Consider the following 72089-nt stretch of genomic DNA (forward strand, 5'->3'; position numbering starts at 1 on the left):
GACCTAGGCAGTTAAGACATCTTCGTTTTAGTATTTTTTATTAATTTGGAAAATGTTGTATAATTTTCTTTTAATTTGAACATTTGGAGTAGGTTGTGTAGATATGTAGGAAAAAAATTGAATGTGGAGACTGTGCCTGGAGGGTGTGTAGACTTTCACCAGGTACTGTACATGTGTGTGTTGCATGCATTTGTATGGGATCAGTGTGTGTGTATCCCTGTGTCTGTTGTATGCCTGTGTGTTCTGTCTTTGTATATATTACTGTATTAACTATCTCACAACACGGCACCACACAGTATCATTTAATTTATTAATCCATCAGAGTGTAACTGGGAATAGATCAACACAACCATGTTTAAAGCCCGGCGCTGCATTGCAGTCCTGAGGATTATAAATGAGAGAGGGCTTAACATTGATCCCTTGGTGACCTCCTATTAAATGCTCATCATTTTATAATATCCTGTTAATGAGAACAATGGTCTCCCGTGGATAGCGCTACAGACAGAGCGTGACAGTAGCAACAAAAACCCACCATGACCGTGCACTTACTGTAATATCCACAGAACATTTTTAGGGTAGCTAATTTCTCAATAGGAATCAATAAAATGCAATATGAGGATGCCCGTCATGCCGCTTTGGATATTTAGGCTTGATAGATTCTTTCAGATGTCCGGGGTAAGAGGTTATCGATTTGTGGCGCTTTTGTTTTGGCTTTGTTTTCATGGTTGGAACTGTAATGGATGACAGAAGAATGGTTGTTTTAGACATTCAACATTGCTGAGCAGTGGGAGGGTTGAGGTGCTGCATCCAAGATTAGCTGCATGGCTTTTGGAATGAGGCGCTAAAAAAGGTAATTAAAAAAAAAAAATAGTTTTCCCCTATATCACATATACCTAGGGCCAGGAGATGTTCCTGAAAATAACATTCAATCTCTGTGTTTCATCTCAAAGAGCGACACATGACACAGATGTTCAATTCAATCCAATTCTCAATAGGTAGACCTACTAATTGGCTGACTAAAGAGCCTGGATAGATGTCAATTGGCAATATACTACAAGTGGCAGTATCAATGAACCTTGCCTCCAACCCAACACAGAGGCTATTCAGATATGAGTGCATGGGGTGGAGAGCCGACCCGGGGACTGGGTGGAGGCCATTGATTCAATATATCTGAGGTTGTTCCGCTGAATATAGATTCACACACACACACACACACACACACACACACACACACACACACACACACACACACACACACACACACACACACACACACACACCTGATAGAAGCCGCGGCTACGGCTAATGAATCCAGCAGCGGGGCTCGCTAGTCGCTAAATATCTGTGGCCGACATCTAAACCCCTGTTCACTGACGTCACAGAGAATAAATCCAATCTTTTGGCTTTCCCGCCTGCTCTCTTCTCTGTATTTGGTGTTAAATTCATTTGGCTGACACATTTAAAACTCAAGTGGCTTGTGAGGTAGGGCAAATATTAACGTGGTTTGTATTCGTTGATAGTAGGCCATGAACCGTTGCCTCTCTCTTCCTCTCTTACAATATTTTCACATGGGCTTTTCACATTGTAATAGAACTAACTGTAGCTTATACTGTCTGGCCTATAGACAAGAGGATGTCCATACAGATGTATTCAGTCAGCTGTGCCCTTTGTTGCACTAAATATGCACTGAGTGGACAAAACATTAAGAAAAAAAAACATTTCCATGACATAGACTGACCAGGTGAATCCAGCTGAAAGCTACTGTATGAAATTCTTATTGAGGCAATTGAGAAGTGTGTATGTTTGCAATTCAGAGGGTGAATGGGCAAGACAAAAGGTTTAAGTGTCCTTGAACGAGGTATGGTAGTAGGTGCCAGGCGCACCGGTTTCAGTGTGTCAAGAACTTCAACGCTGATGGGTTTTCCCCGCGAGTATCAACAATGGTCCAGCACCCAAAGAGCATCCAGCCAACTTGACACCACTGTGGGAAGCATTGGAGTCAACATGGACCAGCATCCCTGTGGAACACTTTCAACACCTTGTAGAGTCCATGCCCCGAGAAATTGAGGCTTTTCTGAGGGCAAAAGGGGGGGTGCAACTCAATATTAGGAAGGTGTTCCTAATATTTTGTACACTGAATGGCTAGGCTCCTGTATATAAAACAAGACATATAGACATCAAGGAATAGAGTAAACATCCAGACATTTCAAAGATGTTAAATGGATCATCCTGGCTGATCAATGGTCTCCCAGCGCAACCAGCCACATAATCTCTCCCACAGACCCAACAGTTGATACAGTTACAATATGGAGGCTGTCTGACCAGATCCTTCTAAGATCCTTCTAAGCTATAGTGATATTCAACCTGTACCTCCAACCTAGGGATGCACAGGATGTGCAGGGTTTCGTTCCAGCCCTACTGCTGACTGACTGACACATCCGACAACTAATCAAGGGCTCGATGATTAGTTGATTCGATGTATTGAGAGGGTTCGTGCTGGTCAAGAACAAAAGTCTGCAAATCATGTAAAAATCAGGACCAAGGTTGAAAACAACTTATAGGCCAACAACTGCCCAGCATTTCCTGGACCAACAGCGACTGTATATGACTGCTAGTACTGATATCTATTTCAATGCATTTAATAAAACAAACCGAACCCAACAAAATGCTATTAATTCATGACAATGTATTCTTAAATATATATGTACATGAATGAAGTACTTGCCAGGAAGCAAGTGCAGTTAATGAGTTTAATGACGAAGAACAATGTCGATCCAAAACAAGAAACGCATCTAAACATGGAACCATAAACAATATTGCCTGGTGTGTGATAACAACAGAGTGTTATATAAAGGGGAAGTAATCAGGGAAGTGATGAGGTCCAGGTGTGCATAATGAGGAGCAGGTGTTTGTAATGAAGGTTGCCAAGTGTGCGCCAGGATGGGTTGCCAGTACCAGTGGTTAATAGACCGGCGACGTCGAACGCCGGAGAGGGGGAGCGGGGGTGGACGTGACAATATCCAAGACTAAAATTAGTTATGAAATGAGAAAATATCCCTGGTCTGTTTTGGTCTCTTTCATATTTCTCTTCTGACTCGCTCATCAATCATCCACGGCCCATTAACAATCATCTTCCAAGACAAATAATACAATCAGGGAAGGGTCCTGTAGTCTACCAGTCTATTTTTTCAGAAAGATAATTGTAATATATCGGCTGCCGTCAAATGATAGGCTATACTGTTATTCTCCTGCCGTCAAATGATAGGCTATGCTCTTATTCTCCTGCCTTCAAATGATGCGCTGTTATTCTTGCAGCTCACTTACCTTTATCTTTGTCAAGTTGCCGAAAAGTTAATTTACCTCAGAGCAGATTCGTTACAGGAAGAATATTCCTGACATGCTCGGTCTAGACACTCCAACATGACAAGACTCTAAATCAGTGCTTAGAGATTGGGAAAACACTTTGTATTTGAGTAGTATTCCTTAATTACTATAGGGAATAAATTGTGTAATTACAGTGAACTAGGCAGTAGGCTACATTTACATTTTGGTAAATTAGCAGACACGCAAATCTAATTTTATTTGTCACATGCGCCGAATACAACAGGTGTAGTAGACTTTACCGTGAAATGCTTACTTACTAGCCCTGATTGAGCCCTATACGGAATAACTTACAATCAGTTAATTCAACTAAGGTAGGCAAAACAACCACATATCACGATCATTACTAAAATGGCAAGTACTTCATACATGTACTTACTCCGTTGTTAAACAGTAGTTACATGGTACACTCTTAGCAAAAAGGGTACTTAGGCTGTTCCCATAGGAGAACCCTTTTTGGTTCCAGGTGGAACCCTCTGGAAAGAGTTTTACATGGAACCCAAAAGGGTTCTACCTGGAACAAAAAAAGGTTCTTCAAAGGGTTATCCTATTGGGATATCACAAGAACCCTTTTAGGTTCTAGATAACACCTTGTTTTCTAAGAGTGTAGTTACTAAGTCTACTTTATTTACTTTGATATTAGAGTATGTCTATGCCGTGAAACCTGCATGACTGCAATATACTCAGCGATTATGTCATACTGTCCTAACTAGCCTTCTCTTTGTCTAGTGTCTAGAACAGGGGTGTCAAACATACGGCCCAGGGACCGGATCCGGCCCGCGGGTTGTTTGAGTAAAAAATATATACAAATATATATATACTTTTAAATGACTTAAACCAAACCGAAACTGTGTAGAAATGATAATGGGCTTATATTTACACAGTTTATTCACTGTCCAACGCGTTAATAATCACTAGACAATCAGGGAGCATCGGAAATTCCCAAAACGATGGATAGAGGACTTTTTTTGCAAATTTTGATGCTCAGCAAAAAAAGAAACGTCCCTTTTTCAGGACCCTGTCTTTCAAAGAAAATGTGTACAAATCCAAATAACTTCACAGATCCTCATTGTAAAGGGTTTAAACACTGTCTCCCATGCTTGTCCAATGAACCATAAACAATTAATGAACATCCACCTGTGGAACGGTCGTTAAGACACTAACAGCTTACAGACAGTAGGAAATTAAGGTCACAGTTATGAAAACTTAGGACACTAAAGAGGTCTTTCTACTGACTCTGAAAAACACCAAAAGAAAGATGCCCGGGGGCCCTGCTCATCTGTGTGAACATGCCTTAGGCATGCTGCAAGGAGGCATGAGGACTGCAGATGTGGCCAGGGCAATAAATTGCAATGTCCGTACTGTGAGACGCCTAAGAAAGCTCCCTGTAGCTCTGTGCTGAGACTGTCCGCAATAGGCTGAGAGAGGCTGGACTGAGAGCTTGTAGGCCTGTTGTAAGGCAGGTCCTCACCAGACATCACCGGCAACAATGTCGCCTATGGGCACAAACCCACCGTCGCTGGACCAGACAGGACTGGCAAAAAGTGCTCTTCACTGACGAGTCACGCTTTTGTCTCACCGGTTGTGATGGTCAGATTCGCGTTTATTGTCGAAGGAATGAGCGTTACACCGAGGCCTGTACTCTGGAGCGGGATTGATTTGGAGGCGGAGGGTCCATCATGGTCTGGGGCAGTGTGTCACAGCATCATCGGACTGAGCTTGTTGTCATTGCAGGCAAACTCAACACTGTGCGTTTGAGGGAAGACATCCTCCTCCCTCATGTGGTACCCTTCCCTCAGGCTCATCCTGACCTGACCCTCCAGCATGACAATGCCAGCAGCCATACTGCTTGTTCTGTGCGTGATTTCCTGCAAGACAGGAATGTCAGTGTTCTGCCATGGTCAGCGAAGAGCCCGGATCTCAATCCCATTGAGCACATCTGGGACCTGTTGGATCGGAGGGTGAGGCCTAGGGTCATTCCCCCCAGAAATGTCCTGGAACTTGCAGGTGCCTTGGTGGAAGAGTGGGGTAACATCTGACAGCAAGAACTGGCAAATCTGGTGCAGTCCATGAGGAGGAGATGCACTGCAGTACTTAATGCAGCTGGTGGCCACACCAGATACTGACTGTTACTTTTGATTTTGACACCCCCCCTCCCTCAGGGACACATTATTCAATTTCTGCTAGTTACATGTCTGTGGAACTTGTTAAGTTTATGTCTCAGTTGTTGAATCTTGTTATGTTCATAAAAATATTTACACATGTTAAGTTTGCTAAATATAAACGCAGTTGACAGTGAGAGGACGTCTAACTTTTTGCTGAGTTTATAATCAAAACGAGTTGGACACCCCTGGTCTAGAAGATTCACCTCAGCATATAGATGCTTCATCTGCTGTAAAACAAATAACTTTCAGTCTGAGCCTCTAATGGCTGTTACATGTAGGCCCTTTAATATTTCATGACCCACCTAACTTTCCATCGAAGTGTATGTAAGATACATGGACATGGACTTTCCCATTTTTGTCATTGAGATTAGTCGTAACTTATTGACAGTTATAGAGTCTAGTTGGAAACAACCTGAACATGATTTCATAAATCTGATGACAGGATTATAGCCTACAACCTGTCTGTATGAAGCAGATTTAGCTACGGATCCTTAACGCTCCAAGCATTTCGCTTCTCTGCAGAGCACACAGTGCCCCCTAGTGGTGTATTTTGGACAGTCGAGGATTAAAAGGGCTAAAAAGCAGTGGTGGGAAAAGTACCCAATTGTCATACTTGAGAAAAAGTAAAGATATATTAATAGAAAATGACTTAATTAAGTAAAAGTGAAAGTCACCCAGAAAAATACTACTTGAGTAAAAGTCTAAAAGTACTTGGTTTTAAATATACTTAAGTATCAAAAGTAAATCTAATTGCATAAATATACTTAAGTATCAAAAGTAACAGTAAAAGTATAAATAATTTCTAATTGCTTATAATAAGAAAATCAGATGGCACAATAGTCTTTTTTAGCCAGGGGCACACTGCAACACACAGACATAATTTACAGATAGCCAGGGGCACACTGCAACACACAGACATAATTTACAGATAGCCAGGGGCACACTGCAACACACAGACATAATTTACAGATAGCCAGGGGCACACTGCAACACACAGACATAATTTACAGATAGCCAGGGGCACACTGCAACACACAGACATAATTTACAGATAGCCAGGGGCACACTGCAACACACAGACATAATTTACAGATAGCCAGGGGCACACTGCAACACACAGACATAATTTACAGATAGCCAGGGGCACACTGCAACACACAGACATAATTTACAGATAGCCAGGGGCACACTGCAACACACAGACATAATTTACAGATAGCCAGGGGCACACTGCAACACAGACATAATTTACAGATAGCCAGGGGCACACTGCAACACAGACATAATTTACAGATAGCCAGGGGCACACTGCAACACACAGACATAATTTACAGATAGCCAGGGGCACACTGCAACACACAGACATAATTTACAGATAGCCAGGGGCACACTGAAACACACAGACATAATTTACAGATAGCCAGGGGCACACTGCAACACAGACATAATTTACAGATAGCCAGGGGCACACTGCAACACACAGACATAATTTACAAACTAAGCATTTGTGTTTAGTGAGTCCTCCAGATCAGAGGCAGTAGGGATGACCAAGGATCTCTTGATAAGTGAGTGAATTGGACCACTTTCCTGTCCTGCAATGCATTGAAAACGTATTTTTGGGTGTCAGGGGAAAATGTACGGAGTAAAAAGTACATTCTTTTCTTTAGGAAAGTAGTGAAGTAAAAGTAAAAGTAGTCAAAAATATAAATAGTAAAGTAAAGTACAGATACCTAAAAAAAAAACTACTTTAATAGTACTTGAAAGTATTTTTTACTGAAGTACTTTACACCAACGCTAAAAAGAATGTCATTGCAATCGCTACACTAATTGATGATGCTTGTTGTCTTGTTTTGATTACTAAACGTTATGGAGTAAATCTCACAGTATATGTGAAACTATTGTCCATTGGAAATGTTTTCAAATATTCAAGTTCAAATATCCAAAATAAAGATAGAAATATGCACTTCCTCTCTACATAGGCAACACAAATGAGTTTTTTCTGTTACTTAGTTTGGGAAACGCTGGCCTTGGCTTGTTGAAAATCTAGCGCTGATCTGAGAAGGAGGTGAAAGTTAGTTCCTCCAGGCACAACACTATCTATTCTTGGAAAGGAAAGAAATACAAATGTTCTGCATTAACATGTGCACTATAAATAACGGTTTGAAAACATGATTTATTTAACATCAATTACTGTACTCTGAATTTTCACACAGAGCGCGACGGCGCCTCCTTGTGTACAGCCATAATACACTGTTATATATTTATGTTTACATCCTTTGGGAAATATAGAAAGACTCTACACTACAGAAACACAAATAGCAACTATATATCAAACAGGTTCGCTAAAATGTGCAAAGTTGAATGTTGGTATAGTAAAATGGACTCCAAAGTGTGTTAAAGTGGGTTGGATACATATAGGTAACATACATACAGTTTAGACACACACCACCTTCATTGTGATGGGCATTCATTGACCTTCTCATAGAAGATGGGAGATATTTGTGTCATACCATCTCACCTTTGACCTTTTTTAGGGCTTCAGCTGTCGTTCAGGTTGACAGCAGGGTAGAGTTCAGCAGTGCACTCTGTAGCAAAACATGTTGCATCAGAAACTCAAAATCTGTGTTCCTATTGGACAAGGTCAGGTAGTAAATCCCTGCTTCAAAACATTTTCTCCCTCCTGAACAGGACCCTGGTCTACTCTCCGTTGTCTGAGTTTTGGGCGTGCTGCACTACCTTGTGTTAAACAAGGCGGCCATGGGATAGTATTATAATCACCTGGAAATAACTAGCCAATGTTAGATTTTAAAAGGGAAACAAAAATCAGTTTATTACAATCGTCATCAAATGTTACTAACACACCACTTGATTGATCAAATAGTGAGGTGTTGAATTGTTATGTATGAAATGTATATATTGATATATCACAGCATCTTTAAATGTGACATGGGTATTTGAATAGACACGTGTGCGTACACACACGCACACGCACACACACATGCACACACACGCACACTGACTACTCACTGTGAATGTATAAGGAGAAGAGCCAGCATCATTCCAAGTATCAGATATGTTACCAGTCAGCCCTCCTGCCCAGAGAGGCCCCGGGATAGTCGCCAGCCCCCCAACAGATCCCCTCACGTCTTGACTGAACCTTAGACACTACCAGGAACACACACACGTACATATACACGCACGCACGCACGCACACACGCACACACACACACACACACACACACACACACACACACACACACACACACACACACACACACACACACACACACACACACACACACACACACACACACACACACACACACACATGCACAATCCCATTCATTGTAGTGATTAATGACCTCTATTTCCTGTAAAACAAATGACCATTTAGTGATTTGAGAGCATCGTGGCCTCCTCTAGTTAATGATCATTCCCCTAATCAATCTCAGCATTGCCATGAGTCAGAGCCTCATTGCCTCATTGCCTAAGGGGGTTAGTCAAATGGCCTGATTCCCTGAGATTGACTAAGCCTTCACACAAGTGCATTGTTGGCACCTTTGCAGAAGGTTAAAGGCCCAGTGGAGTCGAAAACGTGATTTTATAGATATATTTCCACACTATGAGGTTGGAATAATACTGTGAAGATGTGAAAATTATGATAATGCCCTTTTAGTGTAAGAGCTATTTGAAAGACCACCTGAAATTTCAGTCTGTTTTGATGGGATGGAATTTTAGCCATCCTGGTGACATCACCAGGTGGTAAATGAGTTAATATACCAATAAGAAAGCGAATTCCAAACCTCTCTGCTAATAACAGCTAGTTTTTAGTTTTCCCCTCCCCCCTCAGACCTTTACCAGGAAGTCCTAGCAAAATTATTGTTTGAGAAATAGTTTTTTGCTAAGACGTTATTTTTGTTTATTTTTGACCATTTTAATTGAAAACAATCACAGAAAAAAAAACTGAAACACCTGTATTGGACCTTTAATAAAACACAAACAAAGCTAAAACATTTCATTAGTTAATTTTTTATAAATCTTTAATATCAATCTTTGTATTCCTTCAAGGAAATAACAGGTCTAAACTTAACCATAAATCAGGATTTTATCCAGCTCAAGGATCCAATACATGCAATGATCACATCTGCTTATGTAACAGGAGTGATACGGAGTCAAACTGCCATGTCATGAGTCAAACGGTGACCATGTAAGTCAGACTCCCACCTTGTGTTTTCTCTGCTGTGACTTTAGAGTCTCGACCGTGGGGATGGAATGACATGCCATACACAGTGGGTGGTGGTGGTACAGGCTCTCTCAGCCACTCGCTCTGAGGTGGAATTTCCCCTAGGTACAGATCTTCCCCTCCCCCAACCCTAACATTAACCATTAGTGGGGCAGAGTCGAGGGGTAACTTCACCCTACTCTCACCCACTCACCCTGGGGGCTGGCCAGGAAGATTCAGGTTGCGCTGCAGACTGCCAGCACCATGCGATCCTCCACCTGGCAGCTGAACCAACGCACCAAGAAGAAGCCCAGGATCACCTCCACGCCACACAGGCTGTACATCAGGCTGTTGGCCAGCTCGCTGAAGTTCTGGGTCAGTCACCATGGTCTAGAGAGGGAGGGGAAGACAGGGAAATTACGTCACCATTTATTTACTTCTTGGGCTGCGTTTGTAAATTCACTGTGGAGTGTCAGAGTGCACTCTGGGCCGTTCATAAATTCAGAGTGTTGTCAGACTGTCTGTTAGTAAATCGTAAATTCAGAGCGGAGGAGTTGGGTTGATCCGAGCGTTCTGACCTAAGTCAAGTACCCAAGCTAACTGGCTAACGTTGGCTAGCTTGCAAGCTACTTTAAGGCACAAATGAAAGAATACCTCACTCTGACCATTATAGCAGAGCTGGTTATACATGTTTCATGTTGTTTAAGGGGTTAATGACTGTAACTGTGTTACAGGCAATAATTTGATTACGCTTTTTGGCTGATGTTTACTGGAGTATCAATCAATCAATCAATCAATCAAATGTATTTATAAAGCCCTTTTTACATCAGCCGATGTCACAAAGTGCTGTACAGAAACCCAGCCTAAAACTCCAAACAGCAAGCAATGCAGATGTAGGAGCACGGTGGCTAGGAAAAACTCCCTAGAAAGGCCAGAACCTAGGAAGAAACCTAGAGAGGAACCAGGCTCTGAGGGGTAGCCAGTTCTCTTCTGGCTGTGCCGGGTGGAGATTATAACAGAACATGGCCAAGATGTTCAAACGTTCATAGATGACCAGCAGGGTTAGATAATAATAATCACAGTGGTTGTAGAGGGTGCAACAGGTCAGCACCTCATGAGTAAATGTCAGTTGGCTTTTCATAGCCGATCATTCAGAGTTAGACAGCAAGTGTGGTAGAGAGTCCAAAACAGCAGGTCTAGGACAAGGTAGCACGTCCAGTGAACAAGTCAGGGTTCCATTGCTGCAGGCAGAACAGTTGAAACTGGAGCAACAGCATGACCAGGTGGACTGGGGACAGCAAGGAGTCATCAGGCCAGGTAGTTCTGAGGCATGGTCCTAGGGCTCAGGTCCTCCGAGAGAAAGAGAGAAAGAGAGACAGAAGGAGAAAGAGAAAGAGAAAAAGAGAGAGAGCGAGAAAGAGAGAATTAGAGGGAGCATACTTAAATTAATACAGGACACCGGATAAGACAGGAGAAATACTCCAGATATAACAGACTGACCCTAGCCCCCTAACGCATAAACTATTGCAGCATAAATACTGGAGGCTGAGAAAGGAGGGGTCGGGAGACACTGTGGCCCTGTCTGACGATACCCCCGGACAGGGCCAAACAGGCAGGATATAACCCCACCCACTTTGCCAAAACACATCCCCCGATACCACTAGAGGGATATCTTCAACCACCAACCTACTTCCCTGAGACAAGGCCAAGTACAGCCAACGAAGATCTCCAGAGTGAATTGAGCTAGCCAGAGTGAATTTACAAATGCACCCTTGATGGGAAAGGGCTCCCAGCACCCACTCTATGACCAAGCTGCAAAGTCAAAATTGTATAAATGTCTTATGATAGTAAAAAAACGATGTAGTCCTTGCTTAGGCTGATTTTGTGAGAGGTACAGTTTTGCAGCTGCTCTCACCTCCAGCGCTGTCTGGTTGAAGAGTGTGAACTCAACAGAGAGAATGAGGAATAACACACACACACACACACACACACACACACACACACACACACACACACACACACACACACACACACACACACACACACACACACACACAGCCACACACACACACACACACAACCACATACACTCTCACACACACATACAAGCTGGCACATAACAGATACTTGAGACAGAATCGATACAGGAGACACCTAACATGCACTAATAGACAGTGACATCTCTTCCTACTCAACAGACAAGATGGTGAGAAACGAACAGCACACCTTCTTGGAAAGGTCTCGATGTGGTCGTCCCAGATCGCCCCGTACGTCTCTAGGGTCTTCAGACCCTACCAACAGCTCCTCCTCTTCCTCCTTGATCTCTCCCACAGCCATACGTTCCTCCCCGGAGCTGACAGGTGGTATGTCCCAGTACAGGGCCAGCACCACAAACAGGAGTAGGATCCACATCAGACACATGAAGGTCTGGAGGAGGGGGAGGAGAGGAAGAGGGCAGGGAGGGGTGCTGAGATGGTTGAGTAAAACATTTCAGCATTTTAATTTGTGAGGGTGTTAAGGGTGCAGTGTTTTACAAATGTTTCCAAATGTTTTCAAGTGTTACATTGGTTTTATAAAGTATGTATACATGAGTTATGAATTAGTATGCATATGCAAGTTTAATAACATCATATACTGCAGGCTAGTGTTAATTTAATGTACCCACTAACTCTGAACAGGAGATTGAAAATACATGCATAAGAACGGATGTTTGCTGTGTGGGCTAGTATTCATGAAGCATAGAGCTGTAGTGGGTAAACCTTGGAGGATGGATTATCTAGGTGGTGGTGATGATGGTGGTGATGGTGATGGTGTTAGTGGTGATGATGGTGCTGATGGTGACGTTGGTGATGGTGTTGATGGTGACATTGGTGATGGTGTTGATGATGGGGGTGATGGTGTTGATGATGGTGGTGATGGTGTTGATGATGGTGGTGATGGTGACGTTGGTGATGATGGTGGTGATGGTGTTGATGATGGTGGTGATGATGGTGACGTTGGTGATGGTGTTGATGATGGGGTGATGATAGTGATGGTGTTAGTGGTGATGATTGTGATGGTGGTGATGGGGATGGTGATGATGGTGGTGATGGTGATGGTGTTAGTGGTGTTAGTAGTGATGGTGATGATGGAGGTGATGATGGTGATGTTGGTGATGGTGTTGATGATGGTGTTGATGATGGTGGTGATGGTGATGGTGGTGATGGTGTTGGTGATGGATGTGATTATGGTGGTGGTGATGTTGGTGATGGTGATGATGATGGTGGTGGTGATGGTGTTAGTGGTGTTAGTGGTGATGGTGGTGATGATGGTGATGGTGGCGATGGTGATGGTGGTGATGGTGGCGATGGTGATGATGGTGATGATGGTGGTGATGGTATGGCGGTGATGATGGTGGTGATGGTGATGGTGATGGAGGTGATGATGGTGGTGATGGTGGTGGTGATGATGGTGATGGTGGTGTTGATGGTGATGGTGGTGATAGTGTTGGTGATGGTGGTGATGATGGTGGTGATGGTGATAGTGGTGATGGTAGTGATGGAGGTGATGATGGTGACGTTGGTGATGGTGTTGATGATGGTGTTGATGATGGTGGTGGTGGTGGTGATGTTGCGGTGATGGTGTTGGTGATGGAGGTGATTATGGTGCTGGTGATGGTGGTGATGGTGATGATGATGGTGGTGATGGTGGTGGTGGTGGTGTTAGTGGTGTTAGTGGTGATGGTGGTGATGGTGGAGATGATGATGATGGTGGTGGTGATGGTGGCGATGGTGATGATGGTGATGTTATAGAGGTGATGATGGTAGTGGTGATGGTGATGATGGTGGTGATGGTGGTGATGGTGATGATGGTTATGATGATGGTGGTGGTGATGGTGATGGCGGTGATGATGGTGGTGATGGTGATGGTGATGGAGGTGATGATGGTGGTGATGGTGGTTGTGATGATGGTCATGGTGGTGTTGATGGTGATGGTGGTGATAGTATTGGTGATGGTGGTGATGATGGTGGTGGTGGTGATGGTGGTGATGGTAGTGATGGAGGTGGTGGTGGTGATGGTGATGGCGGTGATGATGGTGGTGATGGTGATGGTGATGGAGGTGATGATGGTGGTGATGGTGGTGGTGATGATGGTCATGGTGGTGATAGTATTGGTGATGGTGGTGATGATGGTGGTGGTGGTGGTGGTGGTGATGGTGGTGATGGTAGTGATGGAGGTGATGATGGTGATGGTGCTGATGGTGACGTTGGTGATGGTGTTGATGATAGTGTTGATGATGGTGGTGATGGTGGTGATGATGCGGTGATGGTGTTGGTGATGGAGGTGATTATGGTGGTGGTGATGGTGGTGATGATGGTGGTGATGGTGTTAGTGGTTTAAGTGGTGATGGTGGTGATGGTGATGATGGTGATGGTGGGCTGATGGTGGCGATGGTGATGGTGGTGATGGTGGCGATGGTGATGATGGTGATGGTTATGGAGGTGATGATGGTAGTGGTGATGGTGATGATGGTGTTGATGGTGGTGATGGTGGTGATGGTGATGATGGTGATGGTGGTGGTGATGGTGGCGATGGTGATGGTGGCGATGGTGATGATGGTGATGGTTATGGAGGTGATGATGGTAGTGGTGATGGTGATGATGGTGGTGATGATGGTGTTGATGGTGATGGTGATGGCGGCGATGATGGTGGTGATGGTGATGGAGGTGATGATGGTGGTGATGGTGGTGGTGATGATGGTGGTGTTGATGGTGATGGTGGTGATAGTGTTGGTGATGGTGGTAGTGATGGTGGTGGTGGTGATGGTGATGGTGGTGATGGTAGTGATGATGATGGTGGTGATGGTGATGGCAGTGATGATGATGGTGATGGTGATGATGGTGATGGTGGTTATAGTGTTGGTGATGGTGTTGATGATGGTGGTGTTGATGGTGATGATAATGTTGGTGATGGTGTTGGTGATGGTGGTGATGGTGGTGATGGTGATGATAATGTTGGTGATGGTGTTGATGATGGTGGTGATGGTGGTGATGGTGGTGATGATGGTGGTGGTGGTGGTGATGTGGTAATGTTGATGGTGGTGATAGTGGTGATGGTGATGGTGATGGTAAACGCTGCAAACAGAGACGATACCGAGGTTGTGTTCATTAGGCATCAAAAGGAAGAAAACAGACTTAATAAGAGCAGATTAGCGTTTTTCGTCATGAATATTGTTCTGGAGGCATAACCACAAATTTATTTTAAAACTAAGCCTAACCTTAACCCTAACCTTAATGCCTAACCCTAACCTTAACCTTAACCCTAACCTTAACCACACAGCTAACTGTAATGCCTAAGCCTAACCTTAACCCTAACCTTAAACCTAACCTTAACCACACTGCTAACTGTAATGCCTATGCCTAACTTTAAACCTAACCTTAAACACACTGCTAACTTTTATGCCTAACCTTACCCTTAACCCTAACCTTAACCACACAGCTAACTGTAATGCCTAAGCCTAACCTTAACCCTAACCTTAACCCTAACCTTAACCACACAGCTAACTGTAATGCCTAAGCCTAACCTTAACCTTAAACCTAACCTTAACCACACAGCTAACTGTAATGCCTAACCCTAACCCTAACCCTAACCACACAGCTAACTGTAATGCCTAAGCCTAACCTTAAATTAAGAACAAAAAGCAATATGAAAAATATTGATTAGTTAATACAGCCAGTTTTTACTTTGCAGCTGGCCCACCTAGCGGAAATTTCTCAGTTCGACCTCAATGACAAGAGTCATCCCAATAAACATCAACCTGCTTAAAATCAGGGAGGCAGTACCTAAACTCAAAGGTCCAATGCAGCTGTTTTATCTCAATATCAAATCATTTCTGGGTAACAATTAAGCACCTTACTGTGATTATTTTCAATCAAAATGGTCAAAAATAAACAAAAATAGCTTCTTAGAAAAGAGCAATTCCTCAAGCAAGAATTTCGCGAGGACTTGTGAGGAAGCCAAAGATGGAGGAGCCTGCTCCTGCACCAGTACCTGTGGCATCAGCACATAGGTTAAATAGGTCTAGATTGTGTGACCGAATCATTGACTATAAAAATAACAGGGCCACGCCATCCATCTCTCTTTCTATCAAGCTCTCTCTCGCTCTCTCTCTCTCTCTCTCTCTCTCACACACACACACACACACACACACACACACACACACACACACACACACACACACACACACACACACACACACACACACACACACACACACAATTGTAAATGATTTCCTTACCGTTCAAATGACTCTGTATAGGCCTACAGTGCAGCAACAGAAAAACCACTAACACTCCAGAATTTGTATTTGTCTCACCTGCTACAAGTAGACTGGACAACAGTAGCCATTTTGAGTATCCCATAAAATACAGGTTACCTAAGGGAGAAAATATGTCATTTCACCATTAGTTGTATCATCTGACGCTGGCACTAAGCACTCTTTGAAATGGTCTTAGGAATGAATTGCCTACTGCTGTTGTCATGAGTGCAAAGGGGTGCACTGTCACATGGACTTTATCACTACTGCTGTTGTCATGAGTGCAAAGGGGTGCACTGTCACATGGACTTTATCACTACTGCTGTTGGAGGTTTGGTTGATTTATTCATAAAACACCACAAAATCTTAATCTGGTAACAAGTCTACACATATTATCAAAAGTAAAACAAAAGGCTAACCCAAATATTTAACTTTCCAAGGACTCCAACCCCAAATCCCTGCATTTCTTTACTGTCTGTGCAACATCACATCAGCAGGCTAGCTGAGAGGGTTGAATGGAATTTCATGTTTTTCTTTATGACTCCCAAGTTGTTCATGTCTCAGTTCAATAAATCACTTGGTTCTTTGTGTGCGTCCCAAATGGCACCCTATGGGCCCTGGTCAGAAGTAGTGTACTATGTAGGTAATAGGGTACCATTTGGGACAGAACCTTCATGTGCCATGAGACAGCAGGCTCCTGTGCCTGGAAACAATTATAAGCTGTGAAGCTCACCAACAATCTCAACGACGTTGAAGTAGAGGATTATGGTAAATGCAGACAGGCCAGGAACCAGGAAATATGGAGGCGCCTCTTTATTGTACACTCTTAGAACAAAAACGTGCTATCTAGAACCAAAAATGTTTATTTGGCTGTCCCCATAGGAGAACCCTTTGAAGAGCCCCTTTTGGTTCCAGGTAGAACCCTTTTGGTTCCAGGCAGAACCCTTTTGGGTTGCATGTAGAACCCTTTCCACAGTGGGTTCTACATGGAACGCAAAATAGTTATTCCTGGAAACAGAAAGGGTTCTATCTGAAACCAAAAGGGTTCTCCAATGGGGACAGCCGCAGAACCCTTTTGAAACAATTTTTGTCTACGAGTGTAGGGAGGATGACAGCTGAGAGAGAGAGAGAGAGAGAGAGGGGGAGAGAGAGAGAGGGAGAGAGAGAGAGAGAGGGGGAGAGAGAGAGTGAGGGAGAGAGAGAGAGAGAGAGAGAGAGAGAGAGAGAGAGAGAGAGAGAGAGAGAGAGAGAGAGAGCGAGAGAGCGAGAGAGCGAGCGAGACAGAGAGATAGATAGATAGAGAGAGAGAGAGAGAGAGAGAGAGAGCGAGAGAGAGAGAGAGAGAGAGACAGAGAGAGATCATTGACTGTATGAATTAGACGTCTCTCTTACCATATAACCACATTTGAAAGAGCAACATTTCTAGTGTTTGATATTATGCATGTTTTAGATTGGAATATGACAAAAGCGTACAAAAACATACAAATAATAAGACATGTTTTTATTCATTGTGGGAATATGAAGTGTCAGCAGTTGAAATTAACTTACTATACTCAATGCACTTAACTGAAATATCAATATAATAGTGAGCAGTGGTGGAAAAAGTACCCAATTGTCAAACTTGAGTAAAGATACCTTAATAGAAAATGACTCAAGTAAAAGTGAATGTCACCCAGTAAAACACTACTTGAGTAAAAGTCTAAAAGTATTTGGTTTTAAATATATTTAAGTATCAAAAGTGAATGTAATTGCTAAAATATACTTAAGTATCAAAAGTAAAAGCAAAAGTATAAATAATTTCAAATTCCTTGTATTAAGCAAACCAGATGGTGCCATTTTTTTATTTTTTTATTTCCCAAAAGCCAGGGGCACACTCCAACACTCAGACATCATTTACAAATGAAGCATTTGTGTTCAGTGAGTCCGCCAGATCAGAGGCAGTAGGGATGACCATGTGTTTTCTTGATAGTGTGATTTGGACCATTTCCTGTCCTGCTAAGCATTCAAAATGTAACGAGTACTTTGGGTGTCAGGAAAAATGTATGGAGTAAAAAATACATTCTTTTCTTTAGGAATGTAGTGAAGTAAAAATAAAAGCTGTAAAATTATAAATAGTAAAGAAAAGTACAGATACCCCAAAAACCTTCTTAAGTAGTACTTTAAAGTATTTTTACTTAAGTACTTTACACCACTGATAGTGAGAAATGTACAATTCTTCTTTTGACAATAATCCATCAAATAAAATGGCTTTTCTGGCTATTGCGTATCAAGTTTTGCCTCCACATGTTGCACCGGCAATATTCAACCTGGTCCAGGAACAAATGTAGCTAATTAGAGGGATGATGACCCCATTAAGCCTATTGCCCCAGTTAAACATTGGAATTTGGGGAATAGAGTTGCGGAATGGCCTCGTCAGGCTATTGCCGACAATAGTCTGATAATGAGTAGGCCTAAGTGTGGCTCTATCCACTTTGTTCCCACAGGTAGTTGTCCCCACAGGTAGGTACTATAGGAGCCTCAGCAGAGCTGGTAAAAGAAGACATGCCTAGATGTTAGCATTGGGGTCATTATCCTCCATGAACCCCTATAATCCAATTAGAAAACAGCCCAGATGAGCCTCATTTCTTCAAATACCTCAAGGAAAATGTAGTTTGCTTTCAGCAATTGGCATTTGAGCTCTGCATCTCTCTGCATCTCGTTAAGAGTAGCTGCTGCCTTGGCAGCAGCTACTCTTCCTGGGGTCCAGCAACATTAACACAGATATACAATTTAAAAAACATTACAATACATTCACAACAGATTTCACAACACATTAAGTGTGTGCCTTCAGGCCACTACTCCACATCTACAAATGCCACGTGTATGTGTGTGTGTATGCATGTGTCTGTGCCTGTGTCTCTTCACAGTCCCCGCTGTTCCATAAAGTGTATTTTTATCAGTTTTTAAAATCTGATTTTACTGCTTGCATCAGTTACTTGATGTGGAATACAGTTCCATGTAGTCATGGCTCTATGTAGTACTGTGCACCTCCCATAGTCTGTTCTGGACTTGGGGACCGTGAAGAGACCTCTGGTGGCATGTCTTGTGGGGTATGCATGGGTGTCCAAGCTGTGTGCCAGTTGTTAAAACATTCAAAATGTCAATACCTCTCACAAATACAAGTAGTGATGAAGTCAATCCACTTTGAGCCAGGAGAGATGGACATGTTAGCTCTCTGTGTACATCCAAGGTCCAGCCGGGCTGCCATGTTCTGAGCCAATTGCAAAAGTCCCTCTTTGTGGCACCTAACCACACAACTGAACAGTAGTCCAGGTGCAACAAAACTAGGGCCTGTAGGACCTGCCTTGTTAATAGTGCTGTTAAGAATGCAGAACAACACTTTATTATGGACAGACTTCTCCCATTCTTAGCTACTGTTGTATCAATATGTTTTTACAATCCAGGGTTACTCCAAGCAGTTTATTCACCTCAACTTGCTCAATTTCCACATTATTCATTACACAATTTCGTTGAGGTTTAGGGTTTAGTGAATGATGGTATTTCTGCCTGTAATTAAGCCCTTTTGTGGGGAAAAACTCATTCTGATTGACTGTACCTGGCTCCCTAGTTGGTGGGTCTATGCCCTGCCAGGCCCACCCATGGCTACATTCCTGACCAGCCATGTGAAATTCATAGATTAGGGCCTAATGAATTTATTTAAATTGTCTGATTTCCTTATATGATCTGTAACTCAGTAAAATCTTTGAATGTTGCGTTTATATTTTTGTTCAGTAGTTCACATAAGAATGAAATATACAGTGCATTCGGAAAGTATTCAGATCCCTTGACACAGTACTTAGTTGAATCACCTTTGCAACGATTACAGCCTCAAGTCTTCTTGGGTATGACGCTACAAGCTTGGCACACCTGTATTTGGAGAGTTTCTCCCATTCTTCTGCAGATCCTCTCAAGCTCTGTCATTTTGGATGTTGATCGCTGCACAGCTATTTTCAGGTCTCTCCAGAGATGTTCGATCAGGTTCAAGTCCGGGCTCTGACTTCAGAGACTTGTCCTGAAGCCACTACTGCGTTGTCTTGGCTGTGTGCTTAGGGTCGTTGTTCCGTTGGAAGGTGACACTTCGCCCCAGTCTGAGGTCCTGAGCACCCTGGAGCAGGTTTTCATCAAGGATCTCTCTGTAATTTGCCCCATTCATCTTTGCCTCGATCCTGACAAGCCTCCCAGTCCCAGCCACTGAAAAACATCCCCACAGCATGATTCTGCCACCACCATGCTTCACCATAGGGATGGTGTCAGGTTTCCTCCAGATGTGATACTTCGCATTCAGGCCAAAGAGTTCAATCTTGGTTTCATCAGACCTTGTTTCTCATGGTCTGAAAGTCTTTAGGTGCCTTTTGGCAAACTCCAAACTCATGTGTATTTTACTAAGGAGTGGCTTCCGTCTGGCCACTCAACCATAAAGGCCTGATTGGTGGAGTGCTGCAGAAATGGTTGTCCTTCTGGAAGGTTCTCCCATCTCCACAGAGGAACTCGAGAGTTCTATCAGAGAGACTATTGGGTTCTTGGTCACCTCCCAGACCAAGGTCTTTCTCCCCTGATTGCTCAGTTTGGCCGGGCGGCCAGCTCTAGGAAGAGTCTTGGTGGTTCCAAACTTCTTCCATTTAAGAATGATGGAGGCCACTGTGTTCTTGGGGACCTTCAATGCTGAATCCAAAAAATTGGTACTATTCCCCAAATCTGTGTCTCGACACAATCCTGTCTCGGACCTCTACGGACAATTCCTTCGACCTCATGGCTTGGTTTTTACTCTGACATGCACTGTCAACTGTGGGACCTTATATAGACAGGTGTGTGCCTTTCCAAATCATGTCCAATCAATTTAATTTACCAATTGAATTTATCTCCAATCAATTTGTAGAAACATCTCAAGGATGATCAATGGAAACAGGATGCACCTGAGCTAAAATTTCGAGTCTCATAGCAAAGGGTCTGAATACTTATGTAAATAAAAAAATTTTAATACATTTGCAAATGTCTAAAAACCTGTTTTCACTTTGTCATTATGGGGTATTGTGTGTAGATTGCTGAGGAGTTTTTTTATTGAATCCATTTTAGAATAAAGCTGTAATGTAACAAAATGTGGAAAACGTCAAGGGGTCTGAATACTTTCCAAAGGCCCTTTATCATAAGATGAATACATTACACACACAGACGACTGGTGGCACCTTAATTGGGGCGGACAGGTTCAAACTAATGCCTGGAATGGAATAAATGGTTGTGTTTGATAGCATTCCATTCACTTAATTCTAGCCATTAACATGAGCCCGTCCTCCCCTCAGCAGCCTCCTGTGATTTCACGTGATGGTCAAACATATTGTAATATACTGTAAATCCTCCATCACAGAAAATATAGGGCTTACTCCTCCATCATGCTCAGACTCAGGTTACCAATGGACATAGGCCTAACTGTACTGTAGACTAATGCGTTATTGAGTTGCCTATCCCCATTCACAAGCTGGCGTGGGCCGGATGCCCTGGGGGTGTTAAACAATTATGTAATTGAGTTAATATCTCCACATGTCCATATGCTTTTCTTTTACATGAATAATACAAGTTGTTTAGGTATAGTAAAACCATGAATAATTGATTCATAAACGTATGCTTATGAAACTCCTGATGTCACGGTCATATAAAATGTGATTGGACAGTTCAGTCTTTCCACCAATAACTTGGGAGACCAACATGGCAAGGAGGCTTGGCAGAACACACCCAGTCGGGTAGGAAACCCTTTACTGGCCACCTGCATTTTTTGTGTGTGTATTCCATATGCTTGTATGTGTACGTGTTCCTATGTCACAGGAAGATCCTCCAGGAACAGGTGTGGGTAGGGGAAGGGACAGGGCCAAGACCCAGGTGATAGTCTCCCGTGTTGGGGAGGACAGATCATCATCCTGGGCTTCACCATGTACTTTCTGGTTAGGATCACTCTGGTCAAACCCCACCTAAACAGGTAGGAAGGCCTTTGCGTCCTGTGTTGGAAATGACAAGCTGTGGTCTATCTCGGGTTAGTTATGCATTTTTTGGGGGGCTCTACTGGTGGCCTGGCAAAGCTCAACCAGAGACTGGAGCTGGGTAGTGAGGCAGCAGCAGGTAGGCAGACACTGACGAAAGAACACACAGGGCAAATTCTACCAGCTCCTAAGGTGGTCTAGGTCTCCTATGTAGGATAACTCAAGTCAAGGTGACAGTGGCATACTACAATGTGTATTGGAACATAGCCAGTGACAGGACATGGAGATTATATACTGTGTAGGTGATTCCCACTGTATGGAAGGAAGTCAATGGGCTGATGTAGTGTGAAATGGAAAAGAGGATGATTACGTTACCAACAATCTCCTGGAATGTTAGTTTCATGCACTAGGACTATAGGAACTCCTACTGCATGTCTGAATTTGCTGACTTGAAGGAACATTTTTCCTGGTCTGGTTACTCATAGCAGGTACTTTGTCCATATGGGGTAGCAGTTAGCCTGGGGACGAGGCTAGATCTTACTGATACTAAATGTATCAAATTGAAACAATTTAGGATTCATTTTTTTTTTTTTAAATATATTTTTCTTTTTAATTATGAGATTAATGATAAAATGAGGCAAGAAATGGATCATTAGAAATGACATTTATTGGTTCTCAAAATATCTGGGGATAGAGAAAAAAATGTTTTTTTAGCAAACAGTACAATGAGTGAATGAATACAGGGTTCTATCCAGACATGGTACATGAATTAGTATGAAAGAAAAATGAGTGCATAGTACAGGTCAAACGATATTTACAGGGATGAATAGATAACTTATGAATAGTGGATTTGAAAACATGCAGGATAGCTTTTCATCGTTGTGCTTTTACACTGTACTCATAGCCAGAACAGCAGACCTTCAGTGAAACTCCACTCCATACATTCTTCTCCTTACCAAACTCATGTTGTCCTTCATCACTAGTGTCTCATATTTCAATAACTACAAGCTGTCTAGTGGGGTGTGAAACGATGTACTATGCATAATTCCACCTTTCTTTTTGTTTAGTGATTATATTTTGAGTTAGTCTACATTTAGAATACAAAAATATATTACCTCTGTAGTTACTCAAGGAAAGCAATTTACACACATATAGTTCATGGGGGACAGACATTTATCCCTGGCCCCAGGATAGTATTGCTTATCTTCATGGTGTGACGACATTGTACCTCACAAGTAACAAAATGTCGTTTAAACATGAACTTGAAGTAAACAACACTTGGTTGAACAAAGATCTTCAGGGACCTCATGCATTAACAATGAAAAGAAAAGGATGACATTTAAACACAACGATAATTAAAAGGAAAAATGTTCTATGATAGCGCTTGCATATTGTTTGTAATATGGTTATTGTAGTTGTCTTGTTTTGAATGGGACCTGCCCAACCATCTAACCTGCACAGAAACACACACCATGTCATTTGGTAAAAACCAGCAAACAACTGACTAATAAAAGTATCTTTATGCAGTGAGAGAACTGCAGAATCCACACTTAAAAAAGGGCAGTTGTCAGGGAAGGCAAAACCACAAATTCACCTGTTACACTTTTATTTTATTGATCTTTAACAACTTTACTGAATAGGGAGTTCATATGACATAGAATGCTGGGGAAGTCTGGAATAGGGTCAAATCTATACATAGTTGTATTCTGAAAATATAGGACGAAGCAAATTCCAATTCACCCCAAAAAAATCTACGGTGGTTCCAAACGCTTTCTAAAATCTACGGTGGTTCCAAACGCTTTCTAGAATCTACGGTGGTTCCAAACGCTTTCTAGAATCTACGGTGGTTCCAAACGCTTTCTAGAATCTACGGTGGTTCCAAACGCTTTCTAGAATCTACGGTGGTTCCAAACGCTTTCTAGAATCGACGGTTAGATCTGAAAAAGAAAAAAACTAAAGTGAAAGGCAGGGTACAAGAGGCTCTTTTTTTTTTTTTTACAGTTCTTCCAGAGTCATCCTGTCAGGGAAGAAATCGGCGATACTGTCAGTGCATAATTGTGCATTCGTCTTCTGTGTACTGTCTTGTCTGTACAGTTAATAGACACCTTTAATGCTGTGTATATGATTAGATCCTCCCATCGACTCTACTTTGCAGTACAGTACATAAAGATCACAAATTGCATAGTGTAACAGAACTATAACATTGCACATCCATTTTGCCCCCCATTTCCCTTTAAAAATACAACCTGAAAAAACAACAAAATGAAGAGGATGAATTCAATGAATTTACAGTTATTTTGTGTCGGTCATCGTAAACTTCTGTGTTGCATCCAACTGGGTGCTGGACGGCAGCCATTTTACGCCAGAACGCTGCACACGCATCATAATACTGATAGACAAACAAACAAATACTGTAGAGATCAGTGCTACAAAGGAGATACACAGGGATTGGAATAGTAGTGACTCATGGTAAGACTGATAAGTCAGATGTAGTAGGAGATAGAGATATATATATATATATCTATCTCTATCTCTATCTCTATATAGTACTTTGGCTCAGTAGAAAATGAAGACTAAAAAGGAATAATGTATGCATACAAGACCATCGGGATACTTCTGTACAAAATCTCAAACTTTGAGATGACGAAACATGACCGTTTCCATCTGGGGACACACAAGATGTGTGATCGTCAATTGAGATCAAACACGATTTGTCAGAGTTCTGTTCGCTAGTCTTAGAGTTGACAGCAGACGATGAAAAGGACATCCTAGTGTCTGTCAACCATCCATCACTGGGAATTAACAATGCTGGTGGTATTCTGGGTCGTGTTCAATGGGCACCAAGAGGAAGAAAACATGATTGAAAGAGAAAGAGACTGCCAAGATTTGTCCAATAAGAATTATGTTTTTGTTTTCCGTATCAAACCATTTTCTGTTGCGTGCCCTGGGCAGATCTTCACGGTATCCTGGTGTGTTAGCAGGACATGACCCTGGGCAGATCTTCACGGTATCCTGGTGTGTTAGCAGGACATGACCCTGGGCAGGTCTTCACGGTATCCTGGTGTGTTAGCAGGACATGACCCTGTGCAGGTCTTCACGGTATCCTGGTGTGTTAGCAGGACATGACCCTGGGCAGGTCTTCACGGTATCCTGGTGTGTTAGCAGGACATGACCCTGGGCAGGTCTTCACGGTGTCCTGGTGTGTTAGCAGGACATGACCCTGGGCAGGTCTTCACGGTATCCTGGTGTGTTAGCAGGACATGACCCTGGGCAGGTCTTCACGGTATCCTGGTGTGTTAGCAGGACATGACCCTGGGCAGGTCTTCACGGTGTCCTGGTGTGTTAGCAGGACATGACCCTGGGCAGGTCTTCACGGTGTCCTGGTGTGTTAGCAGGACATGACCCTGGGCAGGTCTTCACGGTATCCTGGTGTGTTAGCAGGACATGACCCTGGGCAGGTCTTCACGGTGTCCTGGTGTGTTAGCAGGACATGACCCTGGGCAGGTCTTCACGGTGTCCTGGTGTGTTAGCAGGACATGACCCTGGGCAGGTCTTCACGGTGTCCTGGTGTGTTAGCAGGACATGACCCTGGGCAGGTCTTCACGGTATCCTGGTGTGTTAGCAGGACATGACCCTGGGCAGGCTTTGATATAGGGAGAAGAAAAAAAAAACGGCCATCATATCGGTAGATAATACAATAGATCGCTTCATCTTAAAAATGACATAACCTTTGCAAAACGGTTGTTTACAATCGTAGTTGTTCCCTTAATTTTACAAAGAGAAAACTGTGGCCATATTGCCATACCAATATGAGAAAGATAATGTCCAGTAAATATGATTATCGCATCAGCCCGTAATTTCCCTATCGATGCATCCCTAATATCCACTTTTGGCGCCTCCTAGTGGATGGTATGCAGATGTGCATTTCCCTCAGAGCTCAGAAGTTAGCAGATGATCTAGCGATCCGTTCTAGCCTCTCAATTCATTCTATTCATCCAATGGCTCTATCCATTCATAGCTCCATCCGTGGACGCTAGCGTTGTCCGCTCTGCCATCTCAGCTCATGGCGTGCTAAACTGGCGGACGGTGTAGAGATCCGCTCTAGTCTCTCCGTTGACACACAGTCCAGGCGGATGGTGTAGAGATCCGCTCTAGTCTCTCCGTTGACACACAGTCCACGGTGTAGAGATGCCCTCTAGTCTCTCCGTTGACACACAGTCCAGGCGGATGGTGTAGAGATCCGCCCTTGTCCTCTCTGCGTTGCTGCTACTCTCCGGGCAGATGGCCCCTCTCAGTTCATGGCGTGCTGGCGGATTGTGTGGAAGATCCAGTCCATCTTGGTGGTCCAGCCGCCGTGGTGGGCGTCATTCATCTGCTTCATAAAGTAGTCCAGGGCCTCCTGCTCAGTCTTGTCCAACGCCAGGGTCTTGCGGATGTAAGCGATGTCGTCGAAGGACTGCAGTTCGGGCATCCCCGAGCCCAGCATCATGGAAAACAGGTTGATGAAGAGGTTGGCGTGCTGCCGGATGGCCAGGTAGGCCTTGTAGCACATCTCCTGGAACCTGGTGGGAATGGAAGGACAACGGTGAGGGACAATTAGTCTGGGAAATGTTGAACCTAGCTGGGTTAGATGTGTGTGTGAGATAAATAAAGTTGCATTGTATTACCGGTTGGAGTAATGATATCATTCTGTAACACAATGACATGTACACATCCATTTAAAGCAAAGGAAGTCAAAAGGGTACCGCATCATATATTCAAACACGTACCTTGCCCTTTAGGGTAGTGAACCTAACACCTAATATTCACTTATAGGAAAGCTAACATAACACAAAATAGTGAAACTGTACCTCTCAAACTCCCTGGTTTTGGTGCACTCCTGGGTTCCTTTACTGATGACGATTAAGAAGTCCTGTGTCAAGACGAAGGGCACCCGCTCTCGCTTGTAGCCAAATTTCTTCTTCTTGTGATCCAGGAAATGGCCAAAGTCTATGTGGAATAGCTGCAAGGAGAAAATATATAGATTTTTAATTTAACCTATAACCAAGGAACGTCAAGAGAAAAGAGTAGTGTGTAGGGTTGCAAAAATCTGGTAACTTTCCCAAACTTCAACCGTTTTTTCAGAAATCCTGGTTGGAGGATTCCCGAGTTTCCGGCTTATTCCAGGAATCTTCCAACCAGTTCTACCTGCTACATAGAGCGTGTTGTTTTGAGAGCGGAGGAGCATCTTTACTCTATTCTCCCCTACTGCACCACAGTCATCAATTATGTGTTAGTACAATAGCTTAGGACCAGTTTTTCTCAAGTACTCATTACATTGTTGCTAGTGGTAGTTCTAAATGACCCTGTAATTACACAAGTTGTTTTGTTTACATTGTGAACATAGTAGCTTATTGGCATCCTAAATCTATAGTAAAATAACCAGTGGTGTATAGTCGAGGCCATATGCAACCAAAATGTACTTTATTTAAATTCACAAAATAGAATGAACGCATGCGTCAAGAATTGAACCTCAGATTCTTGAGCTTGGATCCTGCCATTGGATGTGACGTAGTGTGGGCAGTGAAGCAGCTTTCATTGATTTAGAAGGAAGCATTTCCTCAACGGCTGACGGCTATAGTGTAGCAGGGCCGTTAGTCTGTGAAGTACCTGTCCATCATCTTTGACCATGATGTTGCTGTTGTGTCTGTCACCGATCCCCAGGATGAAGGTGGCTACGCAGTAGCCCGCACATGACCGTGTGAACAAGTCAATGGCCTGGTCGTACCTGGACACAGTTTAATGGGTTTTCCGTGAGTCAATGGCATTTAACTGAAGAGGAAGTTGTAATAATAGGAATACCAAACACAGTACAATCCACTCCTAAGGAATTCCAGGAAACCTTGCCCTGTGGAGAATAAACTTGATATGTTGTCCCCCCATAAGCAACGGACTGTTCCAAATAGTTTCTCTGCTTGGAACTATGAAATGTCTCACCAAATCTCTATCCATTACAATAGTATCATTTAGAATTAATTAGGATTGCTTAGAATGAAGCAATGTAGAAGAACGAAGCTACGTAGGCCTACTGGGCATGTATTCTATGTAGTGTTCAAGTGTGGCTATTGGAACCTAGCCCAGGCATCACTCACATCTCCCCCCTGTTCTTGTCCTTGAGCCACTGGTGCAGCGTGTGGCTGTTGAACTGCAGCGCCCCCTTCAGGCCTCCTTTACACTGGATCTGCATGATGGTGTGGGAGTTTCTCACCACCTCTATCAGGCCCACGCAGTCGCCGATGGACAGGCAACCGTACGGCAGCATCCTGAATGACACAGAGGAAGCAATAGGATATATTTCAATTGATTTAAAACAGGAAATCCCATTTGAGACCAAGAAGCCCTGCACACAATCATACAAATTCCCAATTCCAACAAAAATATACAATATTTACAAACAATTTAAGAAAAGTAACTTACAAAATATGATCATGGAAAAGATTGGATGGGTCTATAAATCCCTCAAAATACTACAGTCCAACACATCTATGCCTCCGTCTATCCAGCCATCGACACAGGCCTAAAACTCCTTCTTTAACCTCTCCTTCATCTACACGGATTGAAGAGGATTCAACAAGTGACATCAATAAGGGATCATAGTTTTCACCTGGTCAGTCTATGTCATGGAATTCCAACTTATGAGGTTGGAATAATACTGTGGAATTGTGAAAATTATAATAATGCCCTTTTAGTGTAAGAGCTGTTTGAAAAGACAGCCTGAAATGTCAGCCTGTTTTGGCAGGATGGAGTTTTGGCCTGCCTGTGATAAATTAGTTAATAGACCAATAAGAAAACGACCTGACTTTCAATCCACCTACATGGACATAAATGAGATTCCTGCTCGTATCTCATTTAGGCTACATAGGTTTCCAGTTAAGAGTTTACATCTATCAGCTCCTACGGAGAGGTAATGAACTCAACAAGTTAATGAATTGGACAAGTCGCTCCTAATTTTAGGCTCCTGCTATTAAGGAGAAGAACACGAAGGGTGAAATAGACTATTCATGCATGCTGCTGCTGAGCGGCTACAAAGAGACAGTACCTGAGATCAAGGCCCTGGTTCTGCCAGATGTTCTCCATTATTCTAATGATCTGCAAAGTCAGCATGTCCTGCCTCAGATCTGAAGGAGACGGGACGGGGGGGGGGAAGAGTGCAATAGCAAGATGATGAACAGTCCAAGCTTTGATCACACTTTAAAATGCAGCGTTTCCCAAACTCGGTCCTGGGGACCCCAAGGGGTGCACGTTTTGATTTTTGCCCTAACACTACACAGCTGATTCAAATAATCAAAGCTTAATGATCAACGCTGAATAGTTGAATCGGTGCCAGGGCAATCCAAAGTGAGTTTGGGGACATGCATGTAAAATGGAATCCTGTAAGCATGTTTATCGTCTAGTGAGTCAAGGGGGTTGAGTGATTCGATATGCATTAGTGAGACATACCATCTCCGTTTTTAAAGATGATCTCGTTGCTCTGGAAGAGCAGCTCTGACATCATGTCAGGGTTCTCCCAATTGAGCCACAGGGGCCGCTTGGCCGATGACATCATCCGGCACTCTTCCAAGCTGAAACAGATAAACATTGTATCAACACGGAGGCGCTGAGAATAACGTTAAGAAAACACTTGACCTGTCATTAACCCTCAATTTCACAGGACACATTTCTTGGTTTCTTTGTTCAAACATTCCGGGGAAATATGTGGACGTTTGTGGTCATGTCTACTGCGCTTTCTGGATTGAAAAAGCGTATGTACCGGAGGTTTCCCAGCTGGTGCGCTGGGTTGAGTGGAGAGGTGAAGCTCTGTAGGGCATCCATGTAGTCAGGCCGTTTCATCTGCTCCACCAGGAACTTCATCTGAACCTGAGGGCAGAGAGAGAGATCGTCACTTTACTGCAAGGAGTCCATAGTCGTGAAGACCATTTGGGCCTGTTGGCTTGTAGAGCAGTTCCACTCGTTTTGCTTAGTATCTCTAGTTTGTTGTACGATTGTGTGTTGTTCTTTTGTGTTGTATTGAGGATAAGAAAAACGTGGTCATCTCTTGAGGCTTCCATGTTAGGGAGTGAAATGGAGTGGAAGGGCCTTGACCACAGCGTAAATTGACCTTCTGGGCCTCGTCCTTCTTCTCCTGCTTGAGGAGGTCGGTAAGGTTGATGAGTTTCTCCATGGCCTCCACCTGTCTGCTCAGGTGCTTGAGGTACATGCCACAGGCCCGGCAGTAGGACTCCAGCAGCAGGCCAAACCGCTGGCTCACAGTCTTGTTGTGCATCTCCGACCTGGAGGCAGAGACAATAACTTATGTGATTGTGAACTACAGTTCAGCAGCAGACCTCTTCTACGATATGCTACTCCAAATATCCAATATAAATTGTTTTGCACCCATTAATAAGTAGATAATAATAAAAATATATTTTAGTCGCATTTTCATTCAATAATCTTAGTATGGTGAAAAAAACAAGGCTTAGTTAATTCATTTAGACTTCATTTAACAGATAGATACAGCCCAACTGATAAAACTGCACAGTATGGATTTATAAAGTTCAAATACAGCATAGTCTTGACCTTCAAGATATATCAATGTCAAATACCATCATATGAGATTTAATCATATATCGCCCTGATTGTGCACCCTCATACAAAATGTAGAAGCAAGACTTCTCAAACTGCATGACCCATAGAAATGTATGCAAAAACATTTCCAAAACACGTCTTGTGATTACACAAATAAATGCATGAACACACAGTGAAAATAAATGTTTAACTTGATCTGGCGAATTGCCCTTGGTCAGCTTTTCTTTATGTAAACCCTGATTTGCACAAATTAAGCTTTTTAGAGGACCTTGAAGAAAGATGTATTATACCAGCAGAATGGCATTCCAGCTGCCTGTGGCAACATCAAGCCATCCATAATACACACTGTGGAAACAACCGGAAAACAAACTCACTTTAGATGCCAAAAGAAGAAATGTCCTATCCGCTGATTGGTCAAAGCCTTCTTCAGCAGGAAGCGGGCCAGCGGGTTATCGAGGTACTGTTCGTACTTAAGAACCTGATGGCCAGAAAATAAAAACAGGGCACGTTTACAACACACACCCACATACAGTGCATTCGTAAAGTATTCAGACCCCTTGACTTTTTTTCACATTTTGTTACATTACAGCCTTGTTCTAAAATGTATTAAATATTTGAGGTGAATAGTCGATTTCACCCTTCGTGTTCTTCTCCTTAATAGCAGGAGCCTAAAATTAGGAGCGACTTGTCCAATTCATTAAACTGTTGAGTTCATTACCTCTCTGTAGGAGCTGATAGATGTAAAATCTTAACTGGAAACCTATGTAGCCTAAATGAGATACGAGCAAGAAGAATGTCCATGTAGGGGATCAAATGCCCACCCAGACTATTTACATTGACCCCCCCCCCCTTGTTTTTACACTGCTGCAATTTTACACTGCTGCAACTCTTTGTTAACTATCTATGCATAGTCACTTTAACTCTACCTACATGTACAAATTACCAAAACTAACCAGTACCCACGCACATTGACTCGGTACTGGTACCCCCTGTATATAGCCTCATTATTGTGTTACTTGATTTTTTACTTTAGTTTATTTTGTAAATATTTTCTTAATCAACAATGCAGTTCAAGAAATTAGAGTTAAGGGCTTGTAAGTAAACATTTCATGGTAAGGTCTTTTTACCTGTTGTATTCAGCGCATGTGACAAATAAAATGTGATTTGATTTATGTGGATTGAAAGTCAGGTTTGTGCCTTGACACAATCCTGTCTCAGAGCTCTACGGACAATTCCTTCGACCTCATGGTTTGGTTTTTACTCCGACATGCACTGTCATCTGTGGGACCTTATATAGACAGGTGTGTGCCTTTCCAAATCATGTCTAAGGAATTGAATTTACCACAGATGGCCTCCAATCAAGTTGTAGAAACATCTCAAGGATTATGGAAACAGGATACACCTGAGCTCAATTTCAAGTCTCATAGCAAAGAGTCTGAATACTTATGTAAATAAGGTATATCGGGTTTTTATTTTTTTACAAATTAGCATAAATTTAAAAAATGTCTGTTTTTGCTTTGTCATTATGGGGTAGTGTGTGTAGATTGTTTTTTCCTTCATCAATTTCATCCATTTTAGAATAAGTCTATAACGTAACAAAAAGTAGAAAAAGTCAAGGGGTCTGAATACACTGTAAAGCAAAAAGGATTACTTTAGCAAACCACAGAAAGAGATCAGACGGAATAAAGCCACCATGTAAAATAAAGCAGTTAGCCTAAAGGGGTCATATTGAATTCTGTCATTACGTAGTGTTAATTATTTAAACATTGTCAGATGGTGTCAAAACCCCAACTATCAAGATGGCAGTGGCATTCATGTTGAGTCAAAGAACATTTTAAAAATAGTATGTGGTTTCTGTGTGGTCATTCTGTCTCTACACAACACAGACTATGAGTGGGTCGTATTACTGTACCTAGACCAGCTGGACGAGGTATTCAGAGAGTCTGTCTGGTAGGTACACTACCGTTCAAAAGTTAAGGGGTCACTTAGAAATGTCCTTGTTTTTGAAAGAAAAGCAAATTGTGTCCATTTAAAATAACATCAAATTGATCAGAAATACAGTGTAGACATTGTTAATATTGTAAATTACAATTGTAGCTGGAAACGGCATATTTTTTATGGAATATCTACATAGTCGTACAGAGGCCCATTATCAGCAACCATCACTCCTGTGTTCCAATGGCACGTTGTGTTAGCTAATCCAAGTTTATCATTTTAAATGGCTAAATGATCATTAGAAAACCCTTTTGCAATTATGTTAACACAGCTGAAAACTGTTGTGGTCATTAAAGAAGCAATAAAACTGGCCTTCTTTAGACTAGTTGAGTATCAGGAGCATCAGCATTTGTGGGTTCCATTACAGGCTCAAAATGGCCAGAAACAAAGACCTTTCTTCTGAAACTCGTCAGTCTATTCTTGTTCTGAGAAATGAAGGCTATTCCATGCAAGAAAATTGCCAAGAAACTGAAGATCTGGTACAACGCTGTGTACTACTCCCTTCACAGAACAGAGGAAACTGGCTCTAACCAGAATAGAAAGAAGAGTGGGAGGCCCCGGTGCACAACTGAGCAAGAGGACAAGTACATTAGAGTGACTAGTTTGAGAAACAGACGCCTCACAAGTTCTCAAATGGCAGCTTCATTAAATAGTACCCACAAAACACCAGTCTCAACGTCAACAGTGAAGAGGCGATTCCGAGATGCTGGCCTTCTAGGCAGAGTTGCTCTGTCCAGTGTTTGTGTTCTTTTGCCCATCTTAATCTTTTCTTTTTATTGGCCAGTCTGAGATATGGATTTTTCTTTGCAACTCTGCAAAGAAAAACAAGATAGACTGACGAGTTTCAGAAGAAAGGTCTTTGTTTCTAGCCATTTTGAGCCTGTAATCGAATCCACAAATGCTGATGCTCCAGACACTCATCTAGTCTAAAGAAGGCTTCTTTAAATCAGCACAACAGTTTTCAGCTGTGCTAACATAATTGCAAAAGGGTTTTCTAATGATAAATTAGCCTTTTAAAATTATAAACTTGGATTAGCTAACACAACGTGCCATTGGAACACAGGAGTGATGGTTGCTGATAATGGGCCTCTGTACGCCTATGTAGATATTCCATTAAAAATCTGCCGTTTCCAGCTACAATAGTCATTTACAACATTAATAATGTCTACACTGTATTTCTGATCAATTTGATGTTATTTTAAATGGACAGAAAATGTGCTTTTCTTTCAAAAACAAAGACATTTTTAAGTGTTCCCAAACTTTGGAACGCTAGTGTATTTATTACTGTACCTGGACCAGCTGGATGAGGTATTGAGAGAGTCTGTCGTCTGTTAAGTATTTCTCAAGGCACTTCACGGCAAAGTCTCGAATCATGGGATCGGGGAAGTTGCAGTCCAGCAACTCCATGGCTTGTTCTGGCTTTATGGCTGGCCAGTCCTTCAGAAGGCAATACATCTGGGACAAAGAACAAATATAAAAATGCATGTCTAAAATAAAATGCAAAGTTCGAGGAAATTAAAAAAAAAAATTTTTACTGACATGACCGTCTCAGAAATGGAACCAAATGGCTAAATGAGTCAAATCAATTAAAATGAATATGCAGCAAATAGCCCATGCTATGCTAGGCTATAAAAAAGACAAGTGTCAGCAGTTGAAATGTGAGACTGTTTACCTGTGCAACCTCATCTCTGGAGTTCCATTTCACTGCCAGGAGAATCTTGGGAAGTATCTCTGGGATAGTGCCGCAGTAATGTCTACAGGAGGAGAGAACAGTGCATTAGTTTCCTCTCCTAACATCACACACTGGGCCTGTTAGTAGAAGAGCTCGTTGAGTAGCTTGAGCAGGTAACCAAACTATTTCAGGTAAGAAATGTTAGATAGATCTTGCGAGGGTTTTGTTTACAAGTTTTTCATAACAAATATGCATTTGCTGACGAAGCATACCCACTGTATGTACACACACACACACTGCATGTTACCTGTGCCTCCACAGGAAGTCCTTCTCCTGCTCAGTGATTTCAGACAGTGGGTCTCTGTTACACACCAAGCGCAGCTGTTCGTTGTCACTGTCCGTCAGGGGGTTGTCCCTCGCCAGTCTGTTACTCTGCAACAGAGACCATTAATGCTGCTTATTAAAACGACAATACAGGTGGGAAACAGGGTTGTGTTCAATAAACACTCCATTGTGCAACGTTTTGCAACAGAAAACTAAAATCTGTGTTCTTATTGGACACACTCAGGTAGTACCCGCCCTCTTTCCAAATGATTTTTTTCTTCCTGTTTCGCGCCTAATGAACATGCCTCAGGGAGAGACACTATGAATGAAATATGAAACCACAGACGTCTCAGGTTGTGTTTGACTTCTAGTGACGTCTCTAGTACACCCAACTTGTCAACAGCATTAAATCAACATAAAAGATTAACGTACAATGTTAATATTGACTTAGAAACACAAACACTTGGGAATTACCAAACCGGTGTGGCAGTAGTTGAAGCCCAGCTCCCGGGATATGTTACAGTTGGCGTGCTCCTCGATGGCCGGCATGTCGGGGAACTTGACCGGGTTACTGAAGTGATCAAACTCCAGCTCCAAGCAAGGGGTTTCCTGTGGGCCCATAGTAATATAATGAAAAGGTCACAAGGGGTCATTCAAAATTGCCTGAAGAGAACCATGGTGTCCTATTGAGGGGTTAGGTGGCGCGTCAATTAGTCATTAATAAGGGAGATAAGAGGCTTAGACAGCTAGAGGGGAGGATTATTGCTAGCCGCTCAAGCTGTATGTGAATGGATTTAGGGTCGTGTTGGTGTGTGTAACTTTGTCTCTGTAGGTGTGTGTAGATGTGTGTGTGCGGCTTATCGTTCGCCACTCTAGCTGAGTGTCTTTGAGAAAGTGTGTCTTTGCATCGGTCTCTGCGTGTGTGTGTGTGTGTAGTCGAGCTAGCTAACACCTCCGACCTTGTTTGGATTGGAGCCAGTGACTCCGATGGCATTGAGCAGGTCTTCCAGGCCATGGGGCACAGGCCACAGGTTGAGGGCCATCTTCCCGGCCACTAGAGTGTGGGTGTAGTCAAACAGGTTGATGTTGCCCCAGGCTAGCGGACAGTGCTCCTGCAGCAACAATAGAGCAACATTGTATTGTATTGTAGTCAAACGTATGGAGTTGGATTGGAATCGTGGTTAATGTAAATAGTTAAATTATTTTGTTAAAGGATACAGCATTCCAAGCAATGGAAGGATAAAATTGAAGGCGATGGTTGCACAAAGACAACAGCAGGATTGGTTAAAGCCAGGAAATGTACTGCTAATGTATTTCTTTCCGTATCCATCTGCAACAGGAGTCTCAAACTGGCGGCCCGAGGACCACATCAGGCCCAAAAGCTGCTTCGCTATAGCCCCCCCATGATAACACTAAGACCGACATTGGCCCCCCCTGACATAGGCCCTCTGGTATTTTGAGTTTGAGACCTCTGACAGTTTCTGACAGGGGAAAAAAGTTACTTTTGGTTTGGTCAAACTAAGTTCCTGGCACTGGTAGGCAGGAGGGAGAGCTCACCTCTTTAGCCCCCTTCCTCCCTTTCACAGAGCAGATGGACAGACAGAGGCGGGCGGCACGTGGGATGTCTGGAATGTACATGTCGTAGTTCAGCCACTCATTCCACCTGGGATGGACAACAAGAACATTTCACCAATCAATCAAATAAACATACTTATGAAGCTAACAACAGGCTTCGCTATTTTACAAGGAGCACGTGAGCCTAAGTTCAAAAATAAAAAGGCACACCGAAAGACATTTAGGAGCACAATGCAAAATATGAGGTAATAAAATGTATGATTCTACCTTTTTCTAGGCACACTGGTGCTCCTAAATTAAAAATCCAGGTCGCACAGCAAAATACTTGGGCGCATATGCGAGTAAAAATGGTCTCACTGTAAAGACCTGCAGTATGTGATTTAGCAAGTACTTCATTAAGAAAGCACAGTTTATTATGACGCTGGATGGCACACCTGGGATTTGAGCATGGCACGCGCTGAGTGTTCACATTGTCACACAGCTGCTCCCCACCGTGGTAGATCCCAGTCCGGACATAGATCTAGATCAATAGCAGGGACACATCAATAATTTACATAGATGCCTTTGATACAGAAACTGACATCCAGGACATTAGGGCCCAAACCGGATCTATTCAGATATTACATCTAAATGTTGTTCCTCTTCTTCACGAGGACCTGCACTGACATGTACAACAGAACTGACAACAGGATCGTGTTCAGTGGGGAGAAAACCTTTTGTAAAGGGGTACTGCCTGAACTTGTTCATATGGCTATATATCAAATCAAATTGTATGGTCACAGACACATATTTAGCAGATGTTATTGCGGGTGTATCAAAATGCTCCAACAGTGCAGTAATATCTAACAATTCAGAACAATACACACAAATCTAAAAGTAAAATAAATATTAGGACGAGCAATGTCGGAGTGCTAGCACAGACAGGAATAAGACCTTTAGCTCGGTGCGGATGTTGCCTGTAATCCATGGCTTCTGGTTGGGAAATGTATGTACGGTCACTGTGGGGACAACGTTGTTGATGCACTTTATTGATGAAGCCGGTGACTGAGGTGGTATACTCCTCAATGCCATTGGATGAATCCCGTAACATATTCCTGGAGCAGGACACTAATCCAGATGCTTATAAGAAATCCTGCTATGCCCTCAGACGAGCCATCAAACAGGCAAAGCATCAATAAAGCACTAAGATTGAATCCCACTACACTGGCTGTGACGCTCTTCGGATGTGGCAATGCTTGAAAAATATTATAGACTACAAAGGGAAACCCAGCCGCGAGCTGCCCAGTGAAGCGAGCCTACCAGACGAGCTAAATGCCTTTTATGCTTGCTTCGAGGCAAGCAACACTGAAGCATGCATGCGAGCACTAGCAGTTCCGGACGACTGTGTGATCACGCTCTCCGTAGCCAACATTCCCAAAGCCGCGGGGCCAGACGGATTATCAGGACATGCACTCAAAGCAAGTGTCTTCACTGACATTTTCAACCTCTCCCTAACCGAGTCTGTTATACCTACATGTTTCAAACAGACCACCATAGTCCCTGTGCCCAAGAAAGTGAAGGTAACCTGCCTAAATGATTACCGCCCCGTAGCACTCACGTCGGTAGCCATGAAGTGCTTTGAAAGGCTGGCCATGGCTCACATCAACGCCATCATGCCGGAAAGCCTAGACCCACTTCAATTCGCACACCGCCCCAACAGATCCATAGATGACGCAATCTCAATCGCTCTCCCCACTGCCCTTTCCCACCTGGACAAAAGGAACACCTATGAGAATGCTGTTCATTGACTATAGCTCAGCATTCAACACCATAGTGCCCACAAAGCTCATCACTAAGTTAAAGACCCTGGACTAAACACCTCCCTCTGCAACTGGATCCTGGACTTCCTGACGGGTCGCCCCCAAGTGGTAAAGGTAGGCAACAACACATCTGCCACGCTGATCCTAAACACCTGGGCCCCTCAGGGGTGCGTGCTTAGTCCCCTCCTGTACTCCCTGTTTACCCACGACTGCATGGCCAAGCACAACTCCAACACCATCATTAAGTATGCTGACGACACAAGAGTGGTCGGGCTGATAACAGACAACGATGAGGTAGGCTATCGGGAGGTGAGAGACCGGGCAGTGTGGTGCCAGGACAAGAACCTCTCCCTCAATGTGAGCAAGACAAAGGAGCTGATCGTGGACTACAGGAAAAGGAGGGCCGAACAGGCCCCCGTTAACATTGATGGGGCTGAAGTGGAACGGGTCGAGAATTTCAAGTTCCTTGGTGTCCACCTCACCAACAAACTAGAATGGTCCAAACACACCAAGACAGTTGTGAAGAGGGCACAACAACACCTTTTCCCCTTCCGGAGACTGAAAAGATTTGGCATGGGTCCCCAGATCCTGAAGAAGTTCTACAGCTGCACCATCGAGCGCATCCTGACTGGTTGCATCACCGCCTGGTATGGCAACTGCTCGGCATCTGACCGTAAGGCGCAACGGAGGGCAGTGCGTACAGCCCAGTACATAACTAGGGCCAAGCTTCCTGCCATCCAGGACCTATATAATAGGCGGTGTCAGAGGAAGGCCCAAAAAATTGTCAAAGACTCCAGTCACCCAAGTCATAGACTGTTCTCTCTGCTACCGCACGGCAAGCGGTACCAGAGCCCAGTGAAGGACCAAAAGGCGCCTTAACAGCTTCTACCCCCAAGCCATAAGACTGCTGAACAATTAATCAAATGGCTACCCAGACTATTTACTGTACATTGACCCCCCCCCCCCCCGTATATAGCCTCGTTGTTGTTATGTAATTTTCTTGTGTTACTTAAAAAGAAAAATGTTACTTTAGTTTATTTAGTAAATATTTTCTTACTCTTTCTTGAACTGCATTGTTGGTTAAGGTCTTGTAAGTAAGCATTTCACGGTAAGGGCTACACCTGTTGTATTCGGCACATGTGACAAATACAATTCGATTGACTAAAATACAGTAGAATAGAATACAGTATTTACATATGAAATGAGTAAATATGAGCCCAAGCCCCCCAAAAATAACTGAATTAAAGTAATGATTGTGCTGTTATATAATACATAGTCTACCGCATATTACACATGGCAGAAAAACAGTCACACACAGTAAAGATACCCCAACATAGTTATTTAAGATCTCTTCGGAACATAATTGGTCTAGCCTAAATAACTCAAATTGAGATTTAGCCTACAATTATAGTGAATTTGTTTTAGATTTTGAATAGCCTAGTAAGAGGGCTTTTTTATTTTGTATATAATTAATAGGCTGACAATATCTTCAGCTACAGAATATCTAACCACTGCGTTTGTCTCCTCCCCCCCTCCTTCATTCCTTTCTCCAATGCGCAGAGACTCAAACTAAGCACTGGGTAACTGCAGGAACAGGGTTGGAGAGCCTATGGCATACAGAGTTTGGGCACAATATCACCTGTGGCACAGCGAAATGACCGGAGTAGCCTACCCAACTTGAGTGAAAAATGTACCGGTGGGAAAATGCCCTTTTCCAGTGCATATGGATTTTTTTTTTAAATCCCCTGCCCATTTGATTATGTGGCAATCTAAATTGAAACTAATTTCACATATTAGTAAAGATTAAATTGATGGGTGAAAATATGATCACTTGAGAGAACAGCGTGAGGCAAAGAACAGAGCACCAATTTTTTTGGGGGGGGGGGAATTATTTTCTTGCTTATTATAAAATAATGTCACAGGACTTAAGCATATCTTGTATGCTAACAAGCCTACAGCCTATGACATGGCGCATATCCAGATAACATACAGTAGGCCAACTCATATTATGTTCTTCTGAAATACATGTTCTTCATATCATGTTTCTTTAGACCTGCCTAAAATAAATAAATGCATTTATTGTGTTGGTGTATAATCAATGGATTTATTAGACTTTTAAAAAATGTAGATGTTCCAAAGGCAGGAATCAGAGGCTTGTATGCATGGAGCCTGGAGATGCTAAACGTGTTTGTTAATTAACGGTCAATTACCGTGAGACCGGCAGTCTTTTGCATGACAATAACCAGCTGACAAATATGGCATGACCGCCACAGCCCTAAACACAGGTATTCGTTATCAGTTGCAAAACATTTCATTACGATATGCTCCACTGAACACAACCCAAAAATCCTCAAGTACAGTACCTTGTCAATGTCCCTGATGTTTACATTGACATAGGTTGCGCACAGTATCCTGATCCTCAGCGTGCCGTTGATGGTCCACAGGGACTTGGTGGCCGTCTCGCCGTTCATATAGGGCGTTGCCGTGGAAATGCGTCGGGCGTACGAGGGCATGGTAAAGGTGTCGATGGGCAGCTGGGAGTAAAGGCTATCCTTGGCCATTAGCATGAGGTTGGGCATGCGCCCCAGCATGATGCAACTCCTCACGTACTGGAAAGGAAAGGCATCGACATAAGGACATTAGACACTACACCAAGCCAGAGGTAACTGAACATGCAACAACTGGCTACCTATGTTTTTCGCATCTGCTTTTACCTGTGTAACATTGCTAGCTAGTCATTGGCCAGTCATTGTAAAAGGCTTCAGACAGGACTCAAAGGAAGAATGTCCTAACAGAGTACGCTTGTAAAAGTGTTACTTGTTTCTTCTTTTTTTCCTCTCAAATGCCAACATTTCAGATCAGACTGTTGCCATAAAAAGCAGCATTTGGGAATTATTTATTTGGTATCATATTTATTTATTATATTTAAAAACACACCGGCAAGAGTCGAACTACAACAGATGTTTAATTGTATTCCTATTCAAGATGAGGAGAACGCGTGAGAGCAATGTGTGTGGGTCTGTGTTTACCTTGTACTGGCTAAGGGGGTACTTCTCCAGCAGGTACTCGTCACAGCCGCACACCTTGAGGATGTACTTTCCCTGATACTCCTGCACACACATCTTGAGCTGCTCGTGGGACAGCAGCATGCTACGTGTCTTCTTGCGGATGGCCTCTGCGATCACATGCTCCGGCACGCAGTCGTGATTGATCTTCAGGGTGTACTTCTGCTTGTCGTTGCTCGGCGACACGATGACCCAGATGACCACTATGATTTGACCTGGGGGAGAAAAGAATACGGAGGTCAGTCCCAGGGTCCTGAATAAATGTGTTATTACAGTAACATGGCAAAGGTAAGCGAGGTAAATGTTCAAGTCTTCCACCATCCAATCAGAAATGTCACACCGTGTCTGATTGTATTACTTAAAAAATATTTATACTTTAGTTTATTTAGTAAATATTTTCTTAACTCCATTTGTTGAACTGCATTGTTGGTAAAGGGCTTGTAAGCAAGCATTTCACGGTTAGGTCTACACCTGTTGTATTCGGCGCATGTGACAAATTCCATTTTATTTTAATTGATTAAAATCACAAAAACATATTTAAAACAAGTGGATGGTGATTCTGTCAATGTTTACAACAGTGTCTGTTTATAGAATATTAGGCTGTACGTGGCTGGGACATTTTGCCTTTCCCAGACCAAAACCGCCTTTATGTGTCACTGTCTCCCATTTCCTACCTTTGTCAAGCTTATTGAAGATGTGCTTGGGCAGTTCTACTGACGACTCTACATTGGGAGGGTAGACGTACAATGCTCTACTGATGGGTCCATTAGTGTCTCGGAGGTCCACAGACTCCTTGCAGACATTCAATATGTTTCTTCTAAAGTCCTGCACTTCCGAGTCCTTGACCAGGTCAAACTCGCATATAGGCATTCCTATTGCAAAACCTGTACAAAGAAAAATAACATTTCATGTACTCCTATAGCTTCAAGATACATTGTATCAAGCTTAATCACACTCAGTGTTCATTAATGAAATTTGAGTGCTGTATTTGAAAACAGCCAGATGTCACACTAAACTCAAAGAAAGCGTCTATGTGACGTCAGTGACCAAGTATAAAGAACACGAGAGACATACATACCAATTTCTCGGTTGAGTATTTTCTCCTCTCGGTTGCCCACTGGTTCGATGACTTTCAGGAAGGCCTGAAAAAGCCTGAGGTCGCACAGTCTCCTTGTCTCATCGTAGAACTCCTCTCGCTCAGCCTCTTGGGTAACGCTGACAAAGATGTAGGAGGTCTCCTCCTGTAGGAGGTGGTGGAGAGGATACTTCCTGGCCTCTTTGAAGAGTTCGTGTTTGACCGAGATGAGTGTTGCCTCACGTGTGCACACCAATGTCAGAATCATCCCATTTGGGAGAAGGCAGTCCACCTGGATGCTCGGGGGCATCAAGTGCATGCCCCATAGTTCCCCAGAAGACGGTCTGGGAGGCATGGTGGTCAGGTCGGCTGCTCCTCACTATGCTAATAATTAGGATGAGACAAGTCGACCAACTGGACAGAGAGAGAGAGTGGGACAATTCCATAAGATGCAGTGACCTGTTTAACAAAAATATCCATACTGCTAGCTAAATATATTGAATGACAGTTATTCGTTTTTTGCACTTCCACTATCACATTATAATCAGGCGGTTGCTTACAGTACATTATAAAATTATGAACTCAAATTGTTCATTGTCCCAGAAAATGTAACGTTAAATGCATGGGGGCAGCTCAAGCATGAAAAAGGACATATGTTGCTCGAAGAAAATATTTCACACAACAATAGGTAGTTTAGTAGCTAAGTGGAGAGGTTGACAGCTCAATCACTGTAATCATTAGCTAGCTAATGAACAAGCTGTGTCACAACAAGCAATGCCAATGGAATTTGAAGACAGTAGCTAGCTGGTTAGCTAGCTTGCTAATAAAGTAACTAGTTAGCTAGTTGTTTAGCTAATTTGGCAACATATTAATTCAGCCAAATATGGGTGTATTAGGATGGCAAAAGGTCAAGAACTAACCGGCAATTGTTATTTTCTTTTTCCTTGCTAGAATGCGTCTAGTTACAGAGTTAGCTTAAACACTTAACCTAGCTAGCTAAAACACCGGTGCTACTACCTAGCAAGTTTGCTAATATTAGCTGACAAACCGCTAGCCATTAGCTAGTTGTTTGTGCCGACTTAGCTAGCCTAGCTAATTGTCCAATGCCTTATTATGCAACTATGCCGTACTGTTGTCTCGTTGAAAAGTATATATTTATTTGATATGTATTTTGACACCTTTTCTCTTTTATGATTAAATACCTGGCATCTGTAGACAAACAACAGTTTGGTTATTGTCTCGCGCAAGTAACGCCCTGTTTTCACTCATAACAGGCAACTTTCTCCCGATAATAGCTAGCTAACGTTAGCTAAACAAACCCAATTCGTACCCGTTCTACACCTCCTCAGTCGTAGCGCTTGCTTGCACCTCCATCCAAGTCTCAGGGCAGTCCGATTTCTCAACAAAGACGTCGTTGGCTATAATATATAGTTTTCCCAAGGAATAAGTTCATTACATTCCATGGTGTGATGTCCAGCCCAATAGCGAAAAATACTGCATTTTGATGGCTCACAAGCCGCTAGTGTTCGTTTAGCCAAAGCTAGCTGCCTGGCTTCTCGTTAGTACCGCCCCATACATAGGCCCCCGTGGCATCGGGCTTTGACCTCGAAGGCATGATGCATAGAATGTTCTCTGTCGTTCTATTCAAACACTGTATTCCATTTCACCAATAGCATTTTATACATTTGACATACTGTTTAAACGTGTAAGAAAAAACACACTCTTGAAATAAAATTGTTCAATTCTGACAGCATGGCAACACAATTCAAGTAAAAATGCATTTAATAGTTGGCCAGGGGTAGACAACTGGAGATGGTGACCAGGGATTGCTATTAGGGAGGACCAGGGGTGGGTTCCACTGATGGTTTGAATTGAATGTTTTAATGCTGGACTTGAACAAAACCCTGACCTACAGCCCACCAGAGCCATTACGATTTCTTCTATGAGGTTTAATGGCGGTTAGCATCCAATAAATGTTGCATTACGGCCACCTACTAGACTGGAGTATACGTCCCTTATACTTTGCTTGAATTGTTATTATTTTTACATTTAAAAAATACGAATAAATCAACAAATACCCTACCATCTAACCGTACACTCACTAAAAACCCACCACCCAACTCCACTATTTTAATATATCTAACCCAACCTCAGGCCAACAGCCTGAAAGAACAGGACACCACCACTCAACACACCCTGTAACTCTTTTGAGGTCAAATCTCATACACCCAAATACCTCTGCAGCTGCCACCACAACTTCAATTTTCTGCAACTTACGTTCCATTCCTGCAGTACAGATGATATCCATTACTATATCCAAGCTTTTGATACGGTAGACCATTCCATTCTTGTGGGCCGGCTAAGGAGTATTGGTGTCTCTAAGGGGTCTTTGGCCTGGTTTGCTAACTACCTCTCTCAAAGAGTGCAGTGTATAAAGTCAGAACATCTGCTGTCTCAGCCACTGCCTTTCATCAAGGGAGTACCCCAAGGCTCGAGCCTAGGCCCCACGCTCTTCTCAATTTACATCAACAACATAGCTCAGGCTGTAGGAAGCTCTCTCATCCATTTATATGCAGATTTTACAGTCTTATACTCAGCTGGCCCCTCCCGGGATTTTGTGTTAAACGCTCTACAACAAAGATTTCTTAATGTCCAACAAACTTTCTCTGCCCGGTAACCTTGTTCTGAACATCTCAAAAACAAAGGTCATGTGGTTTGGTAAGAAGAATGCCCCTCTCCCCACAGGTGTGATTTCTACCTCTGAGGCTTTAGAGCTTGAGGTAGTCAAGACGGTACACTGTCCTTCTCTCAGTACATATCAAAGCTCCAGGCTAAAATTAAATCTAGACTTGATTTCCTCTATCGTAATCGCTCCCCTTCACCCCAGCTGCCAAACTAACCCTGATTCAGATGACTATCCTACCCCTGCTAGATTAAATCAAATCAAATCAAAGATTATTTGTCACGTGCGCCGAATACAACAGGTGTAGACCTTACAGTACAATGCTAACTTACAGGCTCTAACCAACAGTGCAAAAAAGAAATAAAAACAACAGTAAAAAGACAGTGAAAAATAGCAGTAGTGAGGCTATATACAGTTGCGAGGCTATAACAGTAGCGTGGCTATATACAGGCACCGGTTAGTCGGGCCAATTGAGGTAGTATGTACATGAATGTATAGTTAAAGTGACTATGCATATATGATAAACAGAGAGTAGCAGCAGTGTAAAAGAGGTGTTGGGGGGAGGGGGCACACAATGCAAATAGTCCGGGTAACCATTTGACTACCTGTTCAGGAGTCTTATGACTTGGGCGTAAAAACTGCTGAGAAGCATTTTTGTCCTAGACTTGGCACTCCGGTACTGCTTGCCATGCGGTAGTAGAGAGAACAGTCTATGACTGGGGTGGCTGTGGTGTTTGACAATTTCTAGGGCTTTCCTCTGACACCGCCTGGTGTAGAGGTCCTGGATGGCAGGCAGCTTAGCCCCAGTGATGTACTGGGCCGTACACACTCCCTCTGTAGTGCCTTGCGATCAAAGGCAGAGCAATTGCCGTACCAGGCAGTGATGCAACCAGTCAGGATGCTCTCGATGTTGCAGCTGTAGAACCTTTTGAGGATCTGAGGACCCATGCCAAATCGTTTTAGTTTCCTGAGGGGGAATAGGCTTTGTCGTGCCCTTTTCACGACTGTCTTGGTGTGTTTGGACCATTCTAGTTTGTTGGTGATGTGGACACCAAGGAACTTAAAGCTCCCAACCTGCTCCACTACAGCCCCGTCGAGGAGAATGGGGGCGTGCTCGGTCCTCCTTTTCCTGTAGTCCACGATTATCTCCTTAGTCTTGGTTACGTTGAGGGATAGGTTGTTATTCTGGCACCACACGGCCAGGTCTCTGACCTCCTCCCTATAGGCTGTCTCGTCGTTGTCGGTGATCAGGCCTACCACTGTTGTGTCGTCTGCAAACTTAATGATGGTGTTGGAGTCGTGCCTGGCCATGCAGTCGTGGATGAACAGGGAGTACGGGAGGGGACTGAGCACGCACCCCTGGGGGGCTCCAGTGTTGAGGATCAGCGTGGCAGATGTGTTGCAACCTAACCTCACCACCTGGGGGGCGGCCCGTCAGAAGTCCAGGATCCAGTTGCAGAGGGAGGTGTTTAGTCCCAGGATCCTTAGCTTAGTGATGAGCTTTGAGGGTACTATGGTGTTGAACGCTGAGCTGTAGTCAATGAATAGCATTCTCACATAGGTGTTCCTTTTGTTCAGGTGAGAAAGGCCAGTGTGGCGTGCAATAGAGATTGCATGATCTGTTTGTGCGGTATGCAAATTGGAGTGGGTCAAGGGTTTCTGGGATAATGGTGTTGATGTGAGCCATTACCAGCCTTTCAAAGCATTTCATGGCTACGGATATGAGTGCTATCGGTCTGTAGTCATTTAGGCAGGTTGCCTTTGTGTTCTTGGGCACAGGGACTATGGTGGTCTGCTTGAAACATGTTGGTATTACAGACTCAATCAGGGACATGTTGAAAATGTCAGTGAAGACACCTGCCAGTAGGTCAGCACATGCCCGGACCACATGTCCTGGTAATCCGTCTGGCCCCGCAGCCTTGTGAATGTTGACCTGTTTAAAGGTCTTACTCACGTCGGCTATGGAGAGCGTGATCACACAGTCGTCCAGAACAGCTGATGCTCTCATGCATGCCTCAGTGTTGCTTGCCTCGAAGCGAGCATAGAAGTGATTTAGCTTGTCTGGTAGGCTTGTGTCACTGGGCAGCTCGCGGCTGTGCTTCCCTTTGTAGTCTGTAATAGTTTGCAAGCCTTGCCACATAAGACGAGCGTCGTAGCCGGTGTAGTACGATTCAATCTTCGCCCTGTATTGACTTTTTGCCTGTTTGATGGTTCGTCAGAGGGCATAGCATGATTTCTTATAAGCTTCCGGGTTAGAGTCCCGCACCTTGAAAGTGGCAGCTCTACCCTTTAGCTCAGTACGAATGTTGCCTGTAATCCATGGCTTCTGGTTGGGGTATGTCCGTACAGTCACTGTGGGGACGACGTCCTCGATGCACTTATTGATAAAGCCAGTGACTGATGTGGTGTACTCCTCAATGCCATTGAAAGAGTCTCGAAACATGTTCCAGTCTGTGATAGCAAAACATTTCTGTAGTTTAGCATCTGCTTCATCTGACCACTTTTTTATAGACCGAGTCACTGGTGCTTCCTGCTTTAATTTTTGCTTGTAAGCAGGAATCAGGAGGATAGAATTGTTGTCGGATTTACCAAATGGAGGACGAAGGAGAGCTTTGTACACGTCTCTGTGTGTGGAGTACAGGTGATTTAGAACTGTTGTTGTTTAACATGTTGATAGAAATTAGGTAGAACTGATTTAAGTGTCCCTGCATTAAAGTCTCCAGCCTCTAGGAGCGCCGCCTCTGCATGAGCGGTTTCCTGTTTGCTTATTTCCTTATACAGCTGTCTGAGTGCGATCTTAGTGCCAGCATCCGTCTGTGGTGGTAAATAAACAGTCATGAAAAGTATAGCTGAAAACTCTCTAGGCAGATAGTGTGGTCTGCAATTTATCACAAGATACTCTACATCAGGCAAGCAAGATCTAGAGAGTTCCTTAGATTTCGTTCAACGGCTGTTGTTTACAAATATGCACAGACCGCCCACCTCGTCTTACCGGAGTGTGCTGTTCTATCTTGCCGGTGCAGTGTATATCCCGCTAGTGGAATGTCCATGTCATCATTCAGCCATGATTCCATGAAACATAAGATATTACAGTTTTTGATGTCCAGTTGGTACCGGAGTGATCGTACTTCGTCTAGTTTATTGTCCAATGATTTATTCCGTTGGCGAGTAATATTGACGGTAACGACAGCTTTCCCACTCGCCTTCTGCGGATCCTTACGAGGCACCCCGCTCTGTGTCCTCTGTACCTGCGTCTCTTCCTCTTGAAAACAACTGGGATGTTGGCCTTGTTGGGTGTTCAGAGAATGTCCTGTGCGTCCTGCTGGTGTAAGAAAAAAATAGTTGTCTAATCCAAGGTGATATCCAGAAGCTATTTTTTGCCATAAGATACAGTTGCAGAAACATTATGTGCAAAATAAGTTACAAATAATGACGAAAAAACCACATAATAGCACAATTGGTTGGGCACCCGTAAAACTGCTGCCATTTCTTCAGCCGCCATTTTGCATTATGGAGATGTAATTTATAGATCAGCAGGTAAGGGTGCTCTCGAGCGGCTAGATGTGCTTTACTTTCCACCTGGCTACCCCTACCCCAGCCAACAGCTCAGCACCCCCTGCAGCAACTTGCCCAAGCCCCCCCCTCCCACTTCTTCTTCACCAAAATCCAGACTTCTGAAAGAGCTACAAAATCTGGATCCCTACAAATCAGCTGGGCTAGACAATCTGGACCCTCTTTCTAAAATTATCCGCCGAAATTGTTGCAACCCCTATTACTAGCCTGTTCAAACTCTCTTTCGTATTGTCTGAGATCCCCAAAGATTGGAAAGCTGCTGCGGTCATCCCCCTCTTCAAAGGGAGAGACACTCTAGACCCAAACTGTTATAGACCTATATCCATCCTGCCCTGCCTTTCTAAAATCTTCGAAAGCCAAGTTAACAAACAGATCACCAACCATTTAGAATCCCACCATACCATCTCCACAATGCAATCTGGTTTCCAAGCTGGTCATGGGTGCACCTCAGCCACACTCAAGGTCCTAAACGATATCATAACCGCCATCGATAAAAGAGAGGAACTGTGCAGCCGTCTTCATCGACCTGGCCAAGGCTTTCGACTCTGTCAATCACCGCATTCTAATCAGCAGACTCAATAGCCTTGGCTTCTCAAATGACTGCCTCGACTGGTTCACCAACTACTCTTCAGATAGAGTTCATTGTGTCAAATCGGAGGACCTGTTGTCCGGACCTCTGGCAGTCTCTATGGGGGTGCCACAGGGTTCAATTCTCGGGCCGACTCTTTTCTCTGTATATATCAATGATGTCGCTCTTGCTGCTGGTGATTCTCTGTTCCACCTCTACACAGACGACATCATTCTGTATACATCTGGCCCTTCTTTGGACACTGTGCTAACAAACCTCCAAACGAGCTTCAATGCCATACAACACTCCATCCGTGGCCTTCAACTGCTCTTAAATGCTACTAAAACTATATGCATGCTTTCAACCGATTGCTGCCCGCAACTACCTCATCCCCATATTGTTATTTTTCTTCTTGCTCTTTTGCACCCCAGTATCTCTACTTGCACAACATCATCTGCACATCTATCACTCCAGTGTTAACGCTAAATTGTAATTATTTCACCTCTTTGGCCTATTTATTGCCTTACCTCCGTACTCTTCTACATTTGCACGCACTGTACATAGATTTATTTTGTGTTTTTGACTGTACGTCTGTTATGTCTGTACGTCTGTAACTCTGTGTTGATGTTTTTGTCGCACTGCTTTGCTTTATCTTGGCCAGGTTGCAGTTGTAAATGAGCACTTGTTCTCAACTGGCCTACCTGGTTAAATAAAGGTTAAATAAAAATACTATTTGTCCATCAGATTTGCCACCAATGTTCCTTATAGGACACATCACTGCACTGGTTATCTCTGTATACCCATCGCAAGACCCACTGGTTGATGCTTATTTATAAAACCCTCTTAGGCCTCACCCCCCCCATTAAATACCCGTTCTGCCAGTCACATTCTGTTAAAGGTCCCCAAAGCACACACATCCCTGGGTCACACGTCTTTTCAGTTCGCTGCAGCTAGCGACTTGAACGAGCTGCAACAAACACTCAAACGGGACAGTTTCATCTCAATCTCTTTAGTCAAAGATTCAATCATGGACACTCTTACTGACAGTTGTGGCTGATTTGCGTGATGTTTCGTTGTCTCTACCTTCTTGACCTTTGTGCTGTTGTCTGTGCCCAATAATGTCTGTACCATGTTTTATGCTTCTACCATGTTGTGCTGCTGCCATGTTGTGCTGCTACCATGTTGTTGTCATGTTGTGTTGCTACCATCCTGTGTTGTCATGGGTTTCTGCCTTGCTATGTTGTTGTCTTAGGTCTCTCTTTATGTTGTGTTGTCTCTCTTGTCATGATGTGGGTTTTGTCCTATTTTTTTAAATCCCAGCCCCTGTCCCCGCACAAGGCCTTTTGTCATTTGGTAGGCCGTCATTGTAAATAAGAATTTGTTCTTAACTGAGTTGCCTAGTTAAATAAAGGTTAAATAAAATAAATAAAAATAAATGCTAAAAATCCAATCTTACTGAAGAATATATCACTTGCTGGCCTATCCCTCTGTACTGGTAGAGATCTACAGCTCACACCACTCCTCGACGATGATGTCTTTTACAAAATAGCCTCCAACACTCTACTCAGCAAACTGGATGCAGTCTATCACAGTGCCATTTGTTTTGTCATCAAAGCCTGATATACTACCCACCACTGCGACCTGTATGCTCTTGTTGGCTGTATGCTCTCACTACATATTTGTCGCCAAACCCACTGGCTCTAGGGCATCTATAAATCTTTGCTAGGTAAAGCCCCGCCTTATCTCAGCTCACTGGTCACCATAGCAACTCCCACCCGTAGCACGCACTCCAGCCCCTTCGGGTAGAGTCCCGCAAGCTGTCTCCCCGGTTCATTGGTCCTTTTCCCATCTCCAGAGTCCTGAGTTCCACTGCTGTCCGTCTTGTGTTACCCCGTACCCTCCGTATTCACCCTACCTTCCATGTGTCTAGGATTAAGCCCGTGTCTCACCGTCCTTTGTCTTCTGTCTCCAGGCCCATCCCTCCCCCCAGGTTATCGGTGGCCAGCCAGCATATACGGTAAGACGCCTCCTGAAGGTTTGACCACGGGGCAGGGGTTTCCAGTACCTTGTTGACTGGGAGGGTTATGGCCTGGAGGAGAGGTGCTGGGTTCCTTCTAAAGACATCTTGGACCCGGTCTTCATCGTCAATTTCCACCGCCAACACCCCAGTCAGCCGGGGGGGGGTACTGTCACGCCCTGATCCGTTTCACCTGTTCCTGTGATTGTCTCCACCCTCTCCAGGTGTCGCTTATTTTCCCCAGTGTATTTATCCCTGTGTTTCCTGTCTCTCTGTGCCATTTCGTTATGTGTATGTTTCCATTTTTCCCGTTCTCCTGCTTTTTGTATTCTCCTTTTTCAAGTCTTCCCGGTTTTTACCCATGCCTGTTTCTGGACTCTGTACCCGCCTGCCTGACCATTCTGCCTGCCTTGACCATGAGCCTGTCTGCCACTCTGTACCTCCTGGACTCTGATCTGGTTTTGACCATTTTGCCTGTCCACGACCATTCTCTTGCCTACCACTTTGGATTATTAAACATTGTAAGACTCCAACCATCTGCCTCCTGTGTCTGCATCTGGGTCTTGCCTTATGCCTTGATACATTTACCCAGTGGTGGAAAAAGTAACAAATTGTCATACCTGAGTAAAAGTAAAGATACCTTAGTAGAAAATGACTCAAGTAAAAGTGAAAATCACTCAGTAAAATCCTACTTGAGTAAAAGTCTAAAAGTATTTGGTTTTAAATATACTTAAGTATCAAAAGTAAATGTAATTGCTAAGATATAGTTAAGTATCAAAAGTAAAAGTATAAATCATTTCAAATTCCTTATATTAAGCAAACTAGACGGCACCATTGTCTTGTTTTTTTATTTACAGATAGCCAGGGGCACACTCCAACACTCAGACATAATTTACAAATGAAGCATGTGTTTAGTGAGTCAGTCAGATCAGAGGCAGTAGGGATGACCAGGGATGTTCTCTTGATAAGTGTGTGAATTAGACCATTTTCCTGTCCTGCTAAGCACTCAAAATGTAAAGAGTAATTTTGGGAGTCAGGGAAAATGTACGGAGTAAAAAGTACATCATTTTCTTTAGGAATGTAGTGAAGTAAAAGTTGTCAAAAATATAAATAGTAAAGTAAAGATACCCAAAAAAACTACTTAAGTAGTACTTTAAAGTATTTTTACTTAAGTACTTTACACCACTGCATTTACCTCTATCTCAGAAATCACTGCTGTCAATGGCGCCCTTTTCTTGAGAGAAAACAATTCACATATTTTGTCCCCATTCGTTTACCGCAGAGCACCTGCTCCCTCTGACCAGCAGAAACACAAACAATTATCACAAGACAATTATCACCTTCACTGATTCCACAGCATCCAACTGTTTTCAGCCACCCTGAAACCACAAATGGATAAGCCTGAAGGCAAGGGTTCATTTATCACAAAATTACTCTCCTACCGTCACTGACTCATATTTATCCTGACCCTTGGTGCAATCCTCGGGCTCCGAGAACTTCATCACACCTACCACCTCCAATACTTTGCCCTCACTCACTTTCAATTCTCCTCCTGTCTTCAATCTGGCGTACAGCTCCCTCTGCTTACACTTTCTACCATTCTTCTTTAACAGATCTCCCTTTTTTACAGCCATTTTTAACCCGATTCAAGCTCCCCCTCGTCTTCCCTCTCTCTCTTCGTCCTCCTCTGCCTCTCTTTTTCCTTCCATTACTCCTCTGTAGTATTCCAAGTATACGTCTCCATATGATATTGCACTTCTCCTGACATACATCTTGTTCTTGTCCTCCGAAGGGACGCCATTTTCATAAACGCAGATGTATCTTCCGAAACTGTCTGACAGCCATTAGGTCTACTGGGCACTCCTTATAGCTATCTCTCCCAATCTAAAATGGAATAGGCCGCCTACGCTGCTTCTGGTCAGGGGGTAATAACATTGTCATGAAGTGGACAGCAAAGGGGGGCAAATTCAAGGAAACCCCCTTGCTTGATTGTAAAATATTTTCTGCGTTCCATTGCTGTAAGAGGGAGATGGAAGCGGGCAGTTGGCCAAGCAAACAACACGTGTGTCATAACAAGGGAGAACAGTGAAACCGACAATATCAAAGATGTGATTAACGCAGCCATGAAATGTATTTTCTATCCAAAGCCAGTCTTATGCAAAGCCAGGTGTGAAGTTCTTCTCAAGCAAGGAAAGGCTCAAAGGCTGTTATGCCAAATGCCCTCAAAGGAAGGAATTTCTGAACAAGAATGTAGGGTTTATTACAGTTGCATCATTTGTAAACAATTACTTGATTCACCATTAAATGATTTATTTCATTTTGATATGCCTCACCATGGGAAGGCATAAGTGCATGTATATGTTTTGAGAGGTCAATTTATTGCATACAGAGCAAAATGTATTAAAAATAAACAGAATGGAGTTTGCAGCTTTCCTGGGGTTGTCATCAGAGCAACACAAGACAATGCTTTTTCTGTATGACAGTTCTGTATGACAGACTGAACAATAAAATGGTATTTACTATAAATAATATAAGCTATAGCTGAGCCCTAAAATATGTTGATGGTGTCATTCAGCATTTTCCCCATTCGATTCTTCATATTCTACCTCTACCTTACATATTCAGTAAGAAAACATGCAAGTTGCATTCCAGGCAACAGGGGTTGTTCATTCATTTATCTGCTTTCCAAGATGTCAGTTTCACAACAGAAGCCAGTCCAGCCACCTGTTTCGGTTGAAACAATCCCTTTCATGTCATCATCTGTCCGGACTGGCGGCCATGTTTGACGCTCTCAGCTGCCACGCCAGCAAGCTTCACCTTTCGATCTTGATTACTTGCTCGCACATAATGGAGAGGTACTGGGTGAGTTTGACCATGAAGATGATGGCAGTGCCCCCCGTGAGCATACAGGAGGGCCAGAAGAGCGAGTGGAAGACGGGACTGTGGCCGTACTGCCGGGTCAGGAGGGCACTCTCCTGCTGGTCGCTGGGGTCGTAGTAGCACAGGACCTGGTGATGTGGCTTCAGGCGCTCTGAGATGTTCACGATAATGTGGTGCATGGCATTGGTGTCCTTCTGGCACTTTGGCACGTAGAAACACTGGAAATAGAAAAGTGGGTGGGTGACATTGATGTTAGTTCGGGGGCTTTCAGCATGCATACATAACCTACAGGCTTAGTAAGCATCCTTTTATACTCAACATAAATATTGATTTGTAAACATTTGTTCCTGTTGAGAGAAACAGGTACATAGCACATCATGAGTCATGAATAGGGCTAGGAGTTTCCCAGACCACCTGAACAAGAAGAAGCAGGCCTGCTAGCTCACATGCCGGCTAGACAGGGCACGCGCATGCGTCCGCGTGTGATTTTGTCCATCCCCACCAGATGCAATCAGAACACGCAGGTTGAAATATCAAAATGAACTCTGAACCAACCATATTCATTTGGGAACAGATCAAACACATGAAACATTCAGGGCCATTTAGCTAGCTAGCTTGCTGTTGCTAGCTAATTTGTCATGGGATATAAACACTGCGTGGTTATTTTACATGAAATGCACAAGGTCCTTTTTTTCAGAATCTTTGTAGAATTTTTACCCATTTTGAATCACTCAAAATCATGTGTTCTATTCTCTGACAATTAATTCACAGATAAAAGGGGAAACCTAGTTATTTTGTAGTAAAACTCTCCTCCTTCAGTCTTCTTCTTCTTCTGTGGACTTTATATGGCGGTTGGCAACCAACTTTAAAGTGCATTACCACCACCAATTGGACTGGAGTGTGGACCTCAGTTCATCTTTCAATCACCCACGTGGGTATATGCTCCTAAAAACCAATGAGGAGATGGGAGAGGGGGGACTTGCAGTGTATCAAGCATCAAAAATAGAACTTAGTTCTATTTTAGCGCCTGGCTACTCAGACGCTCGTTGACGCACGCAAGCAGATTAGATGAAATTATTGAATAACATGTATGTGTACATATATCTTTCAACGCGAGCGGTGTGGTCAGCATATCACAAGCCCCGTGTCAACATACGCTATCGAGTCTTTTACAACCTCCATTCTGACCCTCCGTTCACCTCAAAGTTGGCGTCCCAGCTCTCCTCATTGTGGGATAAGCGGCTGACCCTGCCCGTGGTGTTGACACTGACGTAGACCTGCAGACAGGGGTACTTGGAGCCTCTCCAGCAGTCCAAGCCACAGCTGTAAGAGCAGTTCATGTCTGCCGTGATGGTGGAGTTGAGCACGATACAGACACTCCCCTCTGTCCACACACTATACGGAGAGATAAAGGTAATAATTCAAGGCTATTGTAGGATTTACACAGTGGCATTTTTCTCTGTATTCAAATAAAATTTCAGAAAGATGTCGGGGTGTAAAAATACCAGGTAGAGAGGTAGATGCGTAATTTTCACATTTCAATTTAGCATTTAAGCATTGCATTTTAGAATTGGCGCTGATAACCCTCCATAATACTGTGGCATGCTGTGCAGTGACTTGCACACAGAAAAGACTGACAAACAAACATACCGCATCAACACTACAAAGGCAGATTGATTGAATTGCAGTCTTTCAGAATGAGCGAAAGCAGAGTCCACCCAAAAGTACAAAATACACACAAAACAATCCACTGTCAGATTGATAGTCCAGTACCTGTCTGCATAGGAGCGCAGTACAGTGATGCCCAGGACAAAGTACATCATGGCCGACGCAATGACCATGCCCAGGCCTAGGAGAATAGCCCGGTCCTCCCCAGCCTTCATAGCTGTCACCGTCTTCTTCTTGTCCAGCAGGTCAACATCTCGGAATTTCTGGTAGATGGACCTGAGGTAGTGGTCAGGCCAGTGTTGGGGTCAAGTCCATTTCAATTCATTTTACAAAAATGATTTTTTTAGTTTGTTGAATCAGTTGACATTTTTCTCAATTTAAATCAGGAGAACCATTATCTGTTTCCTTCTTGGAGGAACCCCCACTGCATGTCAGCATAAAATATATTAAAATGAATGATTAAAATAGTGTTTTTAAGAGTGACAGTGTACCTCGTCGCTCCTCCTCCTGATGCTGCCCATCTCGCACTTTTGGCACCTGTCACAAAGAACCTCTTTCCAGATGTCCCACGACCTCCTCTTCTCACAGAAGAAGCGGTGCAAAAAGACTGATGGAATGACCTGCACAAAATAACAGTCTGTTATTACTCTAGACCAGTGGTTCCCAACCTTTTTTGGTTACTGTACCACCAGCTGAATTTTGCTCTTACCGGAGTACCCCTGAAGTACCCCCTCATGTGCATTTTACCAGTAGGCCTATGGTTTCATGAGTCTTCTCAAGTACCCCTGTGGATAGGCTAAGCACCCCTGGTTGGGAATCACTGCTCTATTCTATATACCTGTTTGTGCTCAGACAATCCCCAACAGTTCAACTTGCTGGACAGTTGGCAATGAGATATACTACGGCAGGGTTTCCCAAACTCGGTCCTCGCGACCCCAAGGGGTGCACGTTTTTTTCTTTATTTTTTTCCTAGCACTACATGGCTTATTCAAATAATCAACTAATCTTTAAGCTTTGATCATTTGAATCAGCTGTGTAGTGTTAAAAATAAATTTGAGGATCGAATTTGGGAAACTACCCTGTTAACTACCCTGTCAACTACGCTGTTAAATATGCTGTCAACTACCCTGTTACTACCCTGTTAACTACCCTGTCGCTACCCTGTTGACAACGCTGTTAACTACCCTGTTAACTACGCTGTTAACTACCCTGTCAACTACCCTGTTAACTACCCTGTCAACTACCCTGTTAACTACGCTGTTCAATATGCTAACTACCCTGTTAACGACCCTGTTAACTACCCTGTTAACTACCCTGTTAACTACCCTGTTAACTACGCTGTTAACTACCCTGTCAACTACCCTGTTGACTACCCTGTCAACTACCCTGTTAACTACGCTGTTCAATATGCTAACTACACTGTTAACAACCCTGTTAACTACCCTGTTAACTACCCTGTTAACTACCCTGTTAACTACGCTGTTAACTACCCTGTTAACTACCCTGTTAACTACGCTGTTAAATATGCTGTAACTACCCTGTCAACTACCCTGTTAAATATGCTGTTAACTACACTGTTAACTACCCTGTTAACTACACTGTTAAATATGCTGTTAACTACCCTGTCAACTACCCTGTTAACTACGCTGTTCAATATGCTAACTACCCTGTTAACGACCCTGTTAACTACCCTGTTACCTACCCTGTTAACTACGCTGTTAACTACCCTGTTAACTACCCTGTTAACTACGCTGTTAAATATGCTGTAACTACCCTGTCAACTACCCTGTTTAATATGCTGTTAAATATGCTGTTAACTACACTGTTAACTACCCTGTTAACTACACTGTTAAATATGCTGTTAACTACCCTGTTAACTACCCTGTTAACTACACTGTTAAATATGCTGTTAACTACCCTGTTAACTACCCTGTTAACTTCCCTGTTAACTACCCTGTTAACTACCCTGTTAACTACCCTGTCAACTACACTGTTAAATATGCTGTTAACTACGCTGTTAACTACCCTGTTAACTACCCTGTTAACTACGCTGTTAAATATGCTGTTAACTACCCTGTCAACTACCCTGTTAACTACCCTGTTAACTACACTGTTAAATATGCTGTTAACTACCCTGTTAACTACCCTGTTAAATATGCTGTTAAATATGCTGTTAAATATGCTGTTAACTACGCTGTTAACTACCCTGTCAACTACCCTGTTAACTACACTGCTAAATATGCTGTTAACTACCCTGTTAACTACACTGTTAAATATGCTGTTAACTACCCTGTTAACTACACTGTTAAATATGCTGTTAACTACCCTGTTAACTACCCTGTTAAATATGCTGTTAAATATGCTGTTAAATATGCTGTTAACTACCCTGTTAAATATGCTGTTAACTACCCTGTTAAATATGCTGTTAAATATGCTGTTAACTACCCTGTTAACTACACTGTTAAATATGCTGTTAACTACCCTGTCAACTACCCTGTTAACTACGCTGTCAACTACCCTGTAGTTAACAGCATTTAACCCTGTTAAATATGCTGTTAAATATGCTGTTAACTACCCTGTTAACTACCCTGTTAACTACACTGTTAAATATGCTGTTAACTACCCTGTTAACTACCCTGTTAACTACCCTGTTAACTACCCTGTCAACTACCCTGTTAACTACCCTGTTAACTACACTGTTAAATATGCTGTTAACTACCCTGTCAACTACCCTGTTAACTACCCTGGTAACTACCCTGTTAACTACGCTGTTAAATATGCTGTTAACTACCCTGTTAACTACCCTGTCAACTACCCTGTCAACTACCCTGTTAACTACCCTCTAACTACCCTGTTAACTACCCTGTTAACTACCCTGTTAAATATGCTGTTAACTACCCATTATATTGTGCCATTACTACATAAGATTTATTTTTAAGTTATTTTCGACTACTAGATAGACAGATCAACAGTAGTTATACATTTTGCTCAATAGCGATTTCTTAGATTATATATCAAGGAATGAAATGGCATGAATCATACTCAATGACAGATTGTCAACTGTAACATTAATTTAGATTAATGATGGTAATTCATTGTATTTCTTCTCCGTAAATCTTCAGTCAACCCGCTTATGACCACTCTTGCCCACTTTCGTGTCATGGAAACAACACTGAAGGAGAACACTACTGGTAGAAACATAGCTTTAATGTGTACCATCGCAGAGACACGTGATAAAACATACTCTACTGTTGTTTCAAGATAGGTGTGCAACTCAAAGACAGAAAGCCTAAATGTGTTGCATAACTTTGACGTCAAATTCACTATGTGTGAAAACTCAAAGATAGAGATGGAGCAAAAGAAAGCCTACCTCTGTTGCATGACTGCTGTCAAATTCACTACGTGTGAAAGCCAAGTTGTTGACAAAATATTATTTGGTTTATACAATTCAAAAGGAACGACAAAGTATTTATCCTACGACATCAATAAGTATGTAGTAGTGATCCACCATAACCAGGAAGAAGAACAAATGACTTGAATAGGACAGAAGTGTTCCTTTAATATAGTGGACATTCAGGTGCAGCGCCACCAGCTAAACAAACATCTCATTTTGGAACACAAAGAAACGTTAATAAGGTGAGACAGGATGATAGATGAGCATGGATAAAAGGTGTTAATGTCGATGAACTTGTCATGAAAGACGTAGCTCCTGGAGCATGAACCATATGAATGCAACCCCTGTCAACACAAACTCATTGTGTCCTCTCACATCAACAACTTGCCAAGGCTGGCACACTGAATCATGGTCACTGAGCATTCCACTCAATAGCACACAGCTTTCTGCCATTAAAAGTCCCATGCATATTCAATTGGGCAGCAGCCAGGGCCATGGTCTTTAGCACACGACAGCCCGCCAAAAGGCACCGAAAGACTCTTAGACCATGAGAAACAGGATTCTCTGGTCTGATGAAACCAAGATTGAACTCTTTGGCCTGAATGCCAGGTGTCACGTCTGGAGGAAACTTGGCACCCTCCCTACTGTGAAGCATGGTGGTGACAGCATCATGCTGTGGGGATGTTTTTCAGTGGCTGGGACTGGGAGACTAGTCAGTATCGAGGGAGATGAACGGAGCAAACTACAGAGAGATCCTTGATGAAAACCTACTCCAGAGCGTTCAGCACCTCCAACTGGGGTGAAAGTCCATCTTCCAACAGGACAATGACCCTAAGCAGACATCCAAGACAATGCAGGAGTAGCTTCGGGACAAGTCAAATCAAATCAAATTTTATTGGTCACATACACATTGTTAGCAGATGTTAGCATCGTAGCACCATTAGGCGCAAAAACCCAACTTACCAGTTGCGGCCCACTTTTTGGAAGCAAACCCCTCGATTTCGTTATATCGGCGTCGAACATGTCACCCTTCCTAGGAGAGGGGGTGGCCTCGACAATTTATTGTTAAAATGAGAGGCTGCCTGGATCTTTAATTTAAGGACTCTTTCTCCCTTCGGTCTCAACGTAGACTTTGATCTGAAGCCATTCTTGTGATTATTGTGATTTTTCTATTCATTGTAAATGTTTGTAGGCCTATGTAGTCAAATTGTATCTATGATCGGAAAGAAAGGCAAGACATTCCACAAATTAACTTTTAACAAGGCACACCTGTTAATTGAAATGCATTCCAGGTGACAACCTCATGAAGCTGGTTGAGAGAATGCTAAGAGTGTGCAAAGCTGTCATCAAGGCAAAGGGTGGCTACTTTGAGGAATTTGTTTACCACTTGTTGGTTACTACATGATTCCATATGTGTTATTTCATAGTTTTGATGTCTTCACTATTATTCTACAATGTAGAAAATAGTAAAAATCAAGAAAAAATCCTTGAATGTGTAGGTGTGTCCAAACTTTTGACTGGTACTGTATATATATTTTTATATTTTTTAACCTTTATTTAACTAGGCAAGTCAGTTAAGAACAAATTCTTATTTACAATGACGGCCTACCAAAAGACAAAAGGCCTCCTACGGGGACGGGGGCTGGAATTAAAAAAACAAATATAGGACAAAACACACATCACGACAAGAGAGACAACACAACACTACATAAAGAAAGATCTAAGACAACACCATAGCATGGCAGCAACACATCACAACACAGCATGGTAGCAACACCACATGACAACAACATGGTAGCAACACAACATGGCAGCAGCACAACATGGTAGCAGCACAAATCATGATACAAACATTATTGGGCACAGACAACAGCACAAAGGCATGAAGGTAAAGAGAATATTACATCACGCGAACCAACCACAACTGTCAGTAAGAGTGTCCATGATTAAGTCTTTGAATGAAGAGATGGAGATAAAACTGTCCCGTTTGAGTGTTTGTTGCAGTTCGTTCCAGTCGCTAGCTGCAGCAAACTGAAAAGAGGAGCGACCCAGGGATGTGTGTGCTTTGGGGACCTTTAACAGAATGTGACTGGCAGAACGGGTATTGTATGTGGAGGATGAGGGCTGTAGTAGATATCTCAGAAAAGAGGGTTTGATAAATAAGCATCAACCAGTGGGTCTTGCGATGGGTATACAGAGATGACCAGTTTACAGAGGAGTATAGAGTGCAGTGATGTGTCCTATAAGGAGCATTGGTGGCAAATCTGATGGTCGAATGGTAAAGAACATCTTGCCGCTCGAGAGCACCCTCACCCTCACTTACGTCTCCGTAATCTATATATATTCATTTCAGGACTTACTGGAGAAAATGTGAGTCAGTATTCAACTAACCATTGTTGTGGAAAATTAGATCCAAAGATTAAATCAGAGACTATTTAATTATATAATAGAAAAATCTTTAGTACAAGCAGCTGCAGTGGAGATGTACCTCTGGTTTCACAGGGAAGAACTCAAAGAGTAAATGGTTCCATGTCTCTTATATTGTGGGAGGTGACGATACAATCATATTGTTTACACAACAGTTCTTTATATAAGAAAATGTTCCGGAACACAATGGCCTTGTGTTAGGGTGCAGACATACCAGGAGTCTATGAAAGGCTTGACATCACAGTCCAACACAGGACATGTCCCCTTGAGAAGTTACAACAGCTCATCCCAAATTCTGCCCTCACACCATCATAGAGCCCCCTACACATAAACATGGAGAAGAACATATTGGTTATAGATGGTTGCATACGTTTCACAGTGACCACCATTTTGAGAGCGTAATTAAGGATAAGCCTATACATCCTCCATGTTATTGAATAATGTAACGGTTCCTGTACCTCTCTGCATTCCCATTATCTCTCTGCATTCCCATGTCCTCCTAACGCTGCTGACCTTGTGTGACAAACTCCATGCTACTTTACTTAGGTTATTTACTACTCTTAAATGCTTTCCCAACTTTGAGTTTTGTATTACAGTATAATCACCACACCTCTGAATTTGTTGAATGTCTCAGTGTCAGTCTCTGTTGATGTGTTGATGCTTTTATTCATGTCATACCATTAGAAAGTGTTATAAATGTCAATTTTCCAACTTGTACTTTTCGCTTGTTAAATGTGATGTTCAAAGTATGCTTGAAATACACTTACATCAGCAACCAATGAGTTTGAGTTGACATTACACATAATATTGAGTTGACATTACACATAATATTGAGTTGACATTACACATAATATTGAGTTGACATTACACATAATATTGAGTTGACATTACACATAATATTGAGTTGACATTACATAAGAGTTTAAGTTGACATTACACATAATATTGAGTTGACATTACACATGAGTTTGAGTTGACATGAAATATGAGTTTAAGTTGACATTAAATATGAGTTTGAGTTGACATTAAATATGAGTTTGAGTTGACATTAAATATGAGTTTGAGTTGACATTACACATAATATTGAGTTGACATTAAATATGAGTTTGAGTTGACATTACACATAATATTGAGTTGATATTAAATGTGAGTTTGAGTTGACATTACCCATGAGTTTGAATTGACATTACACATAATATTGAGTTGACATTAAATATGAGTTTGAGTTGACATTACACATAATATTGAGTTGACATTACCCATGAGTTTGAGTTGACATTACACATAATATTGAGTTGACATTACATATGAGTTTGAGTTGACATTAAATATGAGTTTGAGTTGACAATACACATAATATTGAGTTGACATTACCCATGAGTTTGAGTTGACATTACACATAATATTGAGTTGATATTAAATATGAGTTTGAGTTGACATTACACATAATATTGAGTTGACATTACCCATGAGTTTGAGTTGACATTACACATAATATTGAGTTGACATTACATATGAGTTTGAGTTGACGTTAAATATGAGTTTGAGTTGACATTACACATAATATTGAGTTGACATTACATATGAGTTTGAGTTGACATTACACATAATATTGAGTTGACATTACATATGAGTTTGAGTTGACGTTAAATATGAGTTTGAGTTAACATTACACGAGTTTGAGTTGACATTACACATAATATTGAGTTGACATTACACATGAGTTTGAGTTGACATGACATATGAGATTGAGTTGACATGACATATGAGTTTGAGTTGACATTACACATGAGTTTGACTGGACAAGACAAATGAGTTTGAGTTGACATGACATTTGGGTTGACATTACACATGATGTCACGTCCTGACCCTAGTAAGATGTAATTTTCTATAGTAGTGTAGGGCAGGGCGTGACAGGGGGTGTTTTTGGTTTATCTATGTTTTCTATTTCAATGTTTAGGTTCTAGTTTGTCTATTTCTATGTTGTGATTTTTTGGGGTTGATCTCTAATTGGAGGTAGCTGATCCTCATTGCCTCTGATTAGAGATCATATTTAAGTAGGGGTTTTTCTCATTGTGGTTTGTGGGTTATTGTCTTTTGAGTAGTGTGTTGTCCTCTCTGCGTCACAGTTTGTTGGTTTCAAGTTATTAGTGTATTGCATTCGGTTTCACTTTTAATAAATATGTGGAACTACGAAAACGCTGCATCTTGGTCCGCTCCTTCGAACAGCCGTGACACATGAGTTTGAGTTGCCATGGCATATTAATCATAAGCAAAGGAAAGTGAGTGATAATGATGTTAGTTATAGGGTTTATTTCTTTGGTTACAACCCCTCTGGGAAATTGTCTTTGATAGTCCACAGTTTAGTGCGTGGTAAGTCTCACCATAAGGCCTTGCATTTTTACACTCACCACAGGCCACAATGCATTTCAAAGCTGGCCAATGCTAATAATCTGCCTCTGACTGCTTGGGGATGACAACATCTGCTTCTTAGACAATATCTCAGGTTGTATTTTCAGCCATGTCCTTCGAGTGGTTATTGCTCTGTGGCCAGGTGTCCCAGTGTTTAGTCTTTAAAAAGGCACATGCTCCACTGAAAGACACGTGCTCCACTGAAAGACACGTGCTCCACTGAAAGACACGTGCTCCACTGAAAGCCATATGCTCCACTGAAAGACACGTGCTCCACTGAAAGCCATATGCTCCACTGAAAGACACGTGCTCCACTGAAAGCCATATGCTCCATTGAAAGACACGTGCTCAATCGCAGTGCTCCCAGCATGAAGCAGAATAAACTACACATTGGGCACAAACTGGTTGAATCAACGTTGTTTCAACATAATTTGTCAACGTATTGTGACATGGAATCTATGTGGAAAATACATTGGATTGGAAAAAGTCATCAATGTAGTAAACTGTTGTTTTGAGGGTGAAATTTCAACCACAGAATTATGTCATCATGGTAACCAATTTTCAACGTAGACAAATCTTGTACGCAATATGTTGAATTTGTACCTTTGAAACAATGTCAGCTCTTCAATGTTAAAAACAACAGACTGGGCAGCACCTCCTAGTGAGGAGTGCATTTATCTACAGCAATTTATTTGGTCTCCCATCCAGGGTTCTAACCAAACCCAAACCTGCTTAACTTTGATATTTGTCTCTGATTATTACCAATATGGTACCATGAGAATGAATATTGAGAGGTATTTTTATAACTAAATAAATTCACTGTTACTGTCAAAGTCATTCCAAAGGGTAGTTTTAACAGAGCAAATTAAATATAACCATACTCTCTAAAATTCATATATCACCAATGATACTATTTAGGCCTATATAGCATTTGCGAAGTCATCAACCACTATTGTTTCAATTCAACCCAGGATTCAACTTAAAATAGGCAACACATATAGACCTAGGGTTTCAAGCTTTGGTTGATGTCAAATTTAATCTTCAAGTTAATTATGAATATGCTGGATCAAAGTTAAACAATAGGACTAAATCAAATAAAACTTTATTTAAAGCACATTTTTGGTTGAGATATCAATTATTAATTTGTAGACAAACTGGAATTAAAGTCAGACTAATTCAGTGGCTGTAACACTCGTCATTGAAGGGGGACCAAAACGCAGCGGGTAAAGTGCTCATCCTCTTATTTATTAAAGAAAACACTTAATCAATACAAAACAAACGACAAAAACAGTCCAGTAAGGTGCATAGACTATACTAGAAACAAGCACCTACAAAACCCAGTGAAAACACACACAACTAAATATGGCCTCCAATTAGAGACAACAACAACCGGCTGACTCTAATTGGAGGTCATTGACAAAACTCACATAGAACTAGAAAAGCTAGATAAACATAGAAATAAGAAAACTAGAACCTAAACCCACAATACCCAACCACACAAAACAAACACCCCCTGCCACGCCCTGACCAACTACAATGACAAATAACCCCTTTTACTGGCCAGGATGTGACAGTGGCACAAAATATACATCTCAATATACAACACAATTCAATATAAATTTTGAAGTACAGTAAATAGTCTATTAACTAGTCGACAAGTTAACAAATTATATGTTGGATTCACGTCTCCAACTAAACCAAAAATAAAAGCTAAAGAATAGGACAAAGCAGTGGCTCAGATGGAACTATACAAGCATTAGATATATCTCCTTTAAATGTTGATATTTGGTTGCACTGTCGACCTAATGCAATTTGATATGACTTTTGTAATACAGTAAATAGACTAAAGTTACAAAGTAATGTAACAGTTTTTGAAAAAGACCACCACCATATGGGCCAGAGAGAGGGAGGGTTTTTCACAGCCGCCCCAAAATGGACCTCAGTAAAACCCTCTTGTGTGGGCACGGCTGTGTGTCCTTAGTTCCCGCCCTGTGAAGGCCAGTAGTTGTAAGTCACTGGCTGAGGTGGAAGTCCCGCCGACCCATGTCGCCACCCCTTCAGTGACATGGATGGAGTGGGCAGTGAGGGACAAGTTGCTGGTGGCTCTCCGTGGGGGCTGGATGGTCATGCAGGTTGGGAGCCGGAGGCAGGCCCAGGGCTGGCCCTAGATCTGGCACCATCCTGAGAGTAGGGCTGAACATTAGACCCAGTGCTGGTTGTGGGTCTAGCAGTGATGTGTTCTCAGGGGCCGGTGAAGACAATGGACTCTGGAGTGACGCTTGGTCAGCTGATGAGCCAAGGGCAGGGCCGGACATTGGACCCAGGACTGGATCTGAGTCGGTCTGTGAGTCCAGGACAGGGCCGGACATCGGACCCAGAGCTGGTACTGGGTCGGCATGTGGGCCCAGATTAGGGCTGGAAAGGTCTTTGAGGAGAGCGGTGGACATTGGAGCCAGAACTGTGGTCGGGTCTGACGATGGCAGGTCCAGGAGAGATACTGGAGGCTCGGGTGCTGGATGGGACGCCAGTTGGGACTCTGGCTGGAGAGTGGGTTTTGGTATCAGGTCCAGGCCCAGCAGGTAGCCTAGGGGTTAACGGCGTTGGGCCAGTAAATGAAAGGTTGCTGGTTTGAATCTCCAAGACAACTAGGTGAAAAATTGCTCCTATAAGTCGCTCTTAATTGCTCCTATAAGTCGCTCTGTATAAGAGTGTCTGCTTAATGACTCAAATGTAAATGTAAAATCTGCAAGTGCAGCAGGCAGTGTAGGGACCAGCGTTGAGTCCGGTGATGGATGGTAGGGACCAGCGTTGTGTTTGGTGATGGCTGGTAGGGACCAGTGTTGAGTCCGGTGATGGCTGGTAGGGACCAGTGTTGAGTCAGGTGATGGCTGGTAAGGACCAGCGTTGAGTCTGGTGATGGCTGGTCCAGGAGAACCACTAGCTGGAGTGTCAGATGGCTGTCTGGCAGTCTCTAGGCTGAGGTTTAGCAGGCTAGAGTGCTGGTGGTTGCTGGTCAGGCTGCAAATCTGTCATCCCCTTGGCTGCAGTGCTGAGGAGGGCATGGCTGGCTGTAGTGCTGAGGAGGGCATGGCTGTCTGCAGTGCCGAGGAGGGCATGGCTGTCTGTAGTGCTGAGGAGGGCATGGCTGTCTGCAGTGCTGAGGAGGGCATGGCTGTCTGCAGTGCTGAGGAGGGCATGGCTGTCTGTAGTGCTGAGGAGGGCATGGCTGTCTGCAGTGCTGAGGAGGGCATGGCTGTCTGCAGTGCTGAGGAGGGCATGGCTGTCTGTAGTGCTGAGGAGGGCATGGCTGTCTGTAGTGCTGAGGAGGGCATGGCTGTCTGTAGTGCTGAGGAGAGCATGGCTGTCTGTAGTGCTGAGGAGGGCATGGCTGTCTGTAGTGCTGAGGAGGGCATGGCTGTCTGTAGTGCTGAGGAGGGCATGGCTGGCTGTAGTGCTGAGGAGGGCATGGCTGTCTGCAGTGCTGAGGAGGGCATGGCTGTCTGTAGTGCTGAGGAGGGCATGGCTGTCTGCAGTGCTGAGGAGGGCATGGCTGTCTGTAGTGCTGAGGAGGGCATGGCTGGCTGTAGTGCTGAGGAAATCTCATTGATCATCATCTCAACCAAAAACTACCCACATTTCCACATTGAAATGACATGGTGTGCCCAGTGGGTAGTGGAATTTCACAACCAAAGGTGTACAGAGTGAAGAATGGGAATCGGATAGTACTGAGTAATCGTGTTGGCATGACATACAGTACATATATCAAATATCATATGATCAGTCAAAGTGTTTATATGAAACAATACAAACGGCATGCATCATATTTTGGTGTTGTTTTATCATAACCCTCAGTGTAAATAGACTCCCTATGGATAGCTTCAACATGCCCTCTCCGTGTCTTTCCCAACTCTAAACTGGGTAGTATCTTTACGTAGTGGCAAATTAGATATGTAAAAGTAAATGGTTGACACAATTTCTTATTGTCTGAATGTTGTCACATTTATCATTTATTGTGTCTGTGTCATTCAGTGTCATAAAACCTGTCATCCAGTGTAACATGGGCAGCTCTGACAATACATGATCTTGTTATTTTAATTAACATGTAACACATCCCACAAGTTACAACATCTTTTGGAATGTTTCTTGTTGCCTTGTGCATTTGCACATCAGACAACAATTTACTGTGAAATCTTGCTGGAATACTGATATAATAATCTAGGACCAGAGGAGATCATTCAGGACCATCAGAAGGAATTTAACCCGGGCCGGCTACTAGTCTTTTGGGGGTCCTAAGTGAGATTTTGGCTAGGAAAAACTCCCTAGGAAAAACTCCCTAGAAAGGCCAAAAACCTAGGAAGAAACCTAGAGAGGAACCAGGCTATGAGGGGTGGCCAGTCCTCTTCTGGCTGTGCAGGGTGGATATTATAACAGAACATGGTCAAGATGTTAAAATGTTAAAATGTTCATAAATGACCAGCATGGTCAAATAATAATAATCATAGTAGTTGTCGAGGGTGCAACAAGCACGTCCGGTGAACAGGTCAGGGTTCCATAGCCGCAGGCAGAACAGTTGAAACTGGAGCAGCAGCACGGCCAGGTGGACTGGGGACAGCAAGGAGTCATCATACCAGGTAGTCCTGAGGCATGGTCCTAGGGCTCAGGTCCTCCGAGAGAAAGACAGAAAGAGAGAAAGAGAGAAAGAGAGAATTAGAGAGAGCATATTTAAATTCACACAGGACACCGGATAAGACAAGAGAAGTACTCCAGATGTAACAGACTGACCCTAGCCCCCCGACACATAAACTACTGCAGCATAAATACTGGAGGCTGAGACAGGAGGGATCAGAAGACACTGTGGCCCCATCCGATGATACCCCCGGACAGGGCCAAACAGGCAGGATATAACGAAATGCCTTATTTTGTATCATACTGTTGTATAAAATGCTGGAGATGCATGTGTTTTTTAAGTGACACGTGTGGATAAGGGCACATCCAGGGGCAATACATTTTTCAATTCGTTTTTAAGTAAATTGGGATTTGATTGTTCAATAAGTTTTTTTTTTTTCTCCACAAAACTGCAAAAGACTCAATTATTGAATACGATCCAAGCCTCACTCCATTCATGAAAAACTGATAGACAAGTCCCGGTACCAACCCATTCCCGGTACCAACCCAAAGCACAGCCCCCACACCACTAGAGGGATGTCTCCAACCACCAACTTACCGTCCTAAGACAAGGCCGAGTATAGCCCACAACGATCTCCGCCATGGCACAACCCAAGGGGGGGCGCCAACCCAGACAGGAAGACCACGTCAGTGACTCAACCCACTCAAGTGACGCACCCCTCCCATGGACGGCATGGAAGAACACCAGTAAGCCAGTGACTCAGCCCCTGTAAAAGGGTTAGAGGCAGAGAATCCGAGTGGAAGAGGGGAACCGGCAAGGCAGAGACAGCAAGGGCGGTTGGTTGCTCCAGCCTTTCCGTTCACCTTCACACTCCTGGGCCAGACTATACTTAATCATAGGACCTACTGAAGAGATAAGTCTTCAGTAAAGACTTAAAGGTTGAGACTGAGTCTGCGTCTCTCACATTGGTAGGCAGACCATTCCATAAAAATGGAGCTCTATAGGAGAAAGCCCTACCTCCAGCCGTTTGCTTAGAAATTCTAGGGACAATTAGGAGGCCTGCGTCTTGTGACCGTAGCGTACGTGTAGGTATGTACGGCAGGACCAAATCGTAAAGATAGGTAGGAGCAAGCCCATGTAATGCTTTGTAGGTTAGCAGTAAAACCTTGAAATCAGCCCTTGCCTTAACAGGAAGCCAGTGTAGGGAGGCTAGCACTGGAGTAATATGATCAAATTTTTTGGTTCTAGTCAGGATTCTAGCAGCCTTCTAACTGAAGTTTATTTAGTGCTTTATCCGGGTAGCCGGAAAGTAGAGCATTGCAGTAGTCCAGCCTAGAAGTAACAAAAGCATGGATTAATTTTTCTGCGTCATTTTTGGACAGAAAGTTTCTGATTTTTGCAATGTTACGTAGATGGAAAAAAGCTGTCCTTGAAACAGTCTTGATATGTTCTTCAAAAGAGAGATCAGGGTCCAGAGTAACGCCGAGGTCCTTCACAGTTTTATTTGAGACGACTGTACAACCATCCAGATTAATTGTCAGATTCAACAGAAGATCTCTTTGTTTCTTGGGACCTAGAACAAGCATCTCTGTTTTGTCCGAGTTTAAAAGTAGAAAGTTTGCAGCCATCCACTTCTTTATGTCTGAAACACAGGCTTCTAGCGAGGGCAATTTTGGGGCTTCACCATGTTTCATTGAAATGTACAGCTGTGTGTCGTCTGCATAGCAGTGAAATTTAACATTATGTTTTCGAATGACATCCCCAAGAGGTAAAATATATAGTGAAAACAATAGTGGTCCTAAAACGGAACCTTGAGGAACACCGAAATTTACAATTGATTTGTCAGAGGACATACCATTCACAGAGACAAACTGATATCTTTCCGACAGATAAGATCTAAACCAGGCCAGAACTTGTCCATGTAGACCAATTTGGGTTTCCAATCTCTCCAAAAGAATGTGGTGATCGATGGTATCAAAAGTGGCACTAAGATCTAGGAGCACGAGGACAGATGCAGAGCCTCGGTCTGACGTCATTAAAAGGTCATTTACCACCTTCACAAGTGCTGTCTCAGTGCTATGATGGGGTCTAAAACCAGACTGAAGCGTTTCGTATACATTGTTTGTCTTCAGGAAGGCAGTGAGTTGCTGTGCAACAGCTTTTTCAAAAAATTTTGAGAGGAATGGAAGATTCGATATAGGCCGATAGTTTTTTATAATTTCTGGATCAAGATTCGGCTTTTTCAAGAGAGGCTTTATTACTGCCACTTTTAGTGAGCTTGGTACACATCCGGTGGATAGAGAGCCGTTTATTATGTTCAACATAGGAGGGCCAAGCACAGGAAGCAGCTCTTTCAGTAGTTTAGTTGGAATAGGGTCCAGTATGCAGCTTGAGGGTTTGGAGGCCATGATTATTTTCATCATTGTGTCAAGAGATATAGTACTAAAACACTTTAGTATCTCCCTTGATCCTAGGTCCTGGCAGAGTTGTGTAGACTCAGGACAATGGAGCTTTGGAGGAATACCCAGATTTAAAGAGGAGTCTGTAATTTGCTTTCTAATGATCATGATCTTTTCCTCAAAGAAGTTCATAAATGTATTACTGCTGAAGTGAAAGCCATCCTCCATTTGCGAAGGCTGCTTTTTAGTTAGCTTTGCGACAGTATCAAAAAGAAATTTCGGATTGTTCTTATTTTCCTCAATTAAGTTGGAAAAATAGGATGATCGAGCAGCAGTGAGGGCTCTTCGATACTGCACGGTACTGTCTTTCCAAGCTAGTCGGAAGACTTCCAGTTTGGTGTGGCGCCATTTCCGTTCCAATTTTCTGGAAGCTTGCTTCAGAGCTCGTGTATTTTCTGTATACCAGGGAGCTAGTTTCTTATGACAGATGTTTTTAGTTTTTAGGGGTGCAACTGCATCTAGGGTATTGCGCAAGGTTAAATTGAGTTCCTCGGTTAGGTGGTTAACTGATTTTTGTCCTCTGACGTCCTTGGGTAGGCAGAGGCAGTCTGGAAGGGCATCAAGGAATCTTTGGGTTGTCTGAGAATTTATAGCACGACTTTTAATGCTCCTTGGTTGGGGTCTGAGCAGATTATTTGTTGCGATTGCAAACGTAATAAAATGGTGGTCCGATAGTCCAGGATTATGAGGAAAAACATTAAGATCCACAACATTTATTCCATGGGACAAAACTAGGTCCAGAGTATGACTGTGGCAGTGAGTAGGTCCAGAGACATGTTGGACAAAACCCACTGAGTCGATGATGGCTCCAAAAGCCTTTTGGAGTGGGTCTGTAGACTTTTCCATGTGAATGTTAAAGTCACCAAAAATTTGAATATTATCTGCTATGACTACAAGATCCGATAGGAATTCAGGGAACTCAGTGAGGAACACTGCATATGGCCCAGGAGGCCTGTAAACAGTAGCTATAAAAAGTGAGTGAGTAGGCTGCATAGATTTCATGACTAGAAGCTCATGCACGGGGGGTATGGTCACTAGTGTAACCAGGGGGTGAGGCCTCAGTTAACACAGTAAATTCATCAGGCTTAAGCCATGTTTCAGTCAGGCCAATCACATCAAGATTATGATCAGTGATTAGTTCATTGACTATAACTGCCTTGGAAGTGAGGGATCTAACATTAAGTAACCCAATTTTGAGATG

General features: G+C 43.0%; 2 protein-coding genes across 2 annotated transcripts; both read right to left on the reverse strand.

Moving 5' to 3' along the window:
* Positions 1-22720: 22720 nt before the first annotated feature.
* LOC106598808 (phosphatidylinositol 4,5-bisphosphate 3-kinase catalytic subunit alpha isoform) lies at positions 22721-43772 on the reverse strand. Its single transcript, XM_014189813.2, has 21 exons — positions 43511-43772; positions 42184-42594; positions 41780-41989; positions 41070-41320; positions 40404-40649; positions 36676-36761; positions 36224-36329; positions 35626-35778; positions 35141-35275; positions 34650-34774; positions 34343-34424; positions 33961-34125; positions 31050-31153; positions 30209-30380; positions 29861-29967; positions 29551-29672; positions 29150-29228; positions 28203-28373; positions 27721-27838; positions 26922-27073; positions 22721-26633 (listed from the first exon to the last, which is right to left on the reverse strand). Exons 2-21 carry the CDS (start codon positions 42533-42535, stop codon positions 26363-26365), a joined length of 3207 nt encoding a protein of 1068 aa, XP_014045288.1. The 5' UTR covers positions 42536-42594; positions 43511-43772; the 3' UTR covers positions 22721-26362.
* Positions 43773-53282: 9510 nt separating this feature from the next.
* On the reverse strand, positions 53283-59087 carry LOC106599181 (calcium-activated potassium channel subunit beta-2). Its single transcript, XM_014190299.2, has 5 exons — positions 58940-59087; positions 56061-56189; positions 55675-55845; positions 55101-55296; positions 53283-54119 (listed from the first exon to the last, which is right to left on the reverse strand). Exons 1-5 carry the CDS (start codon positions 58948-58950, stop codon positions 53835-53837), a joined length of 792 nt encoding a protein of 263 aa, XP_014045774.1. The 5' UTR covers positions 58951-59087; the 3' UTR covers positions 53283-53834.
* Positions 59088-72089: the final 13002 nt, after the last annotated feature.

This window comes from Salmo salar, chromosome ssa03 (genome assembly GCF_905237065.1).
Source record: "Salmo salar chromosome ssa03, Ssal_v3.1, whole genome shotgun sequence".
NCBI lineage: Eukaryota > Metazoa > Chordata > Actinopteri > Salmoniformes > Salmonidae > Salmo > Salmo salar.

Excerpts from the sequence above, each read along its gene's own strand:
- LOC106599181 (XM_014190299.2), bottom strand. Across the intron at positions 55,297-55,674 it reads CTGCGCTCCTATGCAGACAG|TGTGTGGACAGAGGGGAGTG; the intron begins GTACTGGACTAT and ends CTCTCCGTATAG. Across the intron at positions 54,120-55,100 it reads GCTGGGACGCCAACTTTGAG|TGTTTCTACGTGCCAAAGTG; the intron begins GTGAACGGAGGG and ends TTCTATTTCCAG.
- LOC106598808 (XM_014189813.2), bottom strand. The coding sequence starts at position 42,535 with ATGCCTCCCAGACCGTCTTCTGGGGAACTATGGGGCATGCACTTGATG. Across the intron at positions 40,650-41,069 it reads ACCCCCTTAGCCAGTACAAG|TACGTGAGGAGTTGCATCAT; the intron begins GTAAACACAGAC and ends TTTCCTTTCCAG. Across the intron at positions 35,779-36,223 it reads GGAGGAAGGGGGCTAAAGAG|GAGCACTGTCCGCTAGCCTG; the intron begins GTGAGCTCTCCC and ends TTGTTGCTGCAG.